The sequence below is a fragment of the Rhineura floridana genome, chromosome 3, assembly GCF_030035675.1.
Source record: "Rhineura floridana isolate rRhiFlo1 chromosome 3, rRhiFlo1.hap2, whole genome shotgun sequence".
Taxonomy (NCBI): Eukaryota; Metazoa; Chordata; class Lepidosauria; order Squamata; family Rhineuridae; genus Rhineura; species Rhineura floridana.
The window spans coordinates 218,621,036-218,675,605 of NC_084482.1; the positions used below are offsets into that span (position 1 = coordinate 218,621,036).

General features: G+C 43.9%; 2 protein-coding genes across 3 annotated transcripts; both read right to left on the minus strand.

The window, feature by feature from the left end:
- Positions 1-1,194: 1,194 nt before the first annotated feature.
- Positions 1,195-17,140, minus strand: LOC133381662 (zinc finger protein 260-like). The gene is made up of 4 exons (XM_061621022.1): positions 17,006-17,140; positions 13,331-13,444; positions 4,522-6,327; positions 1,195-4,056 (listed from the first exon to the last, which is right to left on the minus strand). Exons 2-4 carry the CDS (start codon positions 13,404-13,406, stop codon positions 3,977-3,979), a joined length of 1,962 nt encoding a protein of 653 aa, XP_061477006.1. The 5' UTR covers positions 13,407-13,444; positions 17,006-17,140; the 3' UTR covers positions 1,195-3,976.
- Positions 17,141-31,721: 14,581 nt separating this feature from the next.
- LOC133381669 (zinc finger protein with KRAB and SCAN domains 1-like) lies at positions 31,722-44,903 on the minus strand. Of its 2 annotated transcripts, XM_061621038.1 has the most exons (5): positions 44,792-44,903; positions 40,074-40,268; positions 39,157-39,804; positions 35,169-35,295; positions 31,722-33,967 (listed from the first exon to the last, which is right to left on the minus strand). In XM_061621038.1, the coding sequence occupies exons 3-5, from the start codon at positions 39,574-39,576 to the stop codon at positions 33,408-33,410; spliced, it is 1,107 nt and encodes a 368-aa protein (XP_061477022.1). In that variant the 5' UTR covers positions 39,577-39,804; positions 40,074-40,268; positions 44,792-44,903; the 3' UTR covers positions 31,722-33,407. The 2 variants fall into 2 exon arrangements, with proteins under 2 accessions (XP_061477022.1, XP_061477023.1); XM_061621039.1 differs by lacking the exon at positions 40,074-40,268.
- Positions 44,904-54,570: the final 9,667 nt, after the last annotated feature.

Sequence of the window (54,570 nt, forward strand, 5' to 3'; positions counted from 1 at the left end):
CTCCATTGTCGTTTCCTGCACCAGTGTCCAAGTTGTCATCTGCACCATCTGGCTGGGGATGTCGCCCCCATTCCCAGATTCTGACATGCATTCTCAACCTGGAGAGATCATCCTGCAATGCAATGAAGGGTCTGTTGCCATGTTTTATGGTGCCCTTGGCTACATGGGCATCCTGGCTGCCATCTGCTTCATGGTGGCTTTTCTAGCCAGGAAGCTGCCAGGGGCCTTCAATGAAGCCAAGCTGATCACCTTCAGCATGCTGGTCTTCTGCAGTGTTTGGGTGTCCTTTGTGTCCACCTACCTGAGCACGAAGGGGAAATATATGGTAGCCGTGCAGGTCTTCTCTATCTTGGCCTCCAGTGCTGGGCTTCTGGGCTGCATCTTCATTCCCAAGTGCTACATTATAGTACTCAGGCCTGATCTGAATACAAAGGAGCATCTAATAACCAAAACTAAAGATGGCATCTGATTCTTTATATATTCCATTTTGACAATCCATGTTGTCTAGTACAGCAGTAACAGAACCCACATATGTGTCTTGGGAATATAGCACCTTAGATATAAATTTATCTTCATCTTGCATAAATCATGAAATCATTAAAATGAATGGACAATGACAGCAACTGCCACAAGCCCTTTGGGCTTATAACATGCATTGCTTTATCACAGCCTGATTCCCACTAGATACCTGATCAACCACACTAGTCTTTATGCTGTTCATGATCATCAGGGGTTGCTCTGAGTGATTTTTACACAATCTTATTTCTAATAAATAATTTGTAATTGTGGCAAACGGTGTCAACATCTTCTGTTTATTTGTACGACGCTTTAACACAAAAGTGTGCTCAAAGTAGATTACAGCATTATCAAATGAAAACTAAGAATCCAAACACGTATTAGAAACAATTAGAAATCATCACGACGCCAGTATGTACAAAACAAACCATTCAACATTGCATTAAAACAATACAAATAAGCTAATCGAAATTTTAATAGATTAAACTAAACCAAAGAATAATACCGACAGAAAAACCAGAATAGTAGCATAGTCAAGAAACAGAAGAGTAGCATACAAAACATCACTCTGTTCCAGGTGACGCACTTGTACCCAAAGTCTTTGGATCTGAGACTCAATCTTTGAACATCCAGGACCCCCACCCTATCCCTCCCCAGCAGTTGTGCAGACACCCCCACCCTGGCTCTTACCCTGGGGACCCTTATGGCCACCATTATTCTGGGTTTTCACCCCACACAATTAGCAATAACTTTCCTTCCACATTCTCCCATCAAGCAACATTGATTCATCCAGGTTTAGGATCAGAAACAAGGTCTTAGGATGAAAAACCCCTCGTGGAGATCCCTAAAGTGCAACCATCCCCCCTTTAGTGTTTCCACTTTAGGAGTGACCCGCTAGAGTCTGCCCGCCATGCTGGCACAGTCTGCCTTTTAAAGTTATTTCTTTGCAGAGATGCTTCCTCCAAGTCAACTGTCCAGCTGGGGCTAGTTACAATTACTCTCACCAAATCAGCAACAAGGCCTCTCCTTCCACCCCTACTTTTCAAGAACCATTTGTTTTACCACTCACATTTCTTCTACTTTTTAAATGCTGTGCTTTTGTGCTGCAGAAATGGTTCTGTCCTGCAAGAAGCTAAGGACGGGATCTGTTGACAGTTTGAAAGCGTTTTGTCGCCCTAACAGTCTGGTATTGATTTGAGTTCGTTCTTTGTCTGCTAGCTGCTGTTTCTACTGATTTTTTTTTTACTTCGCAAGAAATATTGATATTAACATGAAAAATATTGATAAATTTATCATTAATATTGGTATTTTAGAGCTGGGCTTTTTATTTTTAAAAAACCCTGTTTTTGAAAACAGTTGCTGAAAATCACTACATAAAAATATGATCCGCAATGAGAGAGAATAAGCAAATTAATGGAGAATTCAGTACCAAATTGGAATTGGGCGGAATTCTAGCACATCCCTAAAATAGGCTGTTAATTTCTGTTATCCAGAAATATGCCTGGCTACTCTCACATTCAGAAGGATTTTGATGACCTCTCTTTCAAACGCATCCCTCCCAGTCTTTTAGAGAGGAAAGAGCCTTTTTCTCTTCGGTTGTATATCTACTGTCCTATGAAGTGCTGATTTTAATTTTATAGTGTACAGATGTGGGTAAATTGAATATGTTATAATTGTATTTATATGTGTATTTTAAAATTTTAATTATGTACGCCGCCTAGAGTGGCTGTTCATTCAGCCAGATAGGCGGCCTAAAATAAAATTTTATTATTTATTATTATTATTATTATTATTCTCCATGTTGTGCTTTTCAACCACTTTCCAGCCTCCCAACTCTTCTGCACTGAAACACATTGGAGCACATTTGCCAATTTGCTTTCAAAATATTGTCTAACACATAACTATCTTGTGTGAAAATGGCAAGACGGGCTATTGTGATCTGTGGCTTTCTTCCCCCCCCCCGCCTTTCTTTATTGTAAAAAAAAAAGGAAAAAAACAGGGATGGATGGTGGCATAAAGTAACGTGACAAAACAGTTCAAAAGCAAATTATGAATCTTCTTATGTTTTCTCAAAAGGCCTGGTGTTTAGAGGTATAGAAAATAAAGTCCCACCATACCACATTAAATGTCTCTGGTTTAGCTCTGCCTTGAATAGATCATAAATATTTTTTTCTAAAATGGCAACATTCCAGGTATTCTTATACCAAATGGAAATGTTCAAATTATCTGACGTTTTGCATGTTTGAGGAAATGAAAGACAAGCAGGAAATAAGAGACACATTACAAGATCTTTAAATAAAATATCAATCAAAAAAGGCACAACTGGGGTAACATCTGAATAGGAACGTGGTAAATTTTAGATATTTCTTCAAAAATCTCAGCCCAGAAATGTTTTATCCAGGGGCACTACCACCATAGATGAAAACATGTACCATGGGCCCCACACCACGTCCTATGTGAAGTATTTTCTTTTATTAATCCTGAATCTTCCAACATCCATCCAGCTTCATCGGATGTACGCGAGTTCTAGTGTTATGAGAGAGGGAGAAAAAAAATTCTCTATCCACATTTTCAATGCCATGCATAAGTTTATGCATTCATATAATATCCCCTCTTGCTTGCCTTTGCTCTAAACTGAAAAGTCCCAAATACGGCAAACTTTCCTCATGGAGGAGTTGCTCCTTGCTGCACTTTATAACCTAAAACTGAGGCTTACGCTGAGCTTGAGCTGAAAGCGGTGTCTACACATCAACTTCTCCACTACTTAAATCAGCACTGTGTAGATCTAGATATGTTGGGGGGGGGGAGTTAAATTTTCTCTTCCTAAGTGGGATTTCATCTAGGTTTCTGGTTGCTGATGGCTAGTTAAGGCAGCACAGGTGGAGATGTGGTGTAAAACCCCTATCACTTAAAGAGCATCTGTGTGTGTGTGTGTGTTACAGAGGGGGAGATGACTGGGACAGGACACCAAATAAAATCTACAGCTAAATAAGTTCCTATGACAAGCTTGGAGATGGCATTCAGTCAGTTTCCCAACCACTACTCTTGCAAGTTGCGTTTCACACATTTCATTTATCCTTGGCTCATTTCTGGCTAAGCACTCAAGCTTTATTTCGAACAGGAAAGCCATTTGAACATAAGAACATAAGAACAGCCTGCTGGATCAGGCCAGTGCCCATCTAGTCCAGCATCCTGTTCTCACAGTGGCCAACCAGGTGCCTGGGGGAAGGCTAACTTACAGATCAGCACACAAAAGATGCAGAGGACCATCTTTCTGTTTATGGTTCTTTGCCCGATTTACAAAGGATGTGGATATTGTAGCATCCGACGTGCAATTTCTTCAGCTATCCTATCAAAAAACTGAATGCATCTTCTACTAGCTACAGGGCTTCTTTTCCATGTGGATTCATTATGCGTGGATGCTTTACTCAGGCACAGAGTTCTCCCACATGAAATCCATTTATATACTTCTTTCCTGTGTCGTTTTGCTTTGATGTTTTCTATTCTTAAAGGAGGTACTGCCCGTCTCTGAATTTAACGCTGGAATTAAAAAAAGAGAGAGACTTATTAACTCAGACCCTGGAGACAGCTGGGAAATTGGGGGGCGGGAGGAGAACAACCCCCAAACTACTCAAGAGAGACCAAAACAGAACTCCAAAGTCCATAGGTCAGCAAGATATTTATGAGACCCAAACAAAAATCACAGAAAGCTTTTGACACGCAACTCATCTTCACCTGAAAATCTGGCTCCACCCTAATTCCCTTCACTTTCCACCATTTACTGATATGAAGAAAAAATTAAGCATTGCACATTGTCCCAGACAGAGGGTGGCCTGTTCTCCAGCACCAGACACTCCACATTCAGGGCCGCGTGTTCCTGTGCAAGAGAACACATAGAAACGCACTGACCTCCCCTGCCCCCACCATTCAGAATCTGTTACACACACCTGTTATGCACACACACACACACTATCGCCACAAATTGCTTGTCAGAACACTTCTCACCTGAAAGGGATCTCTGAGGTATAGCATGGTTTGATTTGCGTCCCATATGGACTTTCTGATGGATCAAAAGATGCGCACGTTGCCTGAAACATTTCCTGCACTCAAGACATTGATATGGTTTTTCTCCTGTGTGCACTCTCCAATGAGTTGTGAGGTGAGCGTGTTGTGTGAAACATTTCCCACACTCAAGGCACTTATAAGGTTTCACTCCAGTATGCACTCTTTGATGACTAGCAAGGAGGAATCTATGAGCAAAACATTTCCCACACTCTAAGCATTTGCACTGCTTTTGTCCAGAGTGGGTCGTCTGGTGAATTGCAAGATGTGGCCTCTGAGTAAAACGTTTCCCACAGTCAGGACATTCGTAAGGTTTATCTCCTGTGTGGACTCTCTTGTGTGTTGCTAGGTTTGAGTGTTGAGTGAAACATTTCCCACACTCCAAACATTTATAGGGTTTCTCTCCTGTGTGTATTCTCTTGTGTGTTACAAGACTTGAGTGTCGAGCAAAACTTTTTTCACATTCCAAGCATTTATAAGGCTTCTCTCCTGTGTGGAGTCTTTGATGTTTTACAAGGGCTGAGCGGAGAGCAAAACACTTGTCACACTCCAGGCATTTGTAAGGTTTTTCTCCAGTGTGTACTTTGAGGTGTTGTATTAGGGATGATTGGCGAGCAAAGCATTTTCCACACCGCAGACATTCATAGGGTTTCTCTCCAGTGTGGGATCTCTGGTGTTTCACCAAGCTACAGGAACGAGTAAAGTATTTCCCACACTTGAGGCATTTATATGGTTTTTCTCCTGTGTGTACTCTCTGGTGTACTACTAACCCTGATCCCTGGGCAAAAAACTTCCCACATTCTGAACATTTATACGGTTTCTTTCCAGTATGGATTTTCTGATGTGTCTTAAAGTTTGACCGCTGAACAAAACATTTCCCACACTCTGAGCATTCGTAAGGTTTCTCCCCTGTGTGAAGCCTGTGATGGTCCAGTAGGTAGGATTTGTAACCAAAACATTTCCCACACTCCAAACATTTAAATGGTTTATCTCCGCTGTGGACTCTCTTATGGATCTTAAGATCTGGCCAGTGGGGAAAACACTTCCCGCACTCAGGGCATTTATAAGGTTTTGCTCCAGTGTGATTTCTCTGATGTTTCAAATAACTTGAGTTGTAAGCAAAACATTTCCCACACACTGTACATTTATATGGTTTCTCTCCTGTGTGAACTCTCCGGTGGATCACCAAGGTATACTTGTCAGTAAAACACTTCCCACAATCCATGCATTTATAACTTTTCTCTCCTGTGTGAATTCTCCGATGTCCTGAAAGGTGTGAACGGCGACGAAAACATATCCCACACTCTGTGCATGTATAGGGCTTCTCTCCAGTGTGGATTCTCATGTGTTCTAAATAAGCTGAGCTATATGCAAAACATTTCCCACACTCCATGCATTTGTATGGTTTCTCTCCTGTGTGGACTCTCTGGTGGATCATCAAGCCAGATTTGTCAGCAAAACATTTCCCACACTCCATGCATTTGTATGGTTTCTCTCCTGTGTGGACTCTCCTGTGCCTCACTAGGTGAGCTTGCTGAGAAAACCTCTCCCCACATTCTGAACATTTGTAGGGTCTCTCTCCTGTGTGCACTCTCTGGTGGTTTAATAAATATGATTGTTGAGCAAACTGTTTTCCACATCGCAAGCATTTGTATGGTTTATATCCAGTGTGGACTCGCCAGTGTCTGACAAGATGAGTAAAATGCTTCCCGCACACATAACACATGTTCTTTTCCCTAAAGGCATCTCCTGGGATAAAAGGTAAACAGAAAAAAAAATGGCATTGAACATTTGAGACATTAAGAAAGTAAAAATAGCCCTGTAGCTCCCTTTCCTCTCTGTGCTAGAGGGGATGTCTGATCTGTGGCACTTTCCTACGTTTATGGTGGGACTGTAACAAAGTGTGACAATTCTGGAGTGATGTTTTTCACATTTCTAGTAAAGCTCTTAGAGCTACAATTATCCCAGATCTGGCCTTGGCACTTCTTTTCCTTAAAGAGGGTTCCATTGTTCCTAAAACTCAGATGTTTCCCCTATCCAGATTCCTATTTCCAGGGAAGCTTGAAATAGCCAAATATTGCAAGGGTGCAGAGAACATTTATCGATAAAAAAAAAATGGTTTACCAGACTTCGGCAACTTGCACTAGATGAAAAATTAACTCAAGAGCAAAAAAAAAGCTTGGGGGGAGAAATCCTCCGATAAATTTATTCCAATGCAGTATCCCTTTTAATGTCATGCTATCGAAGATGGGGCAGAAGCGAGACCACCCTCATCCTTAACTTCCTTTTGGTGGGATGCGTACCCTACTTTTAAATTCTATTATTCCGCTTTCTGGTATTCTTTCTATTATATATATAAAGCTTCTGTTGCTGATTGTACTTTTTTTTCTATTTTATATAGACTGTCTGTTGTACTTTGTTGTTTTACTTGCTTGTTGTTACATTTACTAGAAATCTCAATAAAGCACAATTCAAAGTGGGGGGAAAATAGCCCCATAGCTGGATCGGGCCTAGGGGCCATCTAAGCCAGCATCATGTTCTCAGAGTGGCCAACCAGACACCTCTGCGAAACTCACAAACAGGACCTGAATGAAACAACGTTCTCCCCACCATGTATTTCAATTACTTTAATTTAATGCAGTGGTTCCCAAACCTTTTTTTCTGCCTGGACCCCTTAAAAATTGCTGAGGGCCTTGACAGACCACTTAATGATTTTTCTGCCTGTTGTAGCAATTATAATGCATTTTGCCAGTGCTGTGTGATTTTTTATTATCATTATTGCTTCTTTTATGTGCTTGTTGTGTTAAATGAAGTTCTTCGACGCTTGGTGTAATATTTGGGTTGCATTCAACTAATTTTTACTCAGAGCAGACCCACTGCAATTAACGGCCCAGCCATTAAATTCAATGGGTCCGCTTTGAATAAAAGTTAGTCGAATATAACCCTTTGCCAACTTGAGTCTTAGGTCATATTCAGCATTCAAGGTAGAACTATGCATTGTATTTGTACAAATCATAAACCAAATTGGGCTGATTCATGATAATTTGTATCCTGTCCAGATTGGGTTGAGGCAGAGACAAATCTCTACAGAGCGGATCAGCTAGTCCCAAATCGATTTGTACAGATCTGTAGCTCAAGTCTCCGTGTGTTTGCAGTCTCTAATGAACCCAGACAGGGTGTCTCTGAAATGGAGCAATTACAAAACCATAAAGGAGAACGCCATGGCGGAGAGAGAGTAAGGAAGGTCAGAATGCTATCAACCCACCCAACAAACTCTAATCACAATGCTTGAAAGGGCTGAAGTCAAAAATGTAGAAATATTTTGTAAGTTCTATCTGTTGTAAATGTTTGGTGGGAACTGGGTGGCATATGTTCAGCTTGTGCATGTTTTCTATTCTTTCCCAATCAATCCCAGTCCCATCCTCATTTACACATTTTTAAAAAACATTTGTTGTCTGTGTGTGTTTGCTTCGTTTAATTATTCTATTCTCATTGCTAACAGTTATTATTAAACCTTGGGGACATACAGTGCCTTGCAAAAGTAATCAGACCCCTGACCAATGCTGTCATGTTACTGAAATATAAAGGGTACATTGCAATTTCGTTTGGTATGGTGTATTATTTTGAAACACTGAAACTCAACATCAATTATTGTAAGGTGACATTGGTTTTATGTTGGGAAATGTTTGTAAGAAACAAAAAGCTGAAACATTCAACCCCCACACATTAATATTTGGTAGAGCCACCTTTTGCTGCAATAACAGCTTTAAGTCTTTTGGGGTAGGTATGTACCAGCTTTGCCCACAGTGTCGGAGGGATTTTGACCCATTCTTCTTGGCAGATTCGCTCCAGGTCATTCAGGTTGGTTGGATGTCGCTTGGGGACTGCAATTTTCAAAGAGTGCCACAGATTCTCCGTGGGATTGAGATCAGGACTTGGACTGGGCCACTGGAGAACATTCACCTTTTTGTTGCTTTGGCCTTGTGCTGGGAATCATTGTCCTGCTGAAAAGTGAATTTCCTCCCAAGCTTCAATATTTTAGTGGACTGAAGCAGGTTCTCTTGCAGTATTTCCCTGCATTTTGCCCCATCCATTCTTCCTTCAATTTTAACAAGATGCCCAGTCCCTGCTAATGAGAAGCATCCCCACAGCATGATGCTGCCACCACCATACTTCACTGTAGGGATGGTGCGCCTTGAGGCATGGGTTTGCACAACACATAGCGCTTTGAGTTTTGGCCAAAAAGCTCTATCTTGGTCTCATCTAACCACAAAACCTTTAAGAACATAAGAACATAAGAAGAGCCTGCTGGATCAGGCCAGTGGCCCATCGAGTCCAGCATCCTGTTCTCACAGCGGCCAACCAGGTGCCTGGGGGAAGCCCGCAAGCAGGACCCGAGTGCAAGAACACTCTCCCCTCCTGAGGCTTCCGGCAACTGGTTTTCAGAAGCATGCTGCCTCTGACTAGGGTGGCACAGCACAGCCATCATGGCTAGTAGCCATTGATAGCCCTGTCCTCCATGAATTGGTCTAATCTTCTTTTAAAGCCATCCAAGCTGGTGGCCATTACTGCATCTTGTGGGAGCAAATTCCATAGTTTAACTATGCGCTGAGTAAAGAAGTACTTCCTTTTGTCTGTCCTGAATCTTCCAACATTCAGTTTCTTGGAATGTCCACGAGTTCTAGTATTATGAGAGAGGGAGAAGAACTTTTCTCTATCCACTTTCTCAATGCCATGCATAATTTTATACACTTCTATCATGTCTCCTCTGACCCGCCTTTTCTCTAAACTAAAAAGCCCCCAATGCTGCAACCTTTCCTCGTAAGGGAGTCGCTCCATCCCCTTGATCATTCTGGTTGCCCTCTTCTGAACCTTTTCCAACTCTAGAATATCCTTTTTGAGATGAGGCGACCAGAACTGTACACAGTATTCCAAATGCGGCCGCACCATAGATTTATACAACAGCATTATGATATCGGCTGTTTTATTTTCAATACCTTTCCTAATTATTGCTAGCATGGAATTTGCCTTTTTCACAGCTGCCGCACACTGGGTCGACATTTTCATCGTGCTGTCCACTACAACCCCGAGGTCTCTCTCCTGGTCGGTCACCGCCAGTTCAGACCCCATGAGCGTATATGTGAAATTAAGATTTTTTGCTCCAATATGCATAATTTTACACTTGTTTATATTGAATTGCATTTGCCATTTTTCCGCCCATTCACTCAGTTTGGAGAGGTCTTTTTGGAGCTCTTCGCAATCCCTTTTTGTTTTAACAACCCTGAACAATTTAGTGTCGTCAGCAAACTTGGCCACTTCACTGCTCACTCCTAATTCTAGGTCATTAATGAACAAGTTGAAAAGTACAGGTCCCAATACCGATCCTTGAGGGACTCCACTTTCTACAGCCCTCCATTGGGACAACTGTCCGTTTATTCCTACTCTCTGCTTTCTGCTTCTTAACCAATTCCTTTCCCCACATCACAGCTGGGGCACTCGCAGGCTTTCAGATGGTACTTTTTGAGTCACGGCTTCTTTCTTGCCATCCTCCCATACAGGCCAGTGTTATGCAGAGCTCTTGATATGGTTGACTGGCGCACCATTACTCCACTCCCAGCAACTGAACTCTGTAGCTCCTTCAAAGTGATTGCTGGACTCTCTGTGGCTTCTCTCGTAAGTCTTCTTGTTCGTGCTGAGTTTTGAGGGACGGTCTTTTCATGGCAGTGCCTGGGTGGTGTGATGCAGCTTCCACTTCCTGATTATTGATCCATCTTTGCTCACTGGGATATCCAGACACTTGGATATTACTTTGTACCCTTTTCCTAATCTATGCATTTGTATTATATTATCCCTCACTTCTGTAGAATGCTCTTTGGTCTTCATTTTCCTTCTGATCCACAGCCTGACCAATGATCCTTCAACAGTGGGGTTTTTATCCTGACAGTGTGACAGACACTTTAATGGTTCACAGGCGGAGGCCAATGGTAAGGTAACTGTGTCCTCCATAAAGCAATTGCGTTCGTTTGTGTAAACTAGGAGCTTCCACAGCACAGGGGTTGAATACTTATGCAAGTAACATGTTTCAGTTTGTTATGTTTCTTACAAACATTTCCCAACATAAAACCAAGGTCACCTCACAATAATTGATTTTGAGTTTTATATCTCACCTTTTTCTCCAGAGAGCTCAAGGTGACATCCATGGTTCTCCCGTTCCTCACTTCATCCCAATAACCCTGTGAGGTAGGTTAGGCTGAGAGGCAGTGACTGGCCCAAGGGCCAACCAGTGAGCTTCATGGCTGAGTGGGGATTTGAACCCTGGTCTCCCAGGTCCCGGTCTGACACTCTAACCACTACACTGGCTGTCTTTAACTCTCTTTAAATGTCTGCTTTAACACACACACTTTCATGATTGCTGCCTGCTAAGGACAGGGACCCTCAAAGCCTCCTCGCCTGAGCTGGCCTTTGCAACCTTTGCTTCACCAGAAGCCCATGAATGCTGCACCCTGGCAGCTTCTGCTTGATCCAGCTGGGCTCCAGGCTCTGGCTCTTGGGGGGAAGAGGACAACAGGAAGCATTAGGTGGAATCTAGGTTGGCATGTGTGTGTGTGCTATTTTATTTTTACATCTTTGTAAAATTTGGAACTGTCGCTCACCCACCACCCAAAAGTCACGGGTCAAAGTAGCAAAAAAATGAAAACGACTGAACACAATGGAAGCGTAACACAAATTAAGAATGTAAGGGGGCTTTTGTTTCAATAATGAACAGTTTAATTACTTATAGCGATTAATGTTTTATAGCGTATGAAGGAGAAATTGTTTTGCTTTAACTTCTAATTTTTAGTTATGATTTGGATTTTGGTGTGTGGGTACTTGTCTCATTTGTAATATATAGCATTAGATTGTAAGCTGTAATTATCTTTCTTTTTGTGTCAGAAATGTACATACTGTATCGTAATAAAATTTATTTTTAAAAAAGCAAAATAAGGCTTGTAGAGCCAGTGTGGTGTAGTGGTTAAGGTGCTGGATTATGACCTGGGAGACCAGGGTTCAAATCCCCACCCAGCCATGAAGCTCCCTGGGTGACCTTGGGCCAGTCACTGCCTCTCAGCCTCAGAGGAAGGCAATGGCAAACCACCTCTGAATACCGCTTACCATGAAAACCCTATTCATAGGGTCGCCCACAAGTTGGAATCGACTTGAAGGCAGTCTGTTTCCATTTTGCAGTAAAGTTCTTTGTACAGGAACAAGAATGGTCACCAACAAAAATAACAGCATATCCATTTCAATTGGTGCTATTTCCCTTGCTATTGGCAACCCCCAACATGGATGATCAGGGGACTGGAAACAAAGCCCTATGAGGAGAGAGACTGAAAGAACTGGGCATATTTAGCCTGGAGAAGAGAAGACTGAGGGGAGATATGATAGCACTCTTTAAGTACATGAAAGGTTGTCACACAGAGGAGGGCCGGGATCTCTTCTTGATTGTCCCGGAGTGCAGGACACAGAATAACGGGCTCAAGTTGCAGGAAGCCAGATTTTCACTGAACATCAAAAGAACGTCCTAACTGTTAAAGCCATACAACAATGGAACCAATGACCTAGAGTGGTAGTGGGCTCTCCAGCACTGGAGGCATTTAAGAGGCAGCTGGACAGCCATCTGTCAGGAATGCTTTGATTTGGATTCCTGCATTGAGCAGGGGGTTGGACTCGATGGCCCTATAGGCCCCTTCCAACTCTACTATTCTATGATTCTATGGGCAGACTTGAATGAGGAAGAGTCAGCGAGATCCACTGAATGCGCGGCAGAGTTGCTGGAAACCAACTCTGGAAGCCTGAGCCAGGAACCCTTGGATCAGGAACTCCAGAGTCCACATTCTCAAAAAGTGCACACCTTCCCCGCAAGGAACCAACCCCCACGACAGGAGTCAACGTCCCCATGTTGTCCTGGCCATGTATCTAGAGGCAATGAGAAAGGAATTGTGCTGAGCTCAAACCAGAGGGCTGCCACTTCAAAATCTTAAGGTAGGAAGTAGTTTCCTCACACGGAGCTCTGTGTGGAGCTGACTGGGAGGCTTGTCAAGATCAGTGTAGGACACCTATGCAAGAAATCTTTTAATGTAGACCAATGGTTTTTTAAAAAAGAATCTTCTTTATAATATTCTACTAGGCCAGGGGTTCCCAACCTGTGGTCCATGGGCGACCAGTTGCCCACAAGCTTCATTTAGGTGGTCAATGGCATGACCACAGTAAATATTCATATCGATTTTAATTGCATCTTTCTTACTGCTTTTATTTCTTATGGGTTTTTTATATTACAAAAAATCTAGGGAATTAAAAATTGTACAGCATCTAGTGCAGTACAATGGCTACAGCAGGCAGAAAAACCATTAAGTGGTCCGGCAAGACCATCAGAAATTCTCAAGTGGTCCCCGGGGGGGGGGGGGGAGTTTGGAAACCACCGTGATGGGCCATTAATATTTTCTTGTAATCAAATTCCAAAATATTTAACTGGCAGTATCTTCAAGGGTGATTCATGAACAGGGTGGTTCATGACAGATGCTGTTGGAGGTCACCGATTCATAGGGTCACCATAAGTCATAATCGACTTGAAGCCACGTAACAACAACAATATTCAAGGGAACATGGCATTTTATAAAACGTTTGCTTCTCAAGACCCTGTAGGAATGTACCCTTTCCCAATTAGCTTTTTGAGGCCTGCCCCCAGTGAGGCCCACTGGCATGCACCCCTCACCTGGACTGGTGTTGGAGGTCTTAATTTCTTCCTGGACCCGAGAATCTGGAGCCCACAACTCTTCCCCGCGCTCCATCTGGGCGAAGAGTGCCGGCTTCGGGACCAGAAACCCTTCTGAGGAAAGAAATGAACAGAGAGCATCCAAAGGTACTATTTAACATTCGAGTGCTTTTTTTTTTTTACACTTTAATTTAGAATTATAGCCCATTCCATCCCTTAGGGTTCGGTGATGAAAGGAAGCTTTTAAACACACATACACAAACCCAGGAGGAAACTCTCTCGAGTATGGACATAGGAAAAACCCTGCAGGATCAGGCCAAACTCCCATCATAGCCCAACGGCCTGTTCTCCTAATAACCAACCAGATGACCCAATGTGAAGACCTCGCACAGGACATGAGCACAACGGCAACTCGCCACACTTGTGATTCCCAGCAACTGGCATTCACTCGCCTCCGAGAGTGGAGGGAGAACACAGCCACTGCAGCTTGTAACCATTTTTGTGTCTGTGTGGTGTTTTAGATCATGCCCACATCATACATTTAAAGTGCTGCTGTACCACTTTAACTGTCATAAAGAATCCTGGGAACTGTAGCTTGTTAAGGGTGTGGAACTATAAGCTTTAAAAACATCATCTAAGATTAAGCTGTCTAACAGTGATTTTGACATATGGTGTAGACGTGGCCATATATTACAGACTTGTGTGCAAAATCTGAAGTGGGAAGAGCTATTTGACCACAGTGCTATTAAATTAAACATACATGTAAATGGCCAATTGCCAAGAAAATCCAACACGGTCACATTTGACTTCAAAAGAGGAAACTTCACAAAAATGAGGGGATTGGTAAAAAGAAAGCTGAAAAACAAAGTCCAGAGGGTCACATCACTCGAAAATGCTTGGAAGTTGTTTAAAAACACTATATTAGAAGCTCAACTGGAGTGCATACCGCAGATCAGAAAAGGTACCGCCAGGGCCAAGAAGATGCCAGCATGGTTAACGAGCAAAGTCAAGGAAGCTCTTAGAGGCAAAAAGTCTTCCTTCAGAAAATGGAAGTCTTGTCCGAATGAGGAAAATAAAAAAGAACACAAACTCTGGCAAAAGAAATGCAAGAAGACAATAAGGGATGCTAAAAAAGAATTTGAGGAGCACATTGCTAAGAACATAAAAACCAACAACAAAAAATTCTGTAAATACATTCAAAGCAGGAGACCATCTAGGGAGACCATTGGACCCTTGGATGATAAGGGAGTCAAAGGTGTACTAAAGAACGATAAGGAGATTGCAGAGAAGCTAAATGAATTCTTTGCATCTGTCTTCACAGTGGAAGATATAGGGCAGATCCCTGAACCTGAACTAACATTTGCAGGAAGGGATTCTGAGGAACTAAGACAAATAGTGGTAACGAGAGAGGAAGTTCTAAGCTTAATGGACAATATAAAAACTGACAAATCACCGGGCCCGGATGGCATCCACCTGAGAGTTCTCAAAGAACTTAAATGTGAAATTGCTGATCTGCTAACTAAAATATGTAACTTGTCCCTCGGGTCCTCCTCCGTGCCTGAGGACTGGAAAGTGGCAAATGTAACGCCAATCTTCAAAAAGGGATCCAGAGGGGATCCCGGAAATTACAGGCCAGTTAGCTTAACTTCTGTCCCTGGAAAACTGGTAGAAAGTATTATAAAAGCTAGATTGACTAAGCACATAGAGAACAAGCCTTGCTGAAGCAGAGCCAGCATGGCTTCTGCAAGGGAAGGTCCTGTCTCAGTAACCTATTAGAATTCTTTGAGAGTGTCAACAAGCATACAGATAGAGGTGATCCAGTGGACATAGTGTACTTAGACTTTCAAAAAGCGTTTGACAAGGTACCTCACCAAAGGCTTCTGAGGAAGCTGAGCAGTCATGGAATAAGAGGAGAGGTCCTCTTGTGGATAAGGAATTGGTTAAGAAGCAGAAAGCAGAGAGTAGGAATAAACGGACAGTTCTCCCAATGGAGGGCTGTAGAAAGTGAATCCCTCAAGGATCGGTATTGGGACCTGTACTTTTCAACTTGTTCATTAATGACCTAGAATTAGGAGTGAGCAGTGAAGTGGCCAAGTTTGCTGACGACACTAAATTGTTCAGGGTTGTTAAAACAAAAAGGGATTGCGAAGAGCTCCAAAAAGACCTCTCCAAACTGAGTGAATGGGCGGAAAAATGGCAAATGCAATTCAATATAAACAAGTGTAAAATTATGCATATTGGAGCAAACAATCTTAATTTCACATATACGCTCATGGGGTCTGAACTGGCGGTGACCGACCAGGAGAGAGACCTCGGGGTTGTAGTGGACAGCACGATGAAAATGTCGACCCAGTGTGCGGCAGCTGTGAAAAAGGCAAATTCCATGCTAGCAATAATTAGGAAAGGTATTGAAAATAAAACAGCCGATATCATAATGCCGTTGTATAAATCTATGGTGCGGCCGCATTTGGAATACAGTGTACAGTTCTGGTCGCCTCATCTCAAAAAGGATATTCTGGACTTGGAAAAGGTTCAGAAGAGGGCAACCAGAATGATCAAGGGGATGGAGCGACTCCCTTACGAGGAAAGGTTGCAGCATTGGGGGCTTTGTAGTTTAGAGAAAAGGCGGGTCAGAGGAGACATGATAGAAGTGTATAAAATTATGCATGGCATTGAGAAAGTGGAGAGAGAAAAGTTCTTCTCCCTCTCTCATAATACTAGAACTCGTGGACATTCAAAGAAGCTGAATGTTGGAAGATTCAGGACAGACAAAAGGAAGTACTTCTTTACTCAGCGCATAATTAAACTATGGAATTTGCTCCCACAAGATGCAGTAATGGCCACCAGCTTGGACGGCTTTAAAAGAAGATTAGACCAATTCATGGAGGACAGGGCTATCAATGGCTACTAGCCATGATGGCTGAGCTCTGCCACCCTAGTCAGAGGCAGCATGCTTCTGAAAACCAGTTGCCGGAAGCCTCAGGAGGGGAGAGTGTTCTTGCACTCGGGTCCTGCTTGCGGGCTTCCCCCAGGCACCTGGTTGGCCACTGTGAAAACAGGATGCTGGACTAGATGGGCCACTGGCCTGATCCAGCAGGCTCTTCTTATGTTCTTATGAGTTGGGCTAGCGCTGAAGGCCACGCTGAGTTACGAATTCTTATGAATCGGCTGCAATTAAAAAACAACGTTTAGTCTATCCGAAGGGAAAATAAAATAAATAAGCGCTTTATTGAACAAGAGGCAACGTGCAGTTATGCCAAATTCCACTGCAGCCCAGTACAAAAACAAAAGTGGCCCAAAGCGATCCAGGATTTGCAACGTTATAAAGTAAAAAAAGTGGCCCAAAGCGATCCAGGATTTGCAACGTTATGCAATAAAATTAAACAATGCATCGATGCTTCTCGCCAGCAATTTCCCTGCCAGACTCTTCCGCATCTTAACAAGGGGAAACTCAGCCTCCCTCCCACTGCCGACCCCCACCAAGGCCCCTCGTTTCTGCCTCTTTCGCCTTCCAAACAGGACAAAGGGGCCCCCAACTGCCTCCCTCTCTCCCCCTCCCCGTGCAGCTCCAAGACAAAGCAAGCAAAGCTACGAAGCAAACTCGGACCAAGCAAGGCGTACGTCTCCCCCCGCCCCAGAGAAAAAACGGTGTCCCTCCTCTCCCCGCCCCCTTACCAGCATTTGCAAACTGGGGCTCGGAGGCTTTTCCACACCCGAGGATGCAATTCTTGCAAGGATGTCGCAGCCCCTCGCTTTGCAAATCAGCCCTCTTTGCCCTGGGTCTGCAGAACCAGCAAACTCCCCTCCCACCCGCAGCCCATCAGTCCTCTTAGGAGCGAGGCCCTGAAGCCAGCCCGGGAGGCACAAGGGTTGATGGGAATTGTAGTTCGTTTATGTCCTTTTTAGTGTGTGTGTGTGTGTGTGTGTGTGTGTGTGTGTGTGTGTGTGTGTGTGTTTGAGAGAGAGAGAGAGAGAGAGAGAGAAAGATGCAGAGGGTTCTGGGAATCGTAGTCTTTGAAGCTTTGGGATGAGCCCAGCAGACCAGGGGTTCCCAAACTGTGGCCCACAAGCTTCATTCAGTGTGGTCCATACTTTTAATTGTATTTTTGTTTCTCCTTTTACTTTTTACGTTGTATTGTATTGCACTGGATACCATAGACTGCGAAAAAGACAAATAATTAGGTGTTAGAAGTGAACAAATTAAACCAGAACTGTCACTAGAAGCTAGAATGATGAGACTGAGGTTATCATACTTTGGACACATCATGAGAAGACATGATTCACTAGAAAAGGCAATAATGCTGGGAAAAACAGAAGGGAGTAGAAAAAGAGGAAGGCCAAACAAGAGATGGATTGATTCCATAAATAAACCACAGACCTGAACTTACAAGATCTGAACAGGGTGGTTCATGACAAATGCTCTTGGAGGTCGCTGATTCATAGGGTTGTTACAAAAGGGCCAGGCCTTATGCTTTTAGGCCTGCCAATCTAGACTCCAATTCCCTGCGTTGCAGATCAGGAATTAGAGACGAGACCAAGCTAGGAAAAATTTGCCTTTATTGAACCTTTGCAAAGGGAGAACACAATCAAGTGAGCTCCCTATTAAGCTGGCAGCCATTACATTTATAGGCTACTACGCGTCACATACATAATCAAGCTGTTGTGTCATAAACATAATCATTAACATAAGAACATAAGAAGAGCCTGCTGGATCAGGCCAGTGGCCCATCTAGTCCAGCATCCTGTTCTCACAGTGGCCTACCAGGTGCCTGGGGGAAGCCCGCAAGCAGGACCCGAGTGCAAGAACACTCTCCCCTCCTGAGGCTTCCGGCAACTGGTTTTCAGAAGCATGCTGCCTCTGACTAGGGTGGCAGAGCACAGCCATCATGGCTAGTAGCCATTGATAGCCCTGTCCTCCATGAATTTGTCTAATCTTCTTTTAAAGCCGTCCAAGCTGGTGGCCATTACTGCATCTTGTGGGAGCAAATTCCATAGTTTAACTATGCTCTGAGTAAAGAAGTACTTCCTTTTGTCTGTCCTGAATCTTCCAACATTCAGCTTCTTGGAATGTCCACGAGTTCTAGTATTATGAGAGAGGGAGAAGAACTTTTCTCACTCCACTTTCTCAATGCCATGCATAATTTTATACACTTCTATCATGTCTCCTCTGACCCGCCTTTTCTCTAAACGAAAAAGCCCCAAATGCTGCAACCTTTCCTCGTAAGGGAGTCGCTCCATCCCCTTGATCATTCTGGTTGCCCTCTTCTGAACCTTTTCCAACTCTATAATATCCTTTCTGAGATGAGGCGACCAGAACTGAACACAGTATTCCAAATGCGGCCGCACCATAGATTTATACAACAGCATTATGATATCGGCTGTTTTATTTTCAATACCTTTCCTAATTATTGCTAGCATGGAATTTGCCTTTTTCACAGCTGCCGCACACCGGGTCGACATTTTCATCGTGCTGTCCACCACAACCCCGAGGTCTCTCTCCTGGTCGGTCACCGCCAGTTCAGACCCCATGAGCGTATATGTGAAATTAAGATTTTTTGCTGCAATATGCATAATTTTACACTTGTTTATATTGAATTGCATTTTCCAGTTTTCCGCCCGTTCACTCAGTTTGGAGAGGTCTTTTTGGAGCTCTTCGCAATCCCTTTTTGTTTTAACAACCCTGAACAATTTAGTGTCGTCAGCAAACTTGGCCACTTCACTGCTCACTCCTAATTCTAGGTCATTAATGAACAAGTTGAAAAGTACAGGTCCCAATACCGATCCTTGAGGGACTCCACTTTCTACAGCCCTCCATTGGGAGAACTGTCCGTTTATTCCTACTCTCTGCTTTCTGCTTCTTAACCAATTCCTTATCCACAAGAGGACCTCTCCTCTTATTCCATGACTGCTCAGCTTCCTCAGAAGCCTTTGGTGAGGTACCTTGTCAAACGCTTTTTGAAAGTCTAAGTACACTATGTCATTAAAGCATTACAGCATCAAAGGACATTACTAATCAGGAAAGATGTTATTTTGGGTACTTTCCTATCTTGGCTTTTTACAGACATCTGGTTTCTCATGGTCAGCTTCCCGGTTCTTACTCCCAGTTCCTCAATCCTTGACCTTCAGTCTATGCAACCTAAGCATAATAAAATGATAGCCAAGATATGTCCTCCAGCTAAGCCTTGTGAGCCTTAAAAACATTTCTGGTAAGCAAAGCATCTTTATATATTAAAATATAAGCAAAAAGCCATTTATATTCTGAGGCCTGCCACAGAATAAAGGGCATTATTCTACAGGGTCGCCATAAGTCGTAATCGACTTGAAGGCACATAAGAACAACAATTGTATTGTATTATGATTTGAATTATGTGGAATGCAAATTACAATGCAATAAAGTACAACAGAAGAAATAAAAGAAGCCATAAAAATGCAGTTTTTAAAAAATCGCACAGCATCTAGCACGGCGCATGACAATTGCTACAACAAGCAGAAAAATCATCGAGTGGTCTGCCAAGACCCTCAGCAATTTTCAAGGGGTCCGTGAGGGGGAAGCCTGGGGGCCGCTGCAGCAGACCCCACACAACACTTTGCAGAGTTAAAACACCACAACTTGCTTGCAACACAAGCCACTTTCTCAAAGCAAAGGCTGCTGCTTATAACTGGGTTGCTCACCTCTCTTGGACTGTTGCTGTGTTTTATGATTTTCTTTATCCCTATTTTCCAAGGAAACTGGAGGTGGCTAACAAATCAGAAACTTTACAACAGAATGGCATCATGTTTGGATAGGAAAGCTATAATTCATGCGTGTGGACAGCTCAGCACCCATGGGGGCAAGCGCGTCCACCAACAGTATGGTAAACATCTTCTCAAAAATCCACAATACCTGAAGGGGAAGTGCAGAGAGACACACCTGCCCCATTTTGGGTTCCTCTTTTTCTGTTCTTTTAGCTGTGGCAGCCATTTTGTGTCATGCCACTTGTGGCAGCCATTTTGTGTCATGCGCCGCACCTGCTTCTGGCAGCCATTCTGTGTTATACTACGCCATTTTGTGTTGCATTATGGAATCAGTCCATGTTGCAAGAGATGTTGAGATCATAGTGAGCAGACTGTTGTGGGGTGTGCCAGCTTCCTTTGTGCTGAAGAGCAGACATCACATTGCATCCAACTCGGCTCTACTCAGCGCAGACCCATTGAAATTACTGCTGCTCAGTTAACCATGTTCATTAACTTCAATGGGACTACTCAGAGTTGGACTGCCACTGGATACAACCCATGGCCTCTGGTACTCCAAGCTTCCTTCCCCCACTCAAGAATGAAGAGGAAGAAGAGAAAGGGGGGAGACAGACCCCCAAGTGGATATTATGGGGCTGCTGCCTGGGAGTGAAGGGCAGGGGAAAGAATTGTCATGAATTAACAGAGGGAGGCTGAGCAGTGGTATAAAGGGTGGTGAGAGTTGTTAGAAGACCCACTATTCCCCTCACAGAGTTACAATTCCCAGAATTCTCTGGGAAGAGGGGATGACTGTTAAACCACTCTGGCCACTGGCACTCTGTCAGGGGAATAGGGCACCTCCTAATAACACCAATAATAAGCCAGTGTGGTGTAGTGGTTAAGGTGCTGGACTACGACCCAGGAGACCAGGGTTCGAATCCCCACACAGCCATGCTCACTGGGTGACCTTGGGCCAGTCACTGCCTCTCAGCCTCAGAGGGAGGCAATGGCAAACCCCCTCTGAATACGGCTTACCGTGAAAACCCTATTCACAGGGTCGCCAAAAGACGGGATTGACTTGAAGGCCATTTCCAGTTCCAAACAGCTTGGGCTCTGCATAATATTATGATCACCACCTCCTTTTCTCACCTTGCAATTTCCAAGGGCAGCCTCTGATATTCCATTATGTACTGAGTAACAGAGCATTGTATTTGAAGGGCACCCAAATATAAAAATGGCTTTCCTTTCCCCTATAGTAAAATCCCAAATTTTGCCTTTTCATCATCTACCATGCAGATCTACCTTGGGAGTGTTAAGCCTTGGCTTGACTGTTTATTGTCGGCTGAGACCTAGAGCTTATCCTGCTAGTGACATCATACATGATGCCATAATTGAGCCTAGGTCATAATGCCAGTGGCCAGTAACCTGCTACAACTGTAATTGAGGAAGCATTAGAATCAGTGAGGTAGAAGGAACGGAAAAGGTCTGATCTTTTGCTCCAAGATAAGATCACTCCCTGTTCCCGATGTACCCCTTCCCGAGCCCACCCATATTACCTGGCCCACCAAAGGCAGCTTTGGGCTATGTTATATATGTAAGTTTTTTATGTGCTACTATATTGCAAATCACTTTGGGATGCCTCATGGAAAGTAATTCATAAAATGAAATAAATGATAATGTTAGAAATAAATGATTAGGCAGAAAATTTCAATGTGTGAAACCTTACTAAAACTAGAAAACACTGTCACAAATATACCTGCTTGGTGTCGGTTCAAGCTCAATGGGTCAGGCTCCAGAGCTAATATTAATATTAATAATCCCTGTTAACCAAATGGGGCACAATTAAATTTAATACATTGGGAAATGAAGCATTCCTTTGTCTGTTCATTATTGCTTTACCATCATGACACCTGATAGAAGCCATAAACTTTGTTATGTCCCTTGAAGTCGATTACGACTTATGGCGACCCTATGAATCAGCGACCTCCAATAGCATCTGTTGTAAATCACTCTGTTCAGATTTTGTAAATTCAGGTCTGTGGTTTCCTTTATGGAATCAATCCATCTCTTGTTTACCCTTCCTCTCTTTCTGCTCCCTTCTGTTTTTCCCAGCATTATTATCTTTTCTAATGAATCATGTCTCCTCATTATGTGTTCAAAGTATGATAACCTCAGTTTCATCATTTTAGCTTCTAGCGATAGTTCTGGTTTAATTTGTTCTAACACCCAATTATTTGTCTTTTTAAAATTTAACAGCATTGTAAGAAATTCTGTTTTTGTATGTTTTATATGGCCAAAGTAACTTAAAACAAAAACTTTTGCATAGGCAGTCCTCTCTCTCTTCCCCCCCACACAATCAAGAGCCTTTCCACTCAACTCTACCCCCCCCCATATTCCCAGAGCCTTACTCTCTGACTGCAACAAACTCAGAAGGAATATGGAAGGCCGTCCTACACAGCAGGAGGGACAGCAGACAAGCCTTGTGGGGTCTACTTTCCTGCTGCTGTTTTAACTAAAATTTCAAGATTCACCAACCAGAGCCAACCAGGCAAAATAGGGAGGCGGAGGGTGCAGAGAAGATAGACCACCTCCTCACAGAATGAAGGAACACAGTGCCTCTGAATACTTGTCCAGCCCGGGAATTTGTTTTCAGTGAACTACTTAGACAGCCTATTGCCTGTTATTTATTTATTATTTTATTTCTATCCCACCCTTCCCAGCAGGATCCCAGTGCGGCAAACAGAAGCGCTAAAAACACTTTAAAACATCATAAAAACAGACCTTAAAATACATTAAAACAAAATGTTAAAAACATTTTTAAAAAAAGCTTTAAAAACATCTTTTAGAAAGGGTTAAAAACATTATTAAAAAAACATATTAACAAGCAATTCTAACACAGAAGCAGACTGGGATAGGCCTCAACTTAGAAGGCTTGTTGAAAGAGGAATGCTTGTTGGCATTATGCGTGTTTGTTATGTGCCTTCAAGTCGAGTATGACTTATGGCGACCCTATGAATGAGCGACCTCCAAGAGCATCTGTCATGAACCACCCTGTTCAGATCTTGTAAGTTCAGGTCTGTGGCTTCCTTTATGGAATAATAATCCATCTCTTGTTTGGCCTTCCTCTTTTTCTACTCCCTTTGGTTTTTCCCAGCATTATTTTCTTTTCTAGTGAATCATGTCTTCTCATTATGTGTCCAAAGTATGATAGCCTCAGTTTCATCATTTTAGCTTCTAGCGATAGTTCTGGTTTAATTTGTTCTAACACCCAATTATCTGTCTTTTTCACAGTCCATGGTATGCGCAAAACTCTCCTCCAACACCACATTTCAAATGAGCTGATTTTTCTCTTATCCGCTATTTTCACTGTCCAACTATCACATCCATACATAGAGATCGGAAATACTATGGTCTGAATGATCCTGACTTTCGTGTTCAGTGATACATCTTTGGATTTGAAGACCTTTCCTAGTTCTCTCACAGCTGCCCTCCCCAGTCCTAGCCTTCTTCTAATTTCTTGACTATTGTCTCCATTTTGGTTAATGATTGTGCTGAGGTATTGATAATCCTTGACAAGTTCAATGTCCTCATTGTCAAGTGTAAATTTGCATAAATCTTCTGTTGTCATTACTTTAGTCTTTTTGACATTCAGCTGTAATCCTGCTTTTGTGCTTTCCTCTTTAACTTTCATCAGCATTAGTTTCAAATCATTACTGGTTTCTGCTAGTAGTATGGCATTGCATGCATATCTTAAATTATTTATGTTTCTCCCTCCAATTTTCACACCTCCTTTATTTTGGTCCAATCCTGCTTTCCGTATGATATGTTCTGCTTATAGATTAAACAAATAGTGTGATAAAATACACCCCTGTCTCACATCCTTTCCGATGGGGAACCAATTGGTTTCTCCATATTCTGTCCTTACAGTAGCCTCTTGTGCAGAGTATAGGTTGCGCATCAGGACAATCAGATGCTGTGGCACCCCCACTTCTTTTAAAGCATTCCATAGTTTTTCATGATCTACACAGTCAAAGGCACAGGGTGGTTTTCTTCTGAAATTCCTTGCTCCGTTCCATTATATCCAACATATGTTTGCGTTATGATCTCTGGTACCTCTTTCCTTTCTAAATCCAGCTTGGACGTCTGGCATTTCTCACTCCATATATCGTAAGAGCCTTTGTTGTAGAATCTTGAGCATTACTTTACTTGTATGGGATATTAAGGCAATAGTTCAATCATTACTGAATTCCCTGGGATCCCCTTTCTTTGGAATTGGGATGTATATGGAACACTTCCAGTCTGTGGGCCATTTAGACCTATATCAAATGCAAACAATTGCTGTTTTATTATCTAAAGCTAGAATAGTGTGAGAACGTGTCTGGTTCACATCTGAGCACAGTAAATGTATCAATGTTAAAAGCAGCGTTTGCTGTGAACACAACTTGTAATCTATAAATCTGGCTGGCTGGCATATTTAATTAATACCTCCCTAAGGGAAAGTTCTATGCCAACATTGTTGAAGGAGGCTGTGATAATGCCTCTGTTAAAGAACCCTTTGTTAGATCCTGTGGATCTTAACAACTTTTGCCCAGTCTGTTGTTGTTGCTATTATGTGCCTTCAAGTCAACTACGACTTATGGTGACCCTATGAATCAGCGACCTCCGAGAGCATCTGTCATGGACCACCCTGTTCAGACCTTGTAAGTTCAGGTCTGTGGCTTCCTTGATGGAATCAATCCATCTCTTGTTTGGCCTTCCTCTTTTTCTACTTCCTTCTGTTTTTCCAAGCATTATTATCTTTTCTAATGAATCATGTCTTCTCATTACGTGTCCAAAGTATGATAACCTCAGTTTCATCATTTTAGTTTCTAGTGATAGTTCTGGTTTAATTTGTTCTAACACCCAATTATTTGTCTTTTTCGCATTCCATGGTATGCACAAAGCTCTCCTCCAACACACCATTTCAAAGGAGTTGATTTTTCTCTTATCCACTTTTTTCACTGTCCAACTTTCACATCCATACATATGAGATCGGGAATACTGTGGACTGAATGATCCTGACTTTGGTGTTCAGTGATACATCTTTGCATTTGAGGACCTTTTCTAGTTCTCTCATAGCTGCCCTCCCCAGTCCTAGCCGCCTTCTGATTTCTTGACTATTGTCTCCATTTTGGTCTGTAATCTCCCCTTTTTGGGCAAGGTGACTGAGAAAGTGGTGGCTGCTCAGCTCCAAATTTTCCTGGATGAATTGGATTATCTAGATCCCTTCCTAACAGCCTTCAGGCCTGGTCATGAGACAGAGACTGCCTTGGTCACTCTGATTGATGCCCTGCTTGGCATCAGACAGAAAGTGCATCCCTGTTGGTGTTGGTGTGTGCGGTATTTGCGTTGTAAGCGCTGTTACTTTAGAGTATAAGTGGTCAAGAAATCCAACAACACAACATAGTGTTAAGAGTCCATTTACTCAGGACATTAAGGCATATAAGCTTTTACAAGTAGTTTCGTTTTTCCCTCATAGCAAGAGCTCAGAGAGCTGTTTCTGCTTCAAGAACAAAACCCCCCACAAAAACACAGAGAAACTGGCTGCTCTCACTTCAGCTCTTCTCTTCCGTTGCTTAGGAACCAGCAACCTTGACGGGCCTGTAAATTCCTACAGAGACATAACAAAAACTCTTCCTTGCTCCAAGCTTTCAGACTTGATGAAAAACAACCAGAGGTAGCATAGCCTAAGGGTCAACAGCTCCCACCTTTCTCATCAAGACTGCATCTATAACATTTGCAATTATAACATTTCAAGTTCAGCAATACAGTTCTACAATACATACAGTAATACAGTTCAATTATTAATCAAACTTTGGTTGTACACAAGTCAGATATAATGTTTCTGCATCCATCTGTATCTCTTTGTGCATACCCGGGCTGCTGACTAAACCCACAGTAAATCTGTCAGGAGGTTTCCCAATGTTAGCTCTTTCAGAGCGCCTTAATGGAATTGGAGCTGCTGCTCCCACTGCACCCCCAGAACTTGTTCCTGGCATGGCTTGCTCAGGATATCTCATCAGCCTTACGTTTCTTTGTTTTACGTTTGCCCCATATCAGTTCATTTAATGCATCCTTCAGTGGAATATCTGTTCCTTCCACTTTCACCCCTGGTGTTGGTGTTGTGTCATCTGACCCATTGAGAATAACTGTTTGCTTTTGATCCCAAGGCTTGTCTGAGACTTTAATGCTTCTGCTCAGAACAACCTGCTGCGTTTGTGGGATCCACACTCTGTAATATGCATTCTGAAAACCCAGCACAAACCCTTCCTGTGCTCTAGGTGCTAGTTTTCCACGTCTTTTCCCTTGTGTAATATGGACCCAGCAACGGGCTCCAAATCTCTCAATGTGCTGCACCCTCGGCTTTCTCCCAGTGAGTTTCTCATAGGGTGACATTCCAATGGTACTATGTAACACCCTGTTGTGTATGTAATTCGCATACAGAATACATTCTCCCCAAAAAGAGTGTGCTAAACTGGAGTCCCCCAACATGGCTCTCAAAGCTTCCTGAAGCACCCTGTTTTTTCTCTCCGCTATCCCGTTAGAATACGGAGAAAATGGAGCTGTGAAATGTTGTTCTATACCTTCACTTTCAAGGTATGCATGTAATGCTTTGCTTGTAAACTCCCCTCCCTGGTCTGATCGTATCGCCCTCACAGTGACATTATGCTGCGTTTGAACTTTCTTGATGAACAGACGCAACTTCTGCTCTGCCTCATCTTTCCTTTTCAGCAAATAAACATGAGTGAATCTGGAGAAATCGTTGACCACTACCATAAAGTACCTCGCACCTCCTCGTGAACTGTTTATTGGCCCTGATAAATCAACATGAATGAGCTGGTAGGGAGCGGTTGTCGAGCTTTCAGCCTCCCTGCTTATTGGTGCAATTGTCATTTTAGCTTTATGGCAGGCATCACAATCAATTAACTGACCACAATCTGTCAAACGCATGTTTTCACTCAGACTCGGAGTTTTCTTAATAGTTTCATAGTTTGCATGCCCCAGCCTCCTGTGCCAATCATGCACACAGCCTTTATGTGTCTGTGCCTCAGCACCAAAAGCAACACACCTTGCTTGAGTGCTCTTTATTACAAACTGCATCTTTCAGGCTCCCTTGCATGCATATTTCACCCCCTTTTTTCACAAAACATTTGTCTCTTTCAAACACCACTGAAAACCCAATGCTGGTCAGTTTACAAACAGACAAAATATTACTAGACAAGTCAGGGACATACAATACATCAGAAATTATGCCAATCTTATCCAATCTCACCGTCCCTCGCGCCTTGACAGTTCGTCTCGATCCATCAGCTAGTAAAACAGAGTCCTGCACCTCTCTTGCCGTGTGAAATAAATGTAAGTCCTTTACGAGGGTATGGGATGCTCCACTATCAATAATCCAGTCTATATCAACTCGAGGCTTTTCTGCGCTGACAAAGTTCACACTGCTCTGCTTCCAGCCTCCGTCTCTGTTCCTTTGCTTGACTGCACAGTCTCTTTGAATGTGTCCACGCGCTCCACAAAAATAACAAGTTTTCAGCCGTTGCTGCTCCTGCTTGCTTCTGACAGCTTCCTTTGGTTCGGCCTTTTTCGCCTCCTGTCTCCGCTGCCACTCCTGGGTCAATTCCTGCAACGCGTCCCACATACGTCTGGCTGTGGGTTCATCTCTCACGTACATCAGTTGAGAATCAGATAGAGCCAAAGTGATAAAAGCCTGCGCCTTCTCATCTTTGCGCTTCCAGGCCGCTGTTGGTGGTACCGGTGGGGTCCCTTCAATCGCAGCAAATAAATCCTCTTTTATTAGGAAAGCCCGCATTCTCATCTTCCAGCTGGCGTAATTATTTTCATTAAGTCTCTCCATTGGCATGCCTCCAGACATGTTTACAGCCATGTTCGCTCACCTCTGTCTGGCACAATCAATCACGCTGCTCTCTGGAACTCAGGCTGCAGCTCAGACCACTTACTCCTTTGTAACGCGTGCTGGATCTGGGCCCATAACCCTGTTGGTGTGTGCGGTATTTGCGTTGTAAGCGCTGTTACTTTAGAGTATAAGTGGTCAAGAAATCCAACAACACGACATAGTGTTAAGAGTCCATTTACTCAGGACATTAAGGCATATAAGCTTTTACAAGTAGTTTCGTTTTTCCCTCATAGCAAGAGCTCAAACAGAGAGCTGTTTCTGCTTCAAGAACAAAACCCCCCACAAAAACACAGAGAAACTGGCTGCTCTCACTTCAGCTCTTATCTTCCGTTGCTTAGGAACCAGCAACCTTGACGGGCCTGTAAATTCCTACAGAGACATAACAAAAAACTCTTCCTTGCTCCAAGCTTTCAGACTTGATGAAAAACAACCAGAGGTAGCATAGCCTAAGGGTCAACAGCTGGTGCTGCTGGACCTCTCAGTGGCTTTCAATGCCATTAACCATGGTATCTTTCTGGGCTGTCTAACTGGATTGGATTGGGAGGAACTGTTTTATGGTGGCTCCAGTCCTACCTGATAGACAGATCCCAGAAAGTGGTGCTGGGAGACTACTGTGTGGCCCACTGGCCTACGGGGTCCCGCAGGGTTCCATTCTGCCTCCCATGCTCTTTAACATCTATATGAAACTGCTGGGAGAGGTCCATCAATATACTGATGACAAGCAACTCTATCTGTTTTTATCACCTGATTGCAGGGAGGGAGTGCTCATCCTAAACCCATGCCTGGAGGTTTCATTCCCCATGCTCATCCTAAGCCAATTGTGGGGGTTTTTTTGGGGGGGGAGGGGAATAATAATTCCATCTGCCTGTTGCTCAGGAAATTGTCATTATTTTACCCTCCGAGGGTAACACAAGTAACCCAACTTTTTGCCAGATTTGCAATAATTTCTTTTCTCTTTGGAATGTTTCCACTCCTAACAAACTCACTTGCATCACTTGGAAAAGTTACAGTGTTAATCTGTGGGATTCTAAACAAGGTGGAAGCATGCTTCTGAAATGGAACCAGGAACCCTTCTATTGGAAATTGGAGTATTCCCTGGCTCACAGTCCTAGGCCCTTATTACCAAAGGTTCCATAAGATCCAATTCCTCCCCAATAGCACCGAATCCCCTTACACTGACCCATGGAAAGCTTTGGTTGGTCACTATTGGGCAGAGCTTGGAAAAGTTACTTTTTTGAACTACAACGCGCATCAGCCCAATCCAGTGGCCATGCTGGCTGGGGCTGATGGGAGTTGTAGTTCAAAAAAGTAACTTTTCCAAGCTCTGCTATTGGGTCTGTGGAGATGAGGCTTATAGAGTCTTACCTGCCAACTGGAAAAGCTCTTGCAACAGCCTGGCTTGTCCTGGCTGTCAGAGTCACTCAAGTACTCCCAACCAGTAGAATTAGGAATATTAAAGCCTCACCAGCCAGATATTGAGCACAATGGGATATAGAAAATGGAAGACCCTTAACTGTGGGTTCAGTAACAGGGTGCTCCTTTTTGCCCCTGGCTAGCTCTGCCTGTATAGGGTCAGGAGTGCTGAGACTTCAATCAGTGGTAGAAATCCTTCCAAATGAGTCTAAGGAGGCCCTCCAGGCAACATCTGATGCACTAAAAGCCCTCAGTGACTCAGAATCAGATGACAAAAATGGTCCTCCAAACTAAGATGCATCCAAACTCAGAGGAAGGCTATGGTAAACCACCTCTGAATATCTCTTACCACAAAAACCCTATGAACAGAGTATCCAAAATGCAACATAAGATAGTGCTGGAAAATGAGACCCCCAGGTCAGAAGGCACTCACCGAACTACTGGGGAAGAAAAAAGGACAAGTACGAGTAGCGCTGTGACTAATGATGCAGCTGGGTCAAAGCCAAAAGAAAGCCCAGAGGCTGATGTGCACAGATGCGAAAGGAGAGTCCGGAGTTGTATGACGCACACAATAGGAAAATGGAATGTGAGAAGCATGAACCAGGAAAAGTTAGAAATTGTCAAGCAAGAAATGGAACGTATCAACATTACAATACTTGGCGTGAGTGAATTAAAATGGACGGGAATGGGACATTTTCAATCAGGCAACTACAAAACATTTTATGCAGGAAATAAGAAATTAAGAAGAAATGGGGTTGCTTTAATAGTGAGAAGTGATGTAGCAAAAGCAATTAAGAGCTACAACGCAAGGTCTGAGCGAATGAGATCAAACGGGAAACCTATCAACATAAGCATCATCCAAGTCTATGCTCCAACGGCAAATGCAGAAGATGGAGAAGTTCCATACATTGTGTGAAAACAAGACCAGGAGCAGACTGCGGTACAGATCATGAACTGGTAATATCAAAAATCAGAGTAAAGCCAAAGAAGACCAACAAAGCAATCATAATGCCAAAATGAAATTTAAATAACATCCCAGAAGAATTATAAAGAATTATAAAGATCAAATAAGGAACAGGTCTGAGGCTTTAAACTAAGTTGACAGAGAACCAGAACTATGGAATGAAGTCAGAGACGTTATCAGGGAAGAATGCAAAAAGACAATAACTCTAGTTAAAAAGAGAGAAAGATCTCAATGGATGACTGAAGAAACTCTTTAAAAGGTTAAAGAGAGAAGGAAAGCAAAAGCAAAAGGAGTTAGAAACACAGTCAGAACCCTAAATGCAACAATACAGTGACTAGTACGTAGGGACAAAGAGTACTGTTACAATAGTTACTGTATAGAAATAGAAGAGGACAACAAAATGGGAAGAACAAGAGCCCTGTTCCAAAAGATTAGAGAAATGAAAGGGAAATTTAAACCAAGAGTAGGGATGTTGAATATTCAACAGGGAAACACACTGACTGATTGAGATAAAATCAAAGGAAGATGGAAGCAATACACTGAAGAACTCTATAAAAGAGATGCCCGGATGACAGATTCATTCACGGAGGAACCTTATGATGAAGAACCAGAAATTTTAGAATGCGAGGTGAAAGCTGCTCTTAACATACGGGCTTTTTAGTTTAGAGAAAAGGCGGGTCAGAGGAGACATGATAGAAGTCTATAAAATTATGCATGGCATTGAGAAAGTGGAGAGAGAAAAGTTCTTCTCCCTCTCTCATAATACTAGAACTCGTGGACATTCAAAGAAGCTGAATGTTGGAAGATTCAGGACAGACAAAAGGAAGTACTTCTTTACTCAGCGCATAGTTAAACTATGAAATTTGCTCCCACAAGATGCAGTAATGGCCACCAGCTTGGATGGCTTTAAAAGAAGATTAGACAAATTCATGGAGGACAGGGCTATCAATGGCTACTAGCCGTGATGGTTGTGCTCTGCCACCCTAGTCAGAGGCAGTATGCTTCTGAAAACCAGTTACCGGAAGCGTCAGGAGGGGAGAGTGTTCTTGCACTCGGGTCCTGCTTGTGGGCTTCCCCCAGGCACCTGGTTGGCCACTGTGAGAAAAGGATGCTGGACTGGATGGGCCACTGGTCTGGTCCAGCAGGGTCTTCTTATGTTCTTACTTGGAAGAAACAAATCACCAGGAATAGATGGCATACCAATAGAGTTGCTACAAGCTACTGAGACTGAATCTGTCCAAATTTTAACAAAAATCCATCAAGAAATATGGAAAGAGCAGAGTATGTTTAATCAAAATTATTGGAAAAGTTGCAATACATCTTTTATTTATTTGTATACCGTTATTTCATTTAAAAACATCAAATTACATTTTTTTAAAAAGTAAAAACTATTAAAATAGAGAAGTCAACTTGGCATATGACTTATCCAGTCTTTCATGTAGTTGAACATTTTGTGGAATGTAGCTGTTTTTCTTTGATAGAGAAATCTAGAGATTAAGTTTAGGAGGGCATTGTTCGTTTATCTTCTTTTTAAAAAAATAGTTTAAATATCCCTTCCGTTGAGCATGTCTCTTCTTTTCGAGAGGCGTCTCTCACCTTTGCTTGTATCCAACACTTTGCTTGCATTTCAACAATACTGTATTTTGAAATCAACTGTATTTTATAATGCTTCAAGTTTATTGACTAGTTTCATTGATTTTCTCTTCCATAATATTTGCTTAAGTTCTGTTAAGGAACTGTATTTGCCAAACTTACATGCCTAAGACTCATCCCTGCACCTTAAGATTGTCTGTGCTGAAACAGAAAGGAACTAACTCTCTCCCTAGGTAGCTAAGATGAAGCTTAACTGCCAGACCCAGTGTCTGCTATATAGAAGTCATACTGAACAGAGCAAATTTGGCAAAGTTGCCATACTGGAAAGCCATACACAGGAAGGGCCACAGGCCGAATACAGAACTTTCCACGTTCATAGAATCATAGAATAGTAGAGTTGGAAGGGACCTATAAGGCCATCAAGTCCAACCCCATGTGCAATGCAGTTCAATTACACATATTTTCAGGTAGGCCTGGGAATATCCTGTCAAAAACATGTCTCCCCTTGGGAGAGTTGCTGCTAGTGAGCTAGGTGGATGATTGGTCTGACTTTGTTTATATCCCACCTTTCTTCCGTCATGAAACCCGAGGTAGCCTACATGTGGTTGCCAGGTGGTCACCCATCCAGGTACTGATCAGACCTAGTCCTACTTAGCTTGAGCAAGGTGATGGCCTCATGTGCCTTCAGATCATTTCATGATGGCATTTATTATGACATCCGATTGACGCTTTTCCCACCGTCTGAACATTTATATGGTTTCTCTCCAGAGCACATTCGCAGATGGTTAAGTCAAGTTAGTCACAAGCAGCCTCTTCCTTTGATATGAGCTGCTGAGAATGATGGAGTCAAAGAGGACAATCCATCTGAAGCTCCAGTGGGCTCAGATGATGCGCTCAAAGACCAGCGAGGAATGGGGAGCAATTCCTGACAGAGAGAAAGTAGCAGCCAACATAACTTTTTTTAAAAAATTCAGCATTATTCTATAAAGCTGATAAGCATCGGGAGATAAAAACTGCCCTCACTGCAGGATTTGAAGCATATCAAATATAATAAATTTCCCATTGGCAATTATACTCTTGATTTGCCTGGACCTGAAGACTCTCCCACATTCCAGTCATTGCCAGGATTTACAGGATTCCTCCCTGTGTATATTCTATAAGACAGTTTTGAAAGCAACAAACAGAACTTCACTCAAGCTTGCTCTGGATCCCTATAAGGATTCCGTTAATCACCTAAAAATATATATGAACGTAATTGTGATTTGGTTAATCACAATTACGTTCATATATATATATTCTATATACACTTTAAGGTTTCTTATATGATGGACGTTTTCCCCAAATTCTGAGCAGTTATAGGGGCTCTCACCTGTGAGGATCATTGATGTGATTCAAGGTATGAGCTGTAACTAAACTACTTTCCACACTCAGAAGCATTAATTGGGGTTCTCCCCTGTGTGGATTCTTTGATGTGATTTGAGATTCATGCTATGACTGAAACTCTTTCCACACTCAGAGCATGCATAGGGTTTTTCCCCTCTGTGAATTCTTTGATGTGATTTAAGATTCATGCTATGACTGAAACTCTTTCCACACTCTGAACATTCATAGGGCTTCTCCCCTGTGTGAATTCTTTGAGGTGATTTAAGATTCATGCTGTGACTGAAACATTTTCCACACCCAGGGCATGTATAGGGCTTCTCCCCTGTGTGAATTCTTTGATGTGATTTAAGATTCATGCTATGACTGAAACATTTTCCATACTCTGAACATTCATAGGGCTTCTCCTCTGTCAGAATTCTTTGATGTTCAGTAAGGAATAACGGTTGACTGAAGCTTCTTCCACACTTGGAGGATTTCAACAGTTTCTTCCTGTTGTGAATAATCCATTTATTTCCTTTATGACATTCTTCTAGTATAGGATTATTTTTCTTCTGTTTTTCTCCAGTTTTCATTCTCTGCTGTTTGCCCTTTTTACTGCTCTCCCTCCCATCACCTGAAAGAATCAAAACAGAAATCCAATCAGAGAGGAATGGATCCTTAGAGAGGGACAACCCCCCCCCCCAAAAAAATGCTGTTTTGACTTACATAGTAGAAAATAGTGGGGGGTGGGTGGATTCCAAGTATATTAAATAGCCTCTGATGATCAATAGAATTGATAACCAGATTGGTGCAGAGAGCTTTAGATACTTTGCATGCATGTATAGGACTCCTGCCTTGTGTGAATTCTTTGATGTGATGTAAGGTTCATGATCTAACTGGAACACTTTTCACACTCAGAGCATGTATAGGTTTGATCCCTGACATTCCAATGAAGGTACTCAAATAAACAGAACTGGGAAGACCTCCACATGCGACCTGGGAGGACCACTCCTAGTCAAAGCAGATAATCCTAAGTGATGTGATGGTATGTTCTTTCAAGCTTGGTACTTGATAGATAATTCTACCTCACTTTTGACACAAGCTATGCCTTTCCCAGTTGCCAGGGAGTCCCTCCAGCTATGCTGTTTCTCTGACAGCTCTCTCCAGTGTGTGACATTAGCCTGAAGAAATGTCTCCTAAGAGAAATGCATAGCCTTACAAAGGTCCCACTACACCTAATACTGTTGATCTCTCTCCTTGTAGCCTTCAATAAATGGATCTTCCCCTTCTTCCTGCCAGGAGATCAGGTCAAATCTGGGAACTGGAGACCCTTTTTAAAGAGGATAGGAATAGTGAAATTGCTTGTTACTTCTGACTATAACATTGAAACTTCAGTCTGTCTGAAGCCTCTCTTTTCCCCGCCAGGCCCATAAAGGTCATAGGATGGATGGCAAGATCCCATAACTCCTGCACACAGGAATACAACAGGGTGGGATGGTCATTCTCCTTCTTTCGTATTAGTACAACTTGGGGGCATCCAGAACCAACAAACTAAAGTACTTCTTCACACGCTGCATAGTTAAACTATGGAATTCACTCCCACAAGAGGTGGTGATGGGCACCAGCTTGGGTGAATTTAAATAAGAGGATTAGACAGTTTGCCTCTGAATGCCAGTTTCTGGGAATCACAAGTGAGGAGAGTGTTGCTGTTACTTAAGTTTTTTTTAAAAAAAGGCCAAGAACCATGGTTATACCCACAATGCACTGGTGCAATAAAGAATAGCAGCAATTCCTGCTTACAGTTTCTCTCCGCCAAGGGAAAGGGGGCGTCTTACCCAGAGAAGTTGGGTTTCCATAGTTCTCTTCTGAGAGTCCCCTGCGAAGATCCCTCTCTCCTGGATCCAACAGAGCCCCGTCATCCCCTACAAAATGTGCAGCCACCTCCTCAAAGGTCACCGCATCCTGAAAAGAGGAGGAGTGGAAAACAGTTTCCCCAAACAGATAATAATCCAAAAAGCAGTGGAGATTCTTTTGCAGGATTCAAAGCTTTTCATAAAGCAAAGAGACAAATCCTTCCAGGCCCAGGGAGATTTGCAGGACAGCAACACCGATCCTTATCCTCAATGATTTTCTTCCCCCTTACCTGATCTAACTGTAGAGCGAGTGTATCTATTCCACCACCACCGCAATGGGAAGGAGGCCTAGAAGGGACCCTTAGGCCAATTTTAGCTTCCCTGAGGGCCGTTCTATTTCCTATGGGGAAGACCAAGAAGGTGGGAAATTTTATATATATATATATATATATTTCATAAGCGTTTTGTGTGAGTGAAAAATATCAATCTTCCCTGTCTTTCCTGCTTTGGGGCATAATTCAAAGTGCTTTGTAAACTGCTTAGAGGTTTTATTTGCAATTAAGCAGCGTAATCTTTTTAATACATTCCAGAGGCTGGAGAGAAGGCGCCTGCTCCTCACCTAGCTTCAAGGGGAACACAAATGCAGCCATGCATTTATTATCATTGATTAACTGTTACATATATTATTGAATATCATATTAATATAGCTATTGATGAATTAATCATTAATAAATATTGTATATTATAAATTTATATAATTATAAACTATACATAATCCTCTGACACAAATTGTTGCTATGAATCAATAATAATAGACTATTTTGCTATTTTATTATTATTAAGACAGTATTTGAGGGATGGAGGCCAAGCTGAAATGCACAGCTGTTAATCCTTACTCGGCATGGTGTCACCTCCATCACTCTCCTGCAAAATCCCCCTGTTCACCGGACTCTGTGTGGGACCCAACGGAGCCTCCTCTGTCTCGGAGAAATCGCTGGTCACTTCTGATGGCTCCAGTGCCTGAAACAGGAGTGAGGAGCCCAGGAAATGGATGGGGGAAGAGAAATTAGGAGAGGGAGCAAAGCAAGGGCCACATTGGAACCCGTGCCTCCTTAATGTATTCTGCCTTCCAAGCCCTGCAGTTACATTCACAGCCATGTCTTTTGGCAGTGAGCATGCAAGGATCTTTAGAATGGGGCTAATAATTCAACCACAGCATTAGAGGAAGACCAGAACAGGCCATCTCAAACTCTTTCCTAAAACTAATGAGAAGGTGATGAAGGAGCTCCCAGATGTGCTCTGATGCTTAGCAGTTCTCTTTTTGCCTCAGCTGTTTTGGTGCCAATAAATGCCACTCCTGTCCTGCTGGGAGGACAGTGCTTCTGTCTGAAGAGGGATCCCCAACGCCCCTGGAACTTCATAAGCCCCTTCAATTGTCTTGTGATTCCCGCTGGGAGGGCCTGTCTGCTCCTCACACTATTTTGTTGGGGGAACGGGAGAGATTAGGACAATGGTGGGATGATTCAGGGGCATCCAGGGATCTATTCCTTCTGGTCTGAAGCTGGTGTCTGTCTCAATTGTGTACAGGCAACATACCTGATATTTGCAGGTGTTCATTTTAATCCCCCCCCCCATTTTAAAAGATGTACTTTTAATTGTATTCCTGTAGGATTATCCAAACAAGAGATGGATTGATTCCATAAAGGAAGTCACAGACCTGAACTTACAAGATCTGAACAGGGTGGTTCATGACAGGTGCTCTTGGAGGTTGCTTTCATAGGGTTCCCATAAGTCGTAATCAACATGAAGGCATAACAACAAAGGATGGAGATTAATGGCCGGGCAACAAAAGAGGAATTTTGTGAGCCCTTATGCAATGCTAAGTACTTTCAGCCTAGACAGCCTATTGTCTATTATGCAATGGTCTGGAGGCCTCATTGCCCTGGCTACATTTGAGCATATTTCTTATAAGTGTCAACTTAGTATGGATAACTCTCTGGACATTTAGATGGCGTATGTCGAGTTACTTGTTTCAATTGAGATGGATGTATTGGTGATGATCGTATTCTTAGTGTGAGCCGATGGGGTTGGTCTTTCTCTTCCCCCTCCTTGTTTTTTTCCACCCCTTTTTCTTATTAGTTAAATTTGTTTTTATAAAGAAGGACAGTGTTGGGGAACCTATTTTCATCCTGAGAGCTGCATACCTTTCTGGGCAACCTTCTGAGGCCCGCATACCAGTGGTGGGCAAGTCCCAGAGACAAAAGTGGGCAGAGCAATGAATATAATTTTTGCCTTTTTACAGTAGACTAGTTTCTCACATACCCCTCTCTACCCTCCATCCCGGGAGGCAAGAGGTATTCTCAAAATTCAAGGACACATTCCATTCAGGTAAAAACACTTGGCCTGTGAAGCAAGGCCAATAAGGGATGTGGCCTAGAGAGAGTTTTAAGGGCCAGATAGAGAGGGCTGGAGGGCCACACTCGGCCCCCATCCCCGAGATCCCTCAGCTTGGTTTAGGACATCCCTTCATTGGACAACTGTCAGAAAAAATGGCCTATGTATGATTTTTTTAAAATTGTATTTTTATTGCTGGTAGTGATGTTAAGGATACTTTGTTAAAAATCCCTTGGAATTCCCTCCCCTTAAATATTAGACAGATACCCATCTCTGTTATCTTTTCAGCACCTACTGAAGACCTTTCTCTTTCAACAAGCCTTTTAAGCAGAGACTGTCAAGAATGCCTGATTTCTAAAATGGCTTTGAGGCAAAGAATTCTGGGGGAAGACATTTTGTCTGAGATGGGGCCTCTGAGAGGCATGACTTTGCAGTTTTCACAGCTGAAGCTAGTTAATTAGGCCCAAGCAAGAACACCTGCTTATCAGTGGAGACTGGTATTCAAGGCCACCTGGCCTGGGAAGGCTGGGGAGTGTGTGACCGTTAGGTGTGAAAAACTCCAGAAATGTTTCATCATCTGAAAGTCCTCTGACTGGCTAATTAATTCCTGGCTGTTGCTAGGCATTTTCCCATAAGAATAGGATTCAGACCTTAGGTCTTTGTTCCCCACTGTTCCCTATGGTTGCTGCTGCTACCTAGGTAGGGTTCCATCTTCCATCCACTATCCAGGCTATACATCTCTGGGGAGATGTGGAACCATGAAGTTATTTTGCTGTTTACCTCTTTGTAAGTATAGACTAGGCTAGACAGTTCTGTTATTTTGTTTTGTGACTGTAACTCTCTGTATTTTACCTACCCTCAGGGGTGCGTGTGTTAAGAAACCATTCTGTTGCTGTAATTGTGCACTTATATTTTATTTAATAAAACTACCTCTTATTTAACTGTGTGTTCATTGCAGGAGGGGATTCGACTCTGAATCCAGCACCTTGGTCATCTGAGCATGGACTACCGTGTATTTGGATATTTTGTCTAAGGCTCCAAGTGTAGTTTGGCTCCTGTCTGTTGGAATTCTTGGAAGGTCTATTGCTGGCACTTTGGGTTTCCCCTTGGCCCAGAGTGGGTGACCAGATTAACGGGTGGTGGCAGTCTACCTACTGTACAGGGTTGTTGTTGGTTACTCAGCCCTAGTAAGGAGAGGCACGGGTTTGTGCCTTGCCAAGGTCAATTGCCCTGCGTTTGGGAAATTGAGTCCTGGGGCTGAACCGGGAGCAGTTCATGACAAAGGCCTTATCCCAGTCTGCGTCTGTGTTGGAATTACTTTTTAATATGTTTTTAAACTTTTTTTTTTTAAGCTTTTTAAAAAAATGTTTTTAAAGATGTTTTGTTTTAATATGATTTCACGGATGTTTTTGTTTTAACAGATTTTAAAGTCTGTTTTTTATGATGTTTTGAAGTGTTTTTAGTGCTTTTGTTCGCCACCCTGGGCTCCTGCTGGGAGGAAGGGCGGGATACAAATCAAATAAATACTTTATCTCTCTCTCTCCCCATTCCTGCTGCCAGGAGAACATGCTCTTACTTGCTCCTCCTCCTCCTCCTCCTGCTCTGCCTGGCTCAGGAGAAAGCCTTCTGCCAGGCCTACAGCCTCAGCACTGGTCTTCGGCCTACAGTCCCTGACCCAACTCTCCATCTCCGGGGGCAGGATTTTCAGGAACTGCTCCAGGATCACTAGGTCCAGGATTTGAGCTTTTGTGTGCCTTTTTGGCTCCAGCCACTGATGGCAAAGGCTGTGGATCCGGCTATAAACTTCTCGGGGCCCTTCAGCCTCCTGGTAGCAAAACTCCCTGAAGCGCTTGTGCTGGTCTGCCCAGTTGGTGTGGCCCCCATCCAGGATCTTCTGCACTGTATTTCCCCAGAGTTCCCCAGTCCTCCCAGGCTCGTTGACCAGCTCACAGCCTCTTCCTGCTTCATGGACAGCTGAGTCTTCTTTCTTTTCCATCTTCAGTCTGGACCCCAAGGCAGCCTCGACGAAGGGTTGGAGGAGTTCTTTGCTCCGCTGCCCAGTTAACTTTCTTGAGACAAGAGATGGTTGGGTTCTTCTGCTGGACTGATGTTCTGGGTTTTAGAATGCAGTGGATAAGGAACAGTCCCACTTAAAGCCTGAACCAAGGTTTGGTTTCAGGAAGCTGAGATGATTCCTTTCCATCCAAGGTGAAGGCTGGTGAAGCTGAATAGATTCGACAAAGCATTCGTCAATGCAGGGATTTTTATTTATTTATTTATTTAATTTATATACCGCCCTAAGCCCGAAGGCTCTCTGGGCGGTGTACAAAAAGATAAAAAACAAGCAATATATAAATACAATAAATACAATAAATCAAGAAAACAAAACAAACAAACAATAAAAGAACCAAGCAACATCCAAAAATACAAATAATGATGAAAAAACCATTAAAACACACATTAAAATGCCTGGGAGTATAAAAAGGTTTTCACCTGGCGCCGAAAAGATAGTAGCGTCGGCGCCAGGCGCACCTCATCGGGGAGGCTGTTCCACAGTTCGGGGGCCACCACGGAAAAGGCCCTGAAAAGGGATCTGGCTTCCTGCTGTAGAACTTTTGAGATAAACCTCAGTGATAGGCCTTCTATTGTCCTTGAAGTGGGATGGCTTTCAGAGTTGCCTTGTCTGGGCTGGAACAACACAGAATTTTTAAGAAGCAAACAAAACTGAAACAAGAAGCTGCGGTCTAACAGCGTTTTGTCTGTATTGCAACTTGATTCAGGTTAGCAGAGGCAGAGCTTGGAAAAGTTACTTTTTAGAACTACAACTCCCATCAGCTCAATCCAGTGGCCATGCTGGCTGAGGCTGATGGGAGTTGTAGTTCAAAAAAGTAACATTTCCAGGCTCTGATTTACCAACTTTTAAAGCCCCTGGGTAAACTGGAATTTTTGAGGGGGTGCCATGGGTGCCACCCCTTCTGGACACTTCTCTCTGCTGCCTCCCTGGATCGACCCACTCTTCAGAGAGGCAGAACATATGCATGCACACATTTCACTTTCCCGAGGAATCTGGGTAAAACTTTGGACCGCTAGAATGAATCAGAACCTTGAACAGCACATAGAGCTGAAAAAGGAAGTGGGGAAGAGTGTGACTCTTCCAACTTCCTCCTTCAGATCTATGTACTTTTCAAGGCATAGAAAAGGGTAACCACCCTTCCCCCTCATGAATAAGGGGGCAGCAGCAGGCTCAGAAGCTATATGGGTACCAGGAGAAGTTCTCATGGGTGCAATTGTGCCCACAGATGCTTTGTTGGCAATCCTTGGGTTATAGTTTTGCAGCCTGCTGGGTTTTCCTTTTGGGAGAAAGATGACTGGTTTTGCATTTCTAAAAATGGAAATGGGCTGCCTTCAAGTCGATTCCGACTTATGGCGTCCCTATGAATAGGGTTTTCATGGTAAGCAGTTTTCAGAGGTGGTTTACCATTGCCTTCCTCTGAGGCTGAGAGGCAGTGACTGGCCCAAGGTCACCCAGTGAGCTTCATGGCTGTATGTGGATTTGAATCCTGGTCTCCCAGGTCGTAGCCCAACACTCTAACCACTACACCACACTGGCTCTACTGCATTTCTAAAAGCCTGTTGTTCTTGAACAGTGTCCTTATATGTAATGTTGGTTAGGATAATGCTGGTGTTTATTAACAGCAGCACTAAAGAGACCCAGTGTTATGTAGTGGTTAGAGGGCTGGACTAGGACTCAAGAGAAAAGAGTCCAACCCCCCCCCCCCAATTAAGCCATGAAGCTCAGTGGCTGACCATGGGCCAGTCACCACCTCTCAACCTGACCTACCTCACAGGGTTGTTCTGAAGATAAAACTGGGAGGCCCACATATGCCACCTTGAGCTCTTTGGAGGAAAGGTGGGATTCCAATGTAAGAAACAAATAAGCCATTCTGCCTTTTTTTTAGTAGAACTTGGAGTCAGGGCAGGTTTCCTCCTGCTCCTGAGTTTATTACGTGTCTCCTTGTAGAGCTTCTTATACAGCCCTGCCAAAACCTGCATTGCATGCAAAAGATCCTGGGTTCAGTTTCTGGCAACGCTAGTTAGGGCTAAGGGAGAGTGGAGAGCCACTGCCAGCCAGTGCAGACAATACAGAGTTAGATGGACTAATACATGGAGGATTAGGTTGCCAACAGCTGCTAGCCACAATGGCTATGTTCTGCCTCCGCCATCGGAGGCAGCATGGAGAGCACAATTGTGCTTATGTCCCGCTTGGGGGCTTCCCAGAAGAGGCTTCTGGCTGGCCACTTGCGAGACCAGGATGCCAGACTAGATGGGTCTTTGGGCTAATCCAGCAGGTCCAGATGCATGTGAGTAGCCCACAGACAGGACAAGAGCAGATCCCTCCTTGTGATCCTCTGCAATTCTGATACCGGAAGCAATGTCGCCGTTGTGGCTAGTAGCCATCGATAGCCTTATCCTCCAGGAATTTGTCTAATCCTCTTTTAAAGCCATTGGGAGCTGGCAGAAAGAGCCACAGGATCCCGCTTGGGAGCTGTGTGCACAAGCCGGCCGGAAAATGCTGGCTCCCATGAACAGGCCTCCCAGTGAGTAAGCACTCCCCATAGGCCACAATGAAAATTATTTTACTGCGCCGGCCTTTTGGCCGGTGGAGTTTCCAGGAGGATCAGGACCTGTGGAAGGGCTCCATATGCAAGGAGGATCTCGCATATGTCTCCTCCACCCCCACGGCTTAGCTGTCGCCATGAGCTGGTTTGGGGGCTACCGCTGGCTTCCTTTGGCCCTCCGTCTGCTGCACTGGCTGCCCCTGCAGAGCCGCTACAGCGCCGCAGCAGAGGGCTGCCGCTGGTGCAACCCAGCAGAGCCTGGAGCCTGTCAGTGCAGCCAGGGCTCTGCCTCATCCAACTCACCCCAGCCTGGCAGAAAGGCGAGTTGGATTGCGCCGTAAGCCATCACTAAAATATCTTTATGTAGATATAATTTATTTTACACTCGGTATTAGATGCAGCTAATTGATACCTAAATTAAATTATTTATTTATTACATTTGTATACCACTCCATAGCCAAAGCTCTCTGGGCAGTTTACAACAATCAAAGCATAAGAACATATATACACATTTAAAAACGCATGTTTAAAAGCCAATTAAAACACATGCTAAAATGCCTGGGAGAAGAGGACAGTTTTGACCTGGCGCCAAAAAGATAACAGTGTTGGTACCAGGCGCGCCTCGTCAGGGAGATCGTTCCATAATTTGGGGGCCACCACTGAGAAGGCCCTCTCCCTTGTTGCCAGACTCCCAGCTTCCCTCGGAGTAGGCACCCGGAGGAGGGCCTTGGATGTTGAGCGTAGTGTACGGGTGGGTTGTTAATTTATCTAATTTCATACTAAAGCAATTTCACCAGTGAGGTGAACTTCAAGCTGTCTTATTGCTTCAGCACAAATGCACGTGTCACCTGGACCTCCCCCTGAGATCATCCCTACATGTGTGTGTGTGTGTGGGGGGGGTTCCCTGTTCTTGTGGTCAGCATGAAACCTACTTCTCTGTTCTTGTGGTTAGCATGTTCCTTGCCCTTAGCACATGCTTTTCCCCTCTCCATATCAGGATGTTGTGGGATACCTAGTTTGTTTTGGGTAACTGGTCTTCACTCACTTCTCCTTTTAAACCTAGCAGCAGCACTTTAGCAAAATTCAGCTTCCCCCCCCCTTGTTTACCTGGAATCCCTCAATCAATTCTAACCACACATTAGCCTGATTTACGAATAATGGGGTTCAGTTCTCTTACAACCACATCCACCACTCTCAGCTCTTTGGTGGGATATCAATGCAGTAAACTGAGAAGTGCAAGCTGTCTTTACACAGGCACAACTCAACAGATCTCCCCCCCACACACACCTGGATTGCCCCCCCCACCAATAGCTAGCCCCTAATGCAGAGCCTCCCACCAGATCCCCTTTCTTTCCCCGCTCCTTCCACCCACTGTACAGATGTAAACCAATTTGAAACTGGCTTCAGTGATGTCCAAGATATTGAGGAAAGAGGCATATTGAGACCTCTGGCAGTGATTCGTAAACTCACACACACACACACACACACTACTTGAAAAATTCTGAGGCTTTAAGGGGCCGCTTCATGATTTTTTCTGCCTGTTGTACCAACCATAAGGCTCTCTGCAAAATGCTGTATGTTTTTTTAAAATTGTAATATTATTGATTATTTGATTTCTTATATTGCATTGCCATTTGCACCCCACAGAATGCAACAGAATACAATACAAGAAATAAAAAACAAGCAATAACAGTATGGTTAAAAAGAAATATGATCAGTCAATGTGGATGATCACCTGTGGTCCATGGACCTCAGTTCTGGACCTCCTGCTCTAGGGGGAGGGCTCACTGGTAACACACAAGGAGAAGGTCCCAGGTTCAGCCCTGAAACCCCAGAGAAGCTGCTGCCGTTGAAGTAGGGCAACAGATGAAAGTGGATAGCATCCAAAACCAGAAAAAAGAAAAAAAAGGGGGGGGGAACCCCAAGATGCAAGAAAAATATATTTTATTCAATAGCCCAACGCGTTTCAGCCACTATATATAGGCCTTCATCAGGGGAATAGCTGGTGTATAATATCTTTCTGTGCACAAAATTGCTACCAATTCAGCCACCACTTCTGTATGTTCCTAGAGTGGAAGGCAGAAGCGCCCGGATGTGGATGTCCTAGAGGAGCCTTCCATGGAGAGGCCACCCAGCACCTTGGGGGGTGGGGTTGAAAGGTGGGGGGAGGGGCTGCTCTCTCTTCGTTCCCCCTCTCCCCCTCCCAAATCAGCACTGCCTCCCTGCCTTTTGTCCATGTTCACTGCCAGGGTGGGGTTGGGGTCTCCAGGAGAATACTTCCAAAACTCCTACCTCCCTGGCTTGAATTTCCCACCCTCCAGGGATTCCCCCACTCATTTGCCTTTAGCGCCCTTCGCACCCACCAGATTCCCCATCCGAGGCGGGGACAATCAAAAGGGACTTTCCCGCAAGGGAGTGTTCCCAGAAAGGGCTGCCAGCCAGGCGCTTCGGAGTCAATCAATGGCTTAACCTGCCCTCTCTTTTCACGCCGAGGAAACGTATTATGCGGAGAGGGCGTTGGGTGCAAATTTTACCCGCCCTCCGTTGCAAATTGTGAAGTCCCCCCCCTCCACACACAAAAAAGGTACTCACCAGAACAGCTTCCCCGACCCTCCCGAAATCTCCTTGGGAAACAGCTTCTGTATATTTTAACTTCTGCTTCTGTATATTTCAAGCCTCCCACCGCCCTGCAAAGTTGTGGAAATGAGCCCAGGAAGGCAGAACGGGGAGGGAACCGCTTCGACCAATGGGGAAAAGGCGTCCCAGCGTCTGTCAGCAGTTGCTGGGCAGGCTGAGAAAACAGAACTTGGGGGCCAAGCGTTGGGAGCGGGAGAATGAATTGAATGAATGAGTGAATGAAAAAAAATGAATGGAACGGAAAGAAGAGTTAATGAATCTCCTCCAGAGACATCGTCCGCCAAACAGCGTCGCCCATTAAAGAGCCACCGAGAGGCCATTTAGGGCTCTTAGCAAAGCAATTTGCTTGTCAAAGGGCAGCCGTAACAATACTATTTTGCTGGAAGGGAAGATTGTTATTGCTACAGACACACACACAAACACACCTCATGTCACTGAAGAACAAAGAAGAAGCTGCCTTCTACCGAGTCAGACCACTGGGCCACAGTCCTCCTAGGTAAATAGGAAGCTTGAAACTGCCTTAGACTGAGTCAGGGTGCATAAGAACATAAGAAGAGCCTGCTGGATCAGGCCAGTGGCCCATCCAGTCCAGCATCCTGTTCTCACAGTGGCCAACCAGGTGCCTGGGGGAAGCCCGCAAGCAGGACCCGAGTGCAAGAACACTCTCCCCTCCTGAGGCTTCTGGCAACTGGTTTTCAGAAGCATGCTGCCTCTGACTAGGGTGGCAGAGCACAGCCATCATGGCTAGTAGCCATTGATAGCCCTGTCCTCCATGAATTTGTCTAATCTTCTTTTAAAGCCATCCAAGCTGGCGGCCATTACTGCATCTTGTGGGAGCAAATTCCATAGTTTAACTGTGCGCTGAGTAAAGAAGTACTTCCTTTTGTCTGTCCTGACTCTTCCAACATTCAGCTTCTTTGAATGTCCACGAGTTCTAGTATTATGAGAGAGGGAGAAGAACTTTTCTCTATCCACTTTCTCAAGGCCATGCATAATTTTATGCACTTCTATCATGTCTCCTCTGACCCGCCTTTTCTCTAAACTAAAAAGCCCCAAATGCTGCAACCTTTCCTTATAAGGGAGTTGCTCCATCCCCTTGATCATTCTGGTTGCCCTCTTCTGAACCTTTTCCAACTCTACAATATAGGGTTGCCAGGTCGGAAACATCCAAAAACCTGAGAAAACGGGGGCGGACCCTAGTAATGTCACGGAGTGGGCCCTAGTGACATCACGGGGCGGGCCCTGGTGATGTCATGGGGCGGGCTCTAGTGACATCATGGGGTGGGCCCTAGTGATGTCATGGGTGGGCCCTAATGATGTCATTAAGCATGATACATTAAGTATCAACCACAGTTGCTTGGAGCATACAATTAAAAAAAAAATTCTCTGATTGGAAATTAAAATAGAAATCTTACCTAAAAGAGGGTGTTCCCAAGTCCAGCTGAAGTGACAAGGTCATTCCTTCTCACAAGCTTAGGGAGCATGGATGCAAAATGGAAATGGACTGCCTTCGTCGGTCCCGAATAGGGTTTTCATGGTAAGCGGTATTCAGAGGTGGTTTACTATTGCCTTCCTCTGAGGCTGAGAGGCAGTGACTGGTCCAAGGTCACCCAGTCAGCTTCATGGCTGTCTGAGGATTCAAACCCTGGTCTGCCAAGTCATAGTTCAACACTTTTAGGGAACATTTAATCTAGCTTACTTGCTTCTGGCAAGAAGGGTTTACGTGCCCTCAGGCCAGGCCATTATAGGAAGAAAGGAGCTTAGTGTTGCAGAGATGTTAGATGGGAGCACAGATGGATGCTGTAGTTTGTCATGGGTGGCGGGAACTCTAACTGCGAGGGGGAAACTACACTTCCAAGGATTCTTTGGGGGAAGTCATGCACTTTAAATATGAGTTGGATGTGCATTATTTCTTGCTGTGAGCTGCTTTAGTTTCCTCTAGAAGCTAACAAGTAGGGCCCCAATACCAAAACAAAAAAGTAAAAATTAACACATGGAAGGAATACACCAGGCATAGGGAACCATAGGACTTCCAGTTATGCCTCTGGTCCTGGGGAGTTGCAATTCAGAGCCATCCACAAGGCCTAAAAACAAAAAACAAGCAAAGCCCCCCCCCTTTTTTTTAAAAATTGAAATAAAAGAACATAAGGTTGCCAGTGGTAAACTTACCAGAGCCAAACCCACAACATTTTAAAGGAATTTATACACCTACACACCTGATCATGTGTAAACAATTAAATAGCTGAAGTTAGTTCAAAGCTTGTAACTAAGCTACAATCCAATACACACTTACCTGGGAGTAAGTACCATTGAACCCAATGGAGCTTACTTCTGAGTAGACATGTATTGGTTTGTAGTAAGAAGTGGGGATGATTATATTGGATGGCAGTGGTGAAAACAACCCTTAATCCTCTGCTGAATTTTCCTCTGAGTAGCTGCTTTTTGTGTTTATTTATTTAAGGCATTTATACCCCACCCTTTAGCCAAAAGGGCTGGGAGACTGTTATTTGCATCTGCTGTATAATGGCCAAGGGTGTTGCTGGTGCGAGATGTAAGTGTTGTTGAACCGATTGGGAGCAGTGACCACAGTGCTATTAAATTAAACATACATGTAAATGGCCAATTGCCAAGAAAATCCAACACGGTCACATTTGACTTCAAAAGAGGAAACTTCACAAAAATGAGGGGATTGGTAAAAAGAAAGCTGAAAAACAAAGTCCAGAGGGTCACATCACTCGAAAATGCTTGGAATTTTTTTAAAAACACTCTATTAGAAGCTCAACTGGAGTGCATACCGCAGATCAGAAAAGGTACCGCCAGGGCCAAGAAGATGCCAGCATGGTTATCGAGCAAAGTCAAGGAAGCTCTTAGAGGCAAAAAGTCTTCCTTCAGAAAATGGAAGTCTTGTCCGAATGAGGAAAATAAAAAAGAACACAAACTCTGGCAAAAGAAATGCAAGAAGACAATAAGGGATGCTAAAAAAGAATTTGAGGAGCACATTGCTAAGAACATAAAAACCAACAACAAAAAATTCTATAAATACATTCAAAGCAGGAGACCATCTAGGGAGACAATTGGACCCTTGGATGATAAGGGAGTCAAAGGTGTACTAAAGAACGATAAGGAGATTGCAGAGAAGCTAAATGAATTCTTTGCATCTGTCTTCACAGTGGAAGGTATAGGGCAGATCCCTGAACCTGAACTAACATTTGCAGGAAGGGATTCTGAGGAACTAAGACAAATAGTGGTAACGAGAGAGGAAGTTCTAAGCTTAATGGACAATATAAAAACTGACAAATCACCGGGCCCGGATGGCATCCACCCGAGAGTTCTCAAAGAACTCAAAGGTGAAATTGCTGATCTGCTAACTAAAATATGTAACTTGTCCCTCGGGTCCTCCTCCGTGCCTGAGGACTGGAAAGTGGCAAATGTAACGCCAATCTTCAAAAAGGGATCCAGAGGGGATCCCGGAAATTACAGGCCAGTTAGCTTAACTTCTGTCCCTGGAAAACTGGTAGAAAGTATGATTAAAGCTAGATTAACTAAGCACATAGAAGAACAAGCCTTGCTGAAGCAGAGCCAGCATGGCTTCTGCAAGGGAAGGTCCTGTCTCAGTAACCTATTAGAATTCTTTGAGAGTGTCAACAAGCATATAGATAGAGGTGATCCAGTGGACATAGTGTACTTAGACTTTCAAAAAGCGTTTGACAAGGTACCTCACCAAAGGCTTCTGAGGAAGCTTAGCAGTCATGGAATAAGAGGAGAGGTCCTCTTGTGGATAAGGAATTGGTTAAGAAGCAGAAAGCAGAGAGTAGGAATAAACGGACAGTTCTCCCAATGGAGGGCTGTAGAAAGTGGAGTCCCTCAAGGATCGGTATTGGGACGTGTACTTTTCAACTTGTTCATTAATGACCTAGAATTAGGAGTGAGCAGTGAAGTGGCCAAGTTTGCTGACGACACTAAATTGTTCAGGGTTGTTAAAACAAAAAGGGATTGCGAAGAGCTCCAAAAAGACCTCTCCAAACTGAGTGAATGGGCAGAAAAATGGCAAATGCAATTCAATATAAACAAGTGTAAAATTATGCATATTGGAGCAAAAAATCTTAATTTCACATATACGCTCATGGGGTCTGAACTGGCGGTGACCAACCAGGAGAGAGACCTCGGGGTTGTAGTGGACAGCACGATGAAAATGTCGACCCAGTGTGCGGCAGCTGTGAAAAAGGCAAATTCCATGCTAGTGATAATTAGGAAAGGTATTGAAAATAAAACAGCCGATATCATAATGCCGTTGTATAAATCTATGGTGCGGCCGCATTTGGAATACTGTGTACAGTTCTGGTCGCCTCATCTCTAAAAGGATATTCTGGAGTTGGAAAAGGTTCAGAAGAGGGCAACCAGAATGATCAAGGGGATGGAGCGACTCCCTTACAAGGAAAGGTTGCAGCATTTGGGGCTTTTTAGTTTAGAGAAAAGGCGGGTCAGAGGAGACATGATAGAAGTGTATAAAATTATGCATGGCATTGAGAAAGTGGATAGAGAAAAGTTCTTCTCCCTCTCTCATAATACTAGAACTCGTGGACATTCAAAGAAGCTGAATGTTGGAAGATTCAGGACAGACAAAAGGAAGTACTTCTTTACTCAGCGCATAGTTAAACTATGGAATTTGCTCCCACAAGATGCAGTAATGGCCACCAGCTTGGATGGCTTTAAAAGAAGATTAGACAAATTCATGGAGGACAGGGCTATCAATGGCTACTAGCCATGATGGCTGTGCTCTGCCACCCTAGTCAGAGGCAGCATGCTTCTGAAAACCAGTTGCCGGAAGCCTCAGGAGGGGAGAGTGTTCTTGCACTCGGGTCTTGCTTGCGGGCTTCCCCCAGGCACCTGGTAGGCCACTGTGAGAACAGGATGCTGGACTAGATGGGCCACTGGCCTGATCCAGCGGGCTCTTCTTATGTTCTTATGTTCTAGCAGCAATGCAGTGGCAAATTCAGGAGTGCAGGGTCCCTTCATGAAAGTCACAGCCACACCCCTCCCACCTTTCCCTCTTCTGCTGCTGGGTTGAGAATGAGATCCTTGCTAATGCATTCTTCCACAACAGAGGTCCCTAGGAGCCTATAGGCATGAAAGGGGAGTGTATTAGCTACTGAGAAGAGTCTGCTCAGTGACTTACCTCCTTTTACTCTGATTGGCTCCAATCAGCAGGAAAGGACAAGGATGCATGTTAGAAGACTCTTCTAAGTGGCTAACACACTCCCCTGTCATGTTGATTGGCTCATAGAATGCTGGAAACACAGGGATTCTGCTGAGACCCTGCTCCCAAAAAAGTAAGCCATCTAAGACTCCCCGAGACCCTGGACGACTACACCCTTGTTGCTAAGTTCTTGAAAAACTCTGGGCAACAATCTGCATAAATGTATACAGTGCTTCTGGGCAAATTAAAATAGTGTGTGTACACACAATATATTTAAAGCATGTTTCTCCTTCCCCAAAGAATCCTGGGAACTGTTGTTTGTTAAGGGTGCTTGAAATTTTAGCTGTGAGGGGTAAACTACATTTCCACAATTCTTTGTGGGAAGCCGCACACTTTAAATGTACGGTGTGTATACAGCCTGGGATCTCACTGGCACTGTAGTTTGCTGCCCTATGAGCAAAATAAAAATAAACATGTGTTTTTAAAAAGTGGGGAGTAGCAGATCTGGGTCTAGCAGAAAAGACCCAGGGCTCAACCTCCCCTGATAATGCCCCTAGCGATTGCAGATTATTATAAATAATAATTAATGCAGTTTATAGCAAGCAAAAAAGACGGGTCTCTGCCCTGAGATGTTTAGAACAGAAAAATAAGATGAAGTCTTTCTTCTGGTTGACCCAATTCGTTTTAGAGGAAAAGACTCTAAAGCCCATCCCAAGCCTAGTTACTCCAAAGCAATCCTCACGAAATTCAGTGGGCTTTCTCCCACCCAAGCGTGTTTAGGATTGCAGTCTTCATCCTGGAGGAAGAACATGCTTTCTTGGAAGTAACTATCATAGGAGGTTCCCAAAGGGGGCACAAGGCTGCAGCAAGTTTTTCTGAGTAAATGAACACTTACAGAGAAAGAGAGAAAGAAAGAAAGAAAGAAAGAAAGAAAGAAAGAAAGAAAGAAAGAAAGAAAGAAAGAAAGAAAGAAAGAAAGAAAGAAAGAAAGAAAGAAAGAAAGAAAGAAAGAAAGAAAGAAAGAAAGGGTGGAGAGCAATTTCTGGTTTCACCAGCCCATGTATCTCCACCCCGAGCAGAGAGTGAGTCTGCTACAGGCTGCTGGTGCTTGGGAGAAAAAGGCTCCCAAGCATGCAAGAGAAGAGGTGAGGGAGCCCTGGGATCAGTGAGGGAAAGAAGCGGAAGGGGGGATAGAGAAGGGGGAGGGAGAGAAATACCAATGTTTCTCACGCAAAATAAAAATAAATAAACAGACAAAGAAATCAAAGGGGGAGGGGAGAAAGGGGAGGGAAGTCAAGGACAGGGAGAGAGGATGCCTCTAAATGCAGGGGGGGGGAAGGTGGGACGCTATCCTGGGTGAGCTGGAGCTGGAAAAGAGGCAGCGCCCGATGTGTCATCCTCTTATTGCCTGCACTTGGAATGCCACTGCTCCCCGGCCACAGCTGCTCATCAGCTCTAGAGCAGCTAGAACTCCCTAAAACCCTCAAAGCCGGGGCATTTGCCAGCCAGCCAACTCACCTCCTACTTGCTCCAATTTGCTCCACGCCACGGAAGAAGCCTGGGTTCGGTTCTCATTGGGCCTCAGGGGCAGCCAATGAGAATGAGAGGTGGTGCTAGGGAAGGCAAATGGAGTCCTTCCCCTGAGGTGTGCACGTCTGCATGCAAAGGAGAGAGAGAGAGAGAGGAGGCAAAGCAGATAGAAGAAGCAAGGGGAAAATTGGCGTCTGCATGACTGGCTCCTCGCTCCTGGGAGTCCACAATAGCCGGAGATTAAACAACATGGGGGCAATTCTGGCCGGAGGTGAGAAAAGCAGGGGCGGGGCCGGAGTCTCCGGCTATTTGCCGGAGACCTGGCATCGCTACTATAATATCCTTTTTGAGATGAGGTGACCAGAACTGTATGCAGTATTCCAAATGCGGCCGCACCATAGATTTATACAACGGCATTATGATATCGGCTGTTTTATTTTCAGTACCTTTCCTAATTATCCCTAGTATGGAATTTGCCTTTTTCACAGCTGCCACACACTGGGTCGACATTTTCATCATGCTGTCCACTACAACCCCGAGGTCTCTCTCCTGGTCGGTCACCGCCAGTTCAGACCCCATGAGCGTATATGTGAAATTCAGATTTTTTGCTCCAATATGCATAATTTTACACTTGTTTATATTGAATTGCATTTGCCATTTTTCCGCCCATTCACTGAGCATCCAGCTCAGTCTTGCCTACACGGACTGGCAGTGTCTCCCCAGGGTTGTAGGCTAATCCTGCTTGGAGATGCCACAGGAGATTGAACCTGGGACTTTCTTGCATGAAAGCAGAGGCCCTGCGACTGATCGGTGGCCCTTCCTTTTTTTTCCCCTTGCAGGGTTCCTGGATGAAAAAAGCTGGTTGTCCATGGTGTGGTAATCTGCCCCAAGGAATGTGTTAGCCTTTAAGGCAAGGTTCGCCAGCCTGGTGCCTTGCAGATGTTGTAGCGGGGTGGCCACCAACTTGGGTGGCTATAAAATAGGATATTTATTTGTTGTTGTTGTGTGCCTTCAAGTCAATTACGACTTACGGCAACCCTATGAATCAGTGACCTCCAAGAGCATTTATTTATTCATTAGATTTATATCCCGCCCTTCCTCCCAGTAGGAGAATTAGACAAATTCATGGAGGAAAAGTCTGTCAATGGCTACTAGCCATGATGGCTATGCTCTGTCTCCATAGGCATTGTGCTCCTGAAAACCAGTTGCCAGACGCCGCAGAAGGGGAGAATGGCCTTGGGCTCAGGTCCTGCTAGGGGGCTTTCCATGGGCAACTGGTTGGCCACTGTGAGAACAGGATGCTGGGCCACATGGGCCACTGGCCCAATCCAGGAGGGCTGTTCTGACATTCTTATGTTGTTGTTGTTGTTGTTGTTGTGTGCCTTCAAGTCAATTACAACTTATGGCGACCCTATGAATCAACAGTCCCAGTTGCAGTCCCAGCGCTTGAGAATGAAATAAGGCAACAATTATAAATGTCCCTTCAAGTAGCACAAGCCGGAGTCGTACACTTGACAAGCCATCAAACTAAGTCATACTTGTGTATGACTGCACAACAGGTCTCCTGTTGTCCTGAGAGCATGAGCTGGCAATGACAGAAAGCAACCCTGACACTAGATGCCTTTCTGGGGAGGCTGGTGAACATATATTCACATCTGACTTGGGTGACAAATGGGTGACTCCAAACAAAATAGACATTGGATGTATAACTGCAGACAGTGGATCAAACTTTGTGAAATGTATACGGGCCACTGGATTTCAACACGTGCGGTGTATAGTCCAGTGTCTAAACCTGGTGGTGCAGACAGAGCTGAAAAAGAGTTCAAACTGTATCCAAGAGGTGATCACCTTGGCATGATCCGTTACAAACCATTTCAGAAGTTCACGTACTGTGATGGAAGCCATTTGCGCTATCCAAATTCGTCAGAAGATTCCAAAGCACAAGTTCATTTCTGATGTGGCCACTAGGTGGAACAGCACTCTGCACATGTTTGGAAGGCTGATTGAACAGAAGTGTGCCATCAGTGCGTATATTCAGGAATGGAACAGTGACACTCAGCTGTCTGCTAAGCCAGAGCACTGGTTACTAATTGAGAACCTAGTTGAAATCCTTCAGATTTTTGATGAGAGCACTATAATGCTTGGCTCTGAAAAAGCCACCTTGGACAGATCATCCCAACACTTGTCATAATTGAAGGAGGTATAACTGACTTTCTGAATTGTCTCAGGAACGGTAACACTAGGACATCAAATGATGCCGCCATTCGTTTTGCAGACTGCTTGCTGCAGGAGATGAAAAGAAACTGTCATATTGCAACAGTACGGTCCGATATTAAATACCTGACAGCAGCATTGCTTGAGCCGCGTTTCAGGGACGGAGTAAGGAAAAACGTACTTCAGAAGTGCTCTGGCTCCCCTAACGCAAAAGTTCACCGCTGTCAAGAAGTACCTTCAGCAGAGAACAAAGCATGTGATCCGCAATAAAGGCAACTGACCAGGTGTTTTGCCAACCTATAGTGACGTGCCCGACACTACAAACAGATATATACGTTCAGAAGAAGCGGAGTGTTACCAGCGCATCTCTGAGTTGTTTAGAAGGTTTGGTGTAACTGGTAATGGACAACTTGACAAGTCCAGTAGGAACCAAGGTGAACATGCTACATCGGTTGCCTCCAAAGAAATTGAAGGTTATTTGTCTGAAAATATTCACCCAATGTACCACAAACTAGACAGTGATCCCATGCGCTACTGGGAGCGAAAAAAGGCAGAATGGCCCTTCCTCACTGAAGTGGCCATTTGGCACATCTCTGCCCCACCGTCAAGTGTCACATCTGGTAACAGTCGCCGAGCTCAGAACCAGACTTAAGCCAAAGAATGCATCTAGCCTTGCATTCATCCATTCAAATCGGCGATGGATACCCAAGAACTATGTCCTGCCACCACAAAATAAGTCTGATGAGGCAGGGGTGTGCATGAAAGATTACTGCTCCTGTGATGAGACTGACAG

What these genes read in the sequence shown, in the direction of transcription:
- LOC133381669 (XM_061621039.1), bottom strand. Translation starts at nt 39,576, where the DNA reads ATGGAAAAGAAAGAAGACTCAGCTGTCCATGAAGCAGGAAGAGGCTGT. An exon ending in AGGAGGAGGAGGAGGAGCAA is followed by an intron (nt 35,296 to 39,156) that starts GTAAGAGCATGT and finishes TCCTCTTTTCAG; the next exon opens with GATGCGGTGACCTTTGAGGA. An exon ending in TGGAAACCCAACTTCTCTGG is followed by an intron (nt 33,968 to 35,168) that starts GTAAGACGCCCC and finishes TGATTCTTTCAG; the next exon opens with GTGATGGGAGGGAGAGCAGT.
- LOC133381662 (XM_061621022.1), bottom strand. Translation starts at nt 13,406, where the DNA reads ATGGAGCGCGGGGAAGAGTTGTGGGCTCCAGATTCTCGGGTCCAGGAA. An exon ending in GACCTCCAACACCAGTCCAG is followed by an intron (nt 6,328 to 13,330) that starts GTGAGGGGTGCA and finishes CTTTTATCCCAG; the next exon opens with GAGATGCCTTTAGGGAAAAG. An exon ending in ACCTCAGAGATCCCTTTCAG is followed by an intron (nt 4,057 to 4,521) that starts GTGAGAAGTGTT and finishes TTTTAATTCCAG; the next exon opens with CGTTAAATTCAGAGACGGGC.